Here is a 62,720-nt window from a genome sequence, read left to right as displayed (position 1 = left end):
ACTCTGATAAAACTAAATATTAACTGATGGTTCGAGTTTGATAACAAGGCTAGCTGTTTAAGTTTAAGCTTGTATATGAGTGAATTAGTTAGCCTGTGTGGTTATCCATTTTCTTGTTGTGATGGCTTTCAGCCTAGTAATGCCACAATCTAGTTTCACCCTCTCAGGTAAACTCCACCCTGCCTCTCCAGTAGCGGCACACACCTGGAGACAATCACCTCATTAAGAGCTGATGTTCAGGGAGCACTCAGGATCTCTCTTGCTGCATTGTGATCAGGGAGCAGGTTAGGATTTTGGATGGTATGCTATCCAACTTTTGTGAACACTTTTTAATTTGTTTGTTTATTACAGGCATTTTAAGCCACCTGTCACCAAGACCCTGTAGACTTCATGGCCTGTCTTGCTAGAGTTCATCACAGAGATGGCCGTGGAGGTTGATACACTGAGTTGCCTTAAACATCTGCTCCTTGAATGAGGTGGAGTCAGAGCTGGGTGGATGATTTACTGCATTAGTTGAGGGTTGTATAGCAACTGCTGATTTGTGCCCTGACTTTAAATGGGGATTCTTTTTATGAGACTGTTACAGGTGGATGGGTCCTGTGAATGTTTTTGCCAACTGCTAGGTTCTGCCAAGGGTGGGGCAACTTGCTTGTTTTTGGGCTGTGTGACTTCCCTCAGCCCTTTTCCCTCTTCTTTAAGTGTTCTGCCAGACTGACAGGGTGGTGGACTGTAGGAGCCCCTCTTCCCTTCACTGCGTGTGTGTGTGTGTGTGTGTGTGTGTGTGTGTATATGATAGCTGTGTGCGGACCTTTAACTGAGCCTTGTTGTGTGGTGTTTCATGTGTGTGACTTGCTGTCTTTAGGTGGTGGTGCAGCACACCTGTGGGTGGTGGTGTCAGGGCATCCTGGTGGCAATTGTGCTTTGGTAACAGTTTGCTTTTATCCTTTAGCATCTCTGCAGCATTGGCCTTAACATCTTGTTGGTTTATTGTTTGAGCTTGTGTAGTTAATAAAACTGCCCCAAACCTGATCTTTAAATTTTGATGTTTCATAAATCACCTTTCCAGTTGAAACGCATGTCGCTCTTTTAAAGAAATGCTCTGTAAAAATAATAAATCCCATGGGATAAAATTATATCATGGATCTGTTGAAGTAGCACAGAATTAGAGGCTCTAACCACAGCCTGGAGTAGGAACTAGTATAAACATTATTTACAGTAGGTTTTAGTCTTCACTGACCCACTGTGCTTGTAAATAATTTCTGGGCATATGTGAGTGAAAGAGTTGCACTGCAGAGCCCTGCTTCACTGTACTATTGTACATACTAGCCTACTGTATATAATGTGTATTAAGACATGAGTTGACATCATCCTTATTTACAAAAACGGTGCCACAATTACAAGGTGTGGTTACCATAAATCATGATGTAAATATCTGAAAGTGACAACAGGGCCCTTTTTATGGTGCTGGAGGCAGGAGTGGTGTTCTGCTTTGTCCTGACAGTCCAGCATTAATTTGAAGAGAGTGACGGTAGGTGATGGGACCATCTTTGCTACTATCATCAGTCCTTAAACCCTGCACAGGCTCACATCCTTCAGTTATTGGAAAATACCAAAGGAAAATAAAGTCCACAGATTTGTTTTGGAAGAGTTTTGTTTTAACACACATTTTAGCAGCTATAGCACCACAGAAATAGAAGCTGGAAGGCAGGTGAAGTTCTGCACACCCTTCAGACTCAGTGATTAGCTTCCTCTGGTAGCAGTGCAGCCTTCTCTTTGATATAAACACAAGTCAAAAGGTCAAAACCTGTTGCCTGTTAGTGCCACAGAAGGGGGCAGAGTGACCTCTGCTGGTTGAGCTCCCACATAGCAAGAAGGCCTATAAATATGTTAGGAAACTAAAACATGAATTAAATAATATAAACTTAAATAAATAGGCTAACTGCGATCCTAAGCTACATATAACATTAGTTCACTTGTCTTAATCTGAAGTTACAGGTTACCAATGGCCTTACAAATGTTTAATTCTCCTTAACAGCCTAACAGGTATTATTTTATTAGTTATTGTTTTTATTTCAGTTAGCTCAAGTGTTTTTTTTCACACCCAGTGCTACTTTAGTTTTATTATTTCCGTTTAGTTTTAGTCTAAAATCACCTTTCTAACTACATGGTAAATGGGCTACTTTTATTTTGAAGGTTTTACCGGTTACTTTCACTTCCATAAAGGAATAGACCACCTGACTTCCGTTTCTGGTTTATAACGAAAAACGAATTGACTGAAGTTCAGACTCTCTTCTTTCTTTGTTCCAAAAGGAATAACGATAAAATGAATCGCCAAAAACGAAAAACGGGCCGTTTTTAATTGGTTTTTTGATTCTGACACCAAAAACGGTTATTTGGTTTTTCGTTTTGAAACAAAAAACAGATGAACGGTATTTTCGTTTTAGTATTACAAACGAATTACGGATTATCCGGAGATACCCAGACCCTAAATGTCGAATGAGCAACGCTGTATAAAATGTAATATTGTTAACGTATCAATCCTTCCTCCACTCCCGCGTTTTAGAGCCTTCATGGTCCGCGTTGGCAGCATTCATATTTCTAGCTCCACCCGATAAAAATGGAGGCTCCGCCTTTATTTACCCGTTGCCATGGTGAATCGTAATCGTAACCACGCACGCGCTTCCATCAGGCTCAACATACTCAGAGCTGACTGAACTTATTCTGATCGGCCTTTCTGAAACCGAAAACTCTGAGTTTGACAGCTCAGAGTTCGTCAACCCAGAGTTTGTTGAACCTGCTTTCTGAAACAGGGCCCGGGACAAATAAAACACAAGTACAGAACAGTAAAACATAAACAACAACAAAAATACAATGAATAAAAAATAAAAATAAAATACAAAAAACAAAAACGTGTATGAGCGAGATATAAAGTAATATAGAGCCTATATATTAATATAGTTTTTACTAAGTAATTTGCTAATTGGACCATGTCTTCTAATAGGAGTATTAATGTATTAAAGCGCTGAAAAATCAACAAAGCAACTTCTATCCAGAATACTTGAGAATAAGTACAATCAAAGAAAAGATGACTAATAGATTCAACTTCTAGTTTACAGAAAGAAAAATGTATTACAGGGATGGTATCTATGTAAAATTTTCATATAGACTTCTTTTATTTTATTTGGAATGAGGAATTTATTAGTTTGACCAGATATCCTTTGCCAAGAGTTCGGGGAAGTTTAATTTCCGTAGGAGAACCGATTTGGGAAAGTCACTATGACCAGAGATCAGTACTGTTCTGATACGGCGATTATTACACATACGATTAAAAAGATGTTTCCCACCAAGTGTGAGCTTGGGGATCTCTCCCTTAAAAGGACCATCTAACAATGCACTTGTAAGTAAGAATAGTAACTTTGGAGATATGCTTTTTAAAACATTCTGATATTCTTTTTGAGAAGTATCCAAACCCTGAGTAAATATTACACCCTTATCGATCCACTCTTTTATGTACCTGCACTTGTTCCTAAAGAACACATGTTGGTTGTTCCATAATATGCATGAATGTGGAGAGAAGTTGTGTTTAAAAGCCATTCTCCATGCTTAAAGAGCTTGTTTATGAAAGTAGGAGAGCTTGAGGGGCAGTTTGGTACATTTATAATTGCAAGATAATACAAGTTTTAGACCACCATACTTATCAAATAACAAATTAGGAATGTAAAACCAACTGCCTTTAGACAAACACTGCTTTATTCAATTCAATTCTACTTTGGGCTTGAAGAGCTTGTTTAGCTGATACTCTCTCAGATGTAGCTTTATCTATCAAGACACCAAGATCCTGGAGCCAATCCCAGCTTACATTGGACAAAAGGTACACCCTGGCAGGGCCGCACAGACAGATAACCACTCACATTCACACCTAAGAACAATTTTGAAGACACCAATTAACCTAACCTGCATGTCTTTGGATGGTGGGAGGAAACCTGAGGCAACTGGGGTTTGAATCCACCATCTTCTTACTGTGAGGTGATAGTGCTAACCACTGCAGCACCACGCTACCCAGGTACCAAGCTATGTCACGGAATTTCTTTATGCCACTCATGGATGTTTTATCAGAATTATGCACTGTTACTATCTCACATTTACTCTGGTTAATCCGATTGTATTGGAGGCTTTAAAGTGTTTTTCTAAAGCATCACATCTTACGATTAGTAAGATGTGATGCTTTAGAAAAACACTTTAAAGCCTCCAATACAATCGGAACTTGACCTTCAGTTTTTAGGAAGAGACAGGTAGTTGACTAATAATTAAATTATTATCACCTATTTGTATTCCTTCAGTATTTGTGCAGTATACAGTGTATAGGTTAATGAGTTCAGCAGCAATTAAAAATAAGAATGAGGATATTAGACACCCCTGTCTTATGCCTCTTTTAACATTAAAACGAGGTCAAGTGCCATTAACTAATAAGACACTGCTATTGATATTTTTATAGTGTGTTAAAAAGCTAAATTTTTCCCCAAATCCAAAATGAAGCAAAGATTCAATTATAAAGGGATGTTCCACAGTGTTTCATTAATTAGTTCAGAATAATCTAATATGTCTAGGATTAAACAGATATTACTTGTATATCTATCCTTCATAAAACCAGACTGGCTTGGTGATATGATTTCATTCAGACAGGGTTTAAGTCTTTGAGCATAGAGTGAAGCTAGCAATTTATAATCTGAATTTAACAAGGATATCGGACGCCAATTATCTAAATATAGACTGTGTTTGTTTGGCATAGGGATTTGGGCAATGAGGCCTTGTTTCATTGATTCAGTTAGCTCTCCTTTCTCCATACATTTCTCAAAAACAGCCAAAATCATATCTTTAATGTCCTTCCAGAAAGCTTTGTAAAATTCAAATGGCAACACATCAGGACCAGGATTACATGGAGTTTTTTTTGAATAACAGCATCAACCGCTTATCCTGCGTACAGAGCAGGGTACACCCTGGACAAGTTGCCAGTCCATCGCAGGGCCACACATAGACAAACAACCAGTCACACTCACACCTAAGGAGGACAATTCAGGGTCATCAATCAACCTAGGCCACATGTCTTTGGATGGTGGGAGGAAGCCGGAGCACCTGGAGAGAACCCACACAGACACGGGCTAACCACTGATCCACCGCGCCGCCCACATCCAGTTCAATAATAGTTAAATGACTTTTACATATTTCAATATTTTCCTGACTTATTTTAGAAATAAATGGACAAACTTTTTCAAAGGAAACAGCAAGATTGAGGGTCAAAATAGCAGGTATATAATCTCTGATAAAAATCAGAGATAAGGATTGAGATTGTTTTCTCATCAGAAGTAAGACTTAGAAATCTTCTTAGTTTCACCATGCTTCTTTTCCAAACTATGATGAGTTTTTTCTCCACATTCTAGCTATATATATGGTGGTATACATATATAGATAAATATACATACACAGTAGGCTATATAGATTTATATATAAATGTATATGTACATATGTGTCGTTGCATGTGCATTTGTGTGTGTACTAATAACAATAATAACAACAGAGTGATTAAATAAAGTATGTCTTCTTCTTCATCTATACAGTACTTATTTATATAACCTATCTATCTATCTATCTAGCCTATATAGGCCTATATGTTCACTGCAAGTAGATTTAAAGAATGAAAGTATTCTTGGAACGGATCAGTTGCCCAATGAGGTCTTTTGTTCCCAAACCCATTCAGTCCAGGCATTGCTGGACATGATAGACCGGACATGATATGGGGATATGTGGTAATTGAGATGAGATGTAGAAACTGTGGAAAAGAACTCTAAGTTTATAATTAATTAATGATTAAATCAATGTTGTGGGGCAGTGATGAAGCATGGCAGACTGTCCGAGGAGAAAGAAAGAGATGGAAAACATGAAGATTAAGAAAAAGGTCAAGCCAAGAGTTAGGAAAAGATTCAAGGAGTATAAAGTAGAACAAATAATGTAGAAAGCATGATGAAAAGGCTATTGTTTGCGTAAGGAGAAGGTTAAGTTCTTAGCACTTCTGGCCATGGTGATTTAATGCAGTGGCTGGGGCGGAACGGAAATTTGAGAGAACAGAAACTGCAAAAACGTTTTTGAATATCATGGGAAATACTGGAGAGGAAGAACAGGGTGTGTTGAGAAAGACTTTCAGGTTCTCTCAACACACCCACAGCCTCATAACAATGATTAGGTTAGTTTTATTAGAGAATGGGATGAGGGCTGGAAAAATACTTTCCCATCCTTTTCTCAAACAAATAAATGTATAAAATATAATCTAATATATTATTGTGTAATATTATATAATATAATACAGTGTAATATAATATAATTACATTTAGCTGACGCTTTTTTCCCAAAGTGACTTATAATTGCTACATTTGTCAGAGGTCGCATGCCTCTGGAGCAATGTGTTTCTGGTCCGTGTACGTTCTGATAGTTTGTTTTTCGTTTGAACCGCAAAACAAACAAAGGAGAAAACCACCTTTTTTCCCGTTTGTCGTTTCAAACCAAAAACGAAGAAACAAAAAAAACAGCAAATCTCCCGTTTTTGGTTTCTGAATCCACCAGTGTGCTATATACTGTGTGAATCTTTCTTCTCCATACACATTCCAGCACATCCAACACTCCCATTGTTTAATGCAAGTGAAGAGAATCCATACAAGTTTTTCCATACAACATTTATTCAACATATATAGCACATATCCAAAGAAGGTTAAATCCAAAGGACTTCTTCAGTTCTGACTGACTGGCAGGGAAACTCAGCTATTTAACCTCAGTGGGGTCGTTATCCCGGGTCATCGATACCGCTGGTTCGTTAGTGTTCCTTGTTGCTGTGACGACAGTCGTTACAGTCGTTAAGACTACCTGTGGCCAAGACTGAACGACCATCGTTGGTATCTTCACCTGAGGCCAATAGGTTACGTTTGTTGAGTTTCCTGGGAAGTGATGAAAGGACAGCATTGTAAGTGGGGGATAAGTGGTGGTGTAGACCCCCTCCCCTGTTCAATGACGGCTTCTCCACCCTGGTGTAGATGGCTTCCTTGACACCTCTTTCAAACCATCCATCTTCTCTGTCTAAAATGTGCACCTGGTGGTCCTCAAACGAGTGTCCTCTGTCCTTTAGATGTAAGTAGACTGCAGAGTCTTGACCTGAGGAGTTTGTGTAGTGGTTGTTCAGTCTCCCCGGATTCTACAGACAGAAGCATGGCTGTGACATGGGATCACCGGTATCCCTGATTGTGGCGAACATCTACATGGAAGAAGTGGAGAGCAAAGCCCTCAACTCCTTCAGAGGAACAGCACCAAAATGAACAAACATAACCTATTGGCCTCAGGTGAAGATGCCAACGATGGTCGTTCAGTCTTGGCCTATTAATACATAATAGTATATGGCGTTTATTATTGCCGTGGAAGTATGCTATACAGTGGTGCTTGAAGTTTCTGAACTTTATAGAATTTTCTGAATTTACTGGCTTCCTGTCTCACTCAGGACTGAGTACAAGGTGTTATTCCTTACCCACCAGTGCATCCATGGTGAAGTCCCCCCTCCCTACCTTAAGGAACTCCTCACCAAACAAACCTCCACATGTACCCTCCAATCTGCCTCAGCATTATGTGTACCTACATTAATGATTCTTGATGCTCAACCGCAGCCAAGTGGATGGACAATGTTTATTAGATGAGGAATTCGGAAGGTTTTTGTTTTTTGTTGCTGGTATCTGCCCAGAGAATTCTCCAGTGTTTCTGTTCACATTCCTCCAGATGCAAATTCAAAAAATGCACTACATATTATATATACATATTGGTGATTTTAATCAATCAGATCTCAGAACAAGATTACCTAAATTCCACCAGCATGTCCACATCCCCACCAGAGGAACAAACACGCTGGACCACGTCTACACCAATATTCCTGGCAGCTACAAAGCCCTCCCCCGTCCCCATTTTAGTTTATCAGACCATATTTTTCTGCTTCTTCCGCCCACTTACACCCAACTGATTAAAAAAAGGTCAAACCAACAATTAAAACAGTCAAAGTGTGGACACATGAATCTACAGGAGCTCTACAGGACTGTTTTGGGAGCACAGTTTGGAGAATATTCAAAGAGGCCGCCGCCCCAGAGAGCCACATCAACCTGAGGAATATACATCATCAGTGACATCATACATCTGCAAATGTGTGGATGATGTGGAGATCACTAAAACGATAAAATCATTTCCAAATCTGAAGGCCTGGATGAATGGAGAGGTGAGGGCTCTATCCAGAGCCAAAAAAGCTGCTATCTGGTCTTGTGATAAAGAAGCTTACAGCACTGCCAGAGCAAGACTGAAAGCTGGCATCAAGGAGGCAAAGCGGAGACATCAGCAGAGACTGGAGAGAGACCTCAACACCAGCGACACCAGAGATATGTGGCAGGCCAACAAAAACATCAGAGGCTACAAAAGCAGGAGCTCCCCCATCATGTGTGAGGCCACAGTACCAGATGAACTGAACACCTTTTATGCTCGCTTTGATCTCCTAAACATCATAACCTAAAGTCAGCTGTAAAGTCTACTCCACCTCCAGAACAACGGTTACTGTCGTAACGCTGTACACCACGACGGCATCCCCCGACATGGAGAGAGCTCTGTTGTGATGGCTGGATTTCAAACAACAATTGGGATGAAATTCATAATCTTGCAGAGTGGTGCTCAGAGAACAACCTACTGCTCAACGTCAGCAAAACTAAGGAGCTGATCATTGATTTCAGGAAAAAAGGAGATAAAGACACACTCCTGTCTACATCAGTGGAGCTGAGGTGGAGCAGGTGAACAGTTTCAGGTTCCTGGGAATCAACATCACAGACAACCTGACATGGTCATCTCACATCTCCACGCTGGTGAAGAAAGCTCAGAAATGATTGTTTTTCTTGAGGAAACTTAGGAAGGCCAAATTCTTGTCAGCTTTTACAGAGGAGCAATAGAAATCATCCTGACTGGAAACATCACTAACTGGCATGGGATGTGCACGGCCCAGAACCAGAGGGCTCTGCAGCGGGTGATTCAAACTGCTCAGAAGAAGCAGAGCCCAAAGGACACTAAAGGACAGTACCCACAGCCTGTTCACCCTGCTGCCTTCTGGGAAGAGATATAGAAGTTTCTGCTGCCACACCACCAGACTGCAGAGCAGCTTTTTCCCCCCAAGATATCAGACTCTTAAACTCTAATTCAGCACTGATCCAGTGATGATAGTTTATTTCTGTTTACCATTTTTATAATTCCTTCTGTATTAATGTATACTGTCTGCTATGTAGCAGAAGGGAGTTACAAACTCAATTTCACTATATAACCTGTTATATTGTGACAAAATAAATCTAACTACCTACCTTAAAGAAGAATAAAGTGAAGGTTTTTGAAAGGCCAAGTCAAAAGTCCTGACCTTAAACCACGTTAAATATTAATTTAATATTTAAAATATAGCGCTGACAGTAACGACTCTGCACACACAATAATTTCTTAGGTTAACCTATATTAGCCTACCAACTGTACTGCACCAAACAATGCGCTTAAAATAATGTGACTCTTGCTGTTACTTGAATAAATGCACAATATTATAGTGCATGTAATCAACTACTGTTGCTAACGTATTTCTCTCGGTCCAGCTTTGTTTATTTATTTATTTTCATCTAACGTCACCCTGGTATAAGGTTAGTGCTGCATAATGTTACAGATCTTCCCGTACTACAAGCTTGGCTTTTATTTTAAAATGTTTCCTATTACTTCCGGGTCACCTGGCCCACCTGTCTTTCTTTTTTTAACGTCTATCTCAAACGAAGGAATGAACATAGGAATTTCAAAATCGGACCGTTATTTGAATTTTGTTTAGGGTTTGGAGGCATGTGTCTTATCCTCTGCACTGTCGCCACCCATATAATATAATATAATAAAATAAAATCCAAAATAATATTCTCTAACATAATACAATATAATATAATATAATATAATATGAAAATAATATTATATAACATAATATTATATAATATAAAAATATATAATATAATATACCATAATATGACTTGTGTCAAAGGATACAAACTGAAACCACCGAAGAAGCACCGCGGTGTACCTTTCCGGTCTCACCCGGATTCATAACAATAGCTGGAAACGGCTAACGAGCTAACGGTGATTCAGGCTGCTACTTCTGTCTGTTAATCACGGTTACGGCCCGTTTACCGCAGCGGGGCGTTTTACCGGTGGCAGGACGGTACGATAGCTGGACTGCTCCCGTAGCTAACGCACAGAGAGACGACATGAAGACGGTTACTCTGAAGTTTGTCACCGTGAGCAGCCGTTAGCAGCATCGCTGGAAACCGTCGGCTGCTCGCTAGCCTGCTACAGCATCAGCAGTCCTGAGTCAGGAGCGACATTAGCTGCTGGTAATAATAATCGCGTTATTTAATTGTTTTCACGCGGACAGTGATGGTTCGAGTATGGTGCTTACGTACACGGTTCCTTTAGGGGAATAATGGTTAGCTGGCATGCTAACTCCTTTGAATCATGTGACTTGCTGCTCATGTGTCATTTAATCTTTATGTATTTGTTTATTTAAGTTCACAGGGGCAGTGCTCATTAATTACAGCTAAGTAACTATAAATGATCCAGAGTTGGCTTAAAATGCTAATATTTTCATCTGTTGTTCCTCAAGATTCCTTTTTTCTAAATTGTCATTCGTTCATTTATCTTCATACAACGGAACACTTGTCATTGTTATGAAACACATCCTGTGAGTTTTGTTTTTTGATTTATAGCCTGATTAGGTTAGATTAGGTGCGTTCGAGATGAAAAGTGATCGTCTGCCGAAAGCTGATGTTTGGTAGGCATATGTGTAATATCTTTGTTTATTTTTGGAAAACGGGCTGTAGCCTAATTAACATGACTTACTGCCAACTTAGATATAAAATGAAGACAATTTTGTAATTATCCTTATGACTCTGCATTATTTTACTTGCTGTGTAGGCCTACCAACCAATCCACTCTTTTTTTACCTGTTATAATACCTTTACAATACCAGCCTTTATTGACTGAAAGGTTATTTCTGCCCTGAAATTAGTTGATTTCATTCAGAACAGTTATATTTGACAAATTATAGCTCACCTAGTACTTTTTTACCTCTTAAAATACCTTTAAATGGCCAATACAACCCAAAAAATGCAGTAGGCTATTTCACTTGCCAGAAAGTGATTGAAGAGACTGGGCAATACAGCTCCAGCAGACGGCAATCACTTTTCGGCAGTCGATCGCTTTTCGGCAGGACACCTGCATTCAGAACAAACGCTGTCCTCGCGGGGGTTTATCGCTGGACAGCTGCTGAGTCTTCACACACAACGCGATAACGCGAATAAACACAACTCGCCATTACTACAGCTGTATGAACCCAAAGTAAACATTTTGCTGTAGGGATGGGCAATAAAACAATAATGATAATTATCGCAATATAATTTTACGCAATATCAATATAATTAATATAAATAATAATGGATAACTATGACCTGGATGACTGAGAATCAATAAATACTTGGTTTAATTCATATGAATAATGAACAAATTAGCACTTAATGTTTCTGTTAAAATATTTTATTTTATTGAGGAAAAGGGACTGAAATCATCAAAATCATATTTGTTAAATTTATTTTTTTTATAATAGTTTTGAATGTTCTTCCTCAGATTTGTGAAGCCATCGACTGTTTGGCATCAAGTGTTTGTCACGTTCAGACCATAAAGAAAAGTTTAACCATATAATTGACCATCTGGTTTCTTAAATTTTCACTCAGGAGCAAAAATCAGCCTTTAAACTTGAAAGAAATAATGATTTGACATTTATCCTGATAATTATCTATATCAAATAAAATAAAATTTGTTATTGTTATAACATTCTTGGCTGAATCACCCAGCCCTACATCAGACACACTTTAGGTTACATTTCATTAAGTTCCTATAGTGAAAAGGTGAAGTGTTGATCTATACGTATGTGTATCTAACCGATTTTTATTGTAACTTTTCCACAGACGTGTTTTGAGGCGTGATGGGGAATCAGCTGGCGGGGATCGCCCCCTCGCAGATCCTGTCTGTGGACAGCTACTTCTCAGACATTCACGACCACGAGTATGATAAGAGTCTGGGCAGCACTCGCTTCTTCAAGGTGGCCCGGGCCAAACACCGGGAGGGCCTGGTGGTGGTCAAAGTCTTTGCCATCCAGGACCCTTCGCTGCCCCTGACCAGCTACAAACAGGAGCTGGAGGAGCTGAAGATCAGACTGCACTCCTGCCAGAACTGCCTACCCTTCCAGAAAACCTCCCTGACTGAGAAAGCTGCCATCTTGTTCCGTCAGTACGTCCGGGACAACCTGTACGACCGCATAAGCACTCGGCCATTCCTCAACAACGTGGAGAAGCGTTGGCTGGCCTTTCAGATCCTCAACGCTGTCGACCAGGCCCACAAAGCCGGCGTCCGCCACGGCGACATCAAGACAGAGAACGTGATGGTGACCAGCTGGAACTGGGTGCTGCTCACAGACTTCGCCAGCTTCAAGCCCACATACCTGCCGGAGGACAACCCCGCCGACTTCAACTACTTCTTCGACACGTCCAGGCGGAGAACGTGCTACATCGCACCAGAGAGGTTCGTGGATGGAAGCATGTTTACCACTGAGAGCGACCAGAATACGCCGCTGGTGGATCTGACCAATAACAACCAGAGGAGCAGAGGGGAACTCAAACAGGCCATGGACATCTTCTCTGCAGGTAGAGATGTGTGGAGATAAAACTGAAGTAGAGCCCCTCAAAACATCCGTGGTTCTTCCATCAGGGTCATATGTAATTATTTTCCAAAGCATCTGTCAGATTTCAGATAATAGAAAATGCATCACAGCAAAAACCATCATCTTATTGGCTGAGAGTTGCTCATGTACTCGTGATCAGCTGCCATGGCGTTGTGACCACAGACCCGTTTTTACTGTAGCTGCACACTTAAGTTGCTGAATAATCACTTTAAGCATTTTGTAAATATGCAATAAAAGACTGCAAACAATCTCTCGCACATGAAACTACTGAACATTAAATTGTACCAAAATCCCCACATGTAACTTTCAGTTAACTATATTTCTTTTGCTCATAGTTTTCCAAAGTAAATTTGGATTTAATAATTATTTTTTTTTAGGTCGACTGTATATCATATTTTATCATGTATAGATATATTTTCCACTAAATTATATTTTTCATAATTTATCATTATTTTCTTAATGGGGCTTCTAAGAAAAGAAGTTACTTGTATCTGAAAATAGCTTCATGTTTGGAGTTCAGCTTGAAAAGTCTCGATCCCACACCCTGTAAATCACCTGCACTTTCGCAGGTTTAGTCTTGAATGGTAACTTCAGCAGTAGTGAAACAGGGCTGTGGTGTAATGCAGGCATTTGCACCCCATGAAAGTGCTTGTTTTTGGCGCCGACAGGCTCATGTTGTTTATTAACATTATGTAAAGGATCCCTACAGAGACAGACTTGTTTTTTTAAAAGAATAAGATCCTATTTGTTTAACCAGAAACAGCAGTTACATTTCTCGCGTCATAGCCACCAGACTCTATGAAGTGGTAGACCACAGAGGGAAAATTATGGTGGCTTTGAGAGAAATATAATGGCTGTTTCTGGTTAAACAAAAAGGATCTTACTCTTTAAAAAAAAAAAAAAAAAAAGGTCTCTCTCTCTCTCTGAAGGGATCCTTCCCATAATTTCATCAGACTCTTCTGAGTCTGCTAAAACAAACACCTATAGACTAATTTCAGAAAATGTGTCCCATTTATTCACATAGAAAATAGGGTTGAAAAGTACTGAAGTCACTCTTTACAGACTTGTTGTTATAGACCACAGCTTTGAAGAAAATCAGTAATAACCCACTTATCTCCACGTATGATGATTAAGGACCAGGTGTACTGTTAATCTGTCTAAAACATGTTGGTATGCTTTGCAAATAAACTATGTATTTAAATGGCTAGAACGTGAAAACCAATGGTTGGATTACTGTGTGTGTGTGTATTTGAGTTTTCAACCCTTCGTGTTTTCAGGCTGTGTGATAGCGGAGCTGTTCACAGAGGGCGTCCCTCTCTTCGATCTGTCCCAGCTGCTGGCGTATCGTAAAGGACACTTCCAGACGGAGCACGTCCTCATGAAGATCGAGGACCGGAGCATCCGGGAGCTGGTAATGATCACTGTCGGCTGTGAGGGTGTCAGATGTCAAAACCGTTTTATCTATAAATACCACAGTCATGTTGTCTGAGAGGGCTTTGCAACATCCAGCACCCTCTATGCTGCGTAAATGATTCTGCTTTATGCTACTGAAGTGCCCCCTTTGCACATAAATATATGTTAATGAAATTAAACAGCATAAACAACATCATCACAGAAACACTGGTCCGTCTGTCCTGGAACAGATGAGCTCATATTCTGGGTTATGAAAACAATGATACACTGTTGCATTTTAGTTCTGGTCTGGTTCATGTTCGCACTGCAGTTTTACAAACAGCCCAAGAGAAGTAACCATGACGTTACACAGACTGACAGGTAACTTGTTGATTGGACAGCTTTGGGATCCTGCATCATCAGGACCCACGTGAGGAAATCAAACCTTGGTGACTGACAGAAGTTTATGAAGCACTTTAATGCTTCTCATCTGTATTGCAAAGAGCTCACAAAGTAATAATTTCTTAGACCGCACATCAACAGGACATGTACAGTAATGATTCAGGGCTTGTTAGCCTATAGTATACTGTGGTATCAAATATGTAAATGTAAATACTCTGTACTTGTATAGCGCCTTTCTAGTCTTTTCGACCACTCAAAGCGCTTTTACACTACATCTGCATTCACCAGTCACACACATTCATACACTAAGCCTAAGTGCTCAAACGGAAACTAACATTCACACTCACTCATACACTGGCGGAACAGCCGCCAGGGGCAATTCGGGGTTCAGTATCTTGCCCAAGGACACTTCGACACGCAACCGGGGGGAGCCAGGGATTGAATTGCCGACCATCCGATTAAGGGCCAACCCGCTCTACCTCCTGAGCCACAGCCGCCCCAAATATAAACAAATGTTTTATGGACTTAATGAACTGACGGGGTAAACAGAGTACTGCTGGCTCTCCTTTTTAACAGAATTTAACCTATTAATCAGGGAAATACCTGCACTGACAAATGATTTTCATAAACATAGTGGCTTACACAGATCAATTATAAAATCGCTGAACACATTCAGCAGATGGATTTATTGGTTTAACTGGAAATAATGCTCAGATCACATCTCTGTTATCATAAAATCCTGTGGTTGGTTTGTTTGCTTTCACACCACAAGTGAACCACTCCAAGGGGGAAAACCAACTCCAGTGCAGGCAGGTGTGAAAGCACCCTAAATCTAATACTGCAATAAAACAGTCCTTCTCCTTGATTTACAATGCTGTCTACAGTGATCTGATACAGAGGAGATAGTTATTTCATCCCATTCTAGACACTGTTTGGAGATCAGTGAGTAAATAACGCCTTCAGATTCATCAGGCTGAATAACAATAAACCTTTTTTTACAGCAGACAGTTTGACCTGTCACAGCAGGAAAAGAACAGGTGTGATTTATAACATTATAAAACTGGTTCCAGGGTCCTGCTGTTGTGCATACTGGCTTCCTGAGAACTGAGCAGCTGTTAAACAAATTTGTTGTACCTGTGCTTTTTTTTAGTAATGATAAGTCGAAATGTCTGAAAAAGTTCCATTGGTAACCTTATCTGTCTGTAATTGCCAGTGTAGCTGACCTCTAGTCTAACAAACGCATTTTGTTTTCTGACAGTAGTTTACATGTTCTGGGTGTAATTTTCTCTCTCAGGTAGCTCAGATGGTGCAGAGGGAGCCAGAGAAGCGCCTGGCAGCAGAGGAGTACCTGAAGCAGCAGAGAGGGAAAGCTTTCCCCGACATCTTCTACACCTTCCTGCAGCCGTACATGGCTCAGTTCGCCAAAGAGACTTTCCAGTCCGCAGACGAGCGAGTTCTCGTCATCCGCAAAGACCTCGACAACATCCTGCACAATCTGCGAGGAGGTGAGAGGGAGCTGAGAGGTAAGATGTTCTGATGGTTACACAATGAAACACCTTCTCTTCAGTTTTTGTTGGCTGTTTAAAAAAGACAAACTGTTTCCCCTGCAGGCTCCTCTTCTTCCTCTCCGTCTCAGGAAATCAGCGATGGCGTGCTGAGCTCCAGAGAGGAGCAGGGCCTCATCGTCCTGGTGTCTGTCATCACGTCCTGCCTCCAGACGCTGCACTCCTGCGACTCCAAGCTTGCAGCGTTGGAGCTCATCCTCCACCTGGCTCCACGGCTCGGCGTCGACATCCTGCTCGACCGTATCACGCCCTACCTGCTGCACTTCTGCAACGACCCCGTGCCTCGCGTGCGCGCTCAGGCCGTGCGCACTCTGACCAAAGTGCTGGCGCTGGTGAAAGAGGTGCCGAGGAACGACGTCAACATCTACCCAGAGTACATCCTGCCAGGCATCGCCCACCTCGCCCAGGACGACGCCACCATCGTCAGGCTGGCATACGCAGGTCCGTGGTTATCAGGCTTCCAGATAAAATGTTTACTTTAAAAGACTTACTCATACCTACAGAAATGTATTTTGAATTCTGGTGAAGAGCTCAATATTTACAAAAATAGCAACTACATCAGGCTTCATTATTTAAAATAAACAACATTTCTATTTGTTGGAACAGGGCAGCTATAAAAAGTGTTGACATCCTGGGTTTACTCAGTGTAAAATAAGAATAAATTATCTCAGGGTTCCTTCAGAAAAGGGTTTAGACATCATCATGTTTTGATTAATAAGTCTCTGTCATGCCCTGAGGTGTGTTTGATGGATCCAGATGGGATCTCATTTTGAGATCAATTTATTTACTACATAATGGTCTAAACCAGTGGTCCCCCAGGTCGGTGTCGGGACCCCACAAGGCCCACAAAGATAAAGCTGAGGGGTAACAGGATGATAACTGTATAGGAAAACATTCCAGCTAATCCAACTAATCTATTTTTTCAGATTTTCCTCTAATCTTTGCTTTTTTCTTACAAATTGCTGGATAAAATCACATGTTTATGCCCCTAAAAAACCATTTAATAGAAGAAAAAAATGCTGGCTGCACACTAGAGGATCATTGGGCCCATTTTGTGTCTGATTCGACCTCCCGAGAACCGCTGGAAAGATTATCGCCCAAATGATCCCGTAGTGTGGGACGTTTACAGACTTAATCTTAAGTCCGCGAACTGGATCGGAGGCACCCTGATTTCAAATCCTAATATCTGATATTTGAGATTCAAAATTGGGGAGCCTCTGAACAAAAACCCCGCAGCAGCCAATGAGAGCAAGTTGAGCAGGAAGTGTCCCCAGCGTGTTGTGTATCTGGTCTTTAAAAGATGATTCCCTCTCCTCAGCCTCAAGTTCATCCACAGTGAGATTCTCTTCTTTTTGTTTTTCTGTGCAAAACACAGCACACTCGAGGTCAACCAGCTGACGACGACAGTCTGCCTCCATGTTTGTTTCCATCTTAAGTCACGTTTGATCACGCGGGATTCTGTGAGATCCCAAGTCTCCAGAACCGCCACTCTGAAACGGTTTAGTATGAAAGCAGAGTGTATGGTCCTGCGTCTGGACTGAACCATCTGCTCTTATATAGGACCCTCTTGAAAACGAGATGATGCATCTCAAGAGGCTATCCTTTAATAATAAATTCAAATGTCTGTGGTATCCCATGTTTTTATAATCGGTGAAGATTTGACAATCCTCTAGTGTGCACCAGACATAAGGTTTAACAACTTGTAGACAATTGCAACTAGTGTCAAAGGGTTGCTTTAATGTCAAAAGCCTAATGTTTGGGATCCCCTGATCCCCCTAAGTGTCACTCATTAAATATACACATATATTTACTGTGAACCTTAGCACCGCTGCTAAAAGAAACTGTTGTATGTTAATCTAAAGCTAAGCTATAAATGAGTGATTAAGTCCTTTTAAATAAAAAAATCTGAATCTAAGTCTCTTTATTGGATTAACCAGGATAACATGTACTTAGTATACATATTAATTTTCTTGCTGTCAAAGTAAATGCAATTGGAAAAGAGCCGATGTCAGTTAAACCAGTCCAATATACTGGTGCTGGTATGTTGAACGAAATGTCTAAACAAGAAAGCCAAAGATTAATTCATAAACAATTCTTCATCACATAATGGTGCATCTGCAAAAAATTTTAATATCGTGGTAAGCACCAGAACCAGACTGGGAGGTTATTGGCTCAGGAAACCTTTACAGGTGTTTTGAGTTAATTTGCTAATTGGAGCTCTTCTCACGTCGACATTTCTGTATTATTAATTCTTTATTCTAAAATTTGAATACATTTTGAGATGCTGTTTGATTTCCATGAGTTGTAAGCTGTAATCATCAAGATAAAACAAAAAAAAGGCTTGAAAAGTTTCAAATGAATCTAGAATATATGAAAGTTTCCTTTTTTGAATTAAATTATGGAAGGAAAATGACAATATTCAAATCTTCTAGTTTGTTCACCAGAGAAAACTGACAAGTTTATTTCTACACTAAAAGTATATCTTGGTCACAGTTCTGTAAAATGTAAATTTTAAATCGAAGGGATTCGTTGGTACCTGCCTCCAAACATCAGTATTTGGAACATGTTGTTTTTGGCCTTTGTCTTTATTCTCATGTTTCTGGTGACGTTCAGAGAACATAGCTCATCTGGCAGAGAGCGCGCTGCGTTTCCTGGAGTTGGTTCAGGAAAACAACGTGAACACAGAACAGGACCTGAGCGGTGAGGACACGGAGGAAATACTGCACCCCAACGAAAACTACGACTCAGGTACAGAAGCACACATGATCTGACATTCCCGCTGAAGTTGTGTAGAAGTGTTCAGCTGTGTAAAAAAACATGCTGCGTGTTTCCCGTTCAGAGCTGCAGGCGTTGCACGAGATGGTGCAGCAGAAGGTGGTGACGCTGCTGAGCGACTCGGAGAACATCGTCAAACAGTCGCTGATGGAGAACGGCATCACGCGCCTCTGCGTCTTCTTTGGCCGGCAGAAAGCCAACGACGTGCTGCTGTCTCACATGATCACCTTCCTCAACGACAAGAATGACTGGCATCTGCGAGGAGCCTTCTTCGACAGCATCGTGGGTAAGAACACCTCACAACATAGCCTAGAAAGCACTATGTCTGACATGAAGGTGATGAAATGACAGCGTGACAGTGTCATAAGCAGAGGTAGCATGGGTGCATGAGGGCAGCCGACCCAGGGCCCCGGCGGGCTAAGGGCCCCTACGTGGGCCGCGACTATCATATCAGTTACTTGTAGACATGGCCGCACAAGAGAATTACATGCTTAACGATTAATCGCAATTTCGATTTGAAAGAACATGATTAGCTAATCGTGAAGACGGTTATTAAAATGTAGGTTAATTATACAGCGCATCTGACCCGTTTTAAACGCGGTTACAAATTCATGTTGTCATCTTTGTGTGACAGACCTGCTCGCCAATCAAAAGCACCATGCGCTTCCTGTTACGGTCCCACTCACCGATCAGGGGTGCGTTTCCCAAAAGCATCGTTGCTAACTACGGTAGCAACTTCCTTGGTTGGAACTATGCAGTTGCGACTCTAGTTTGAACTACGGAGGTAACTAAGTAGGTAACTTGGTACGAACCATCGTTAAGCAACACAGGTGTTCCCCGAAACCATAGTTCCAACAAACGTTCGCACCAACTGTTAAGTTGCATAGTTCAAACAGCTCCGGACCTGTGGTTCGATGCTTAGTTCACGGTGACTATGTCACAGATAGCAGAAAATGCAGTCTTAGAAGGTATTAAAGGTATAATTAAAGGCAGTGGTAAAAAGAAAAGTCTTCAGTCAATTCAATTCAAATTAGCTTTATAGGCATGAATGTGTAACAAACAATATTGCCAAAGCATCATACATACTACATAAGAACAATCAACCCCATACATTTCATTAAACAAGTAATTAAAGCGTAAAGTAATCAAAGCATATGTGTGTTTGTGTTTTTAAAAAAGAAAAAATATTAAAATAAATAAATAAAATAAATAAACAAAACTGTGTGTGTGAAAAATAAAAAATATTAAAAATAAAATAAATAAATAAAACAGTAAGCGTGTGTGTGTCTCCGTGTGTGTTTAAAAAAAATAAAAAATAGTAAGCGTGTGTTTGTTTAAAAAATATATTAAAAATAAATAAATAAAACAGGAAGCGTAAAGAAATAATTAATTGATTAAAAATAATAACAAATAAAAAAAAAAGAAATCAGTATCAAATGTAAAAACAAAACAATTACTAAAATATCAAACGATCAAAATGATAATAATTTGAAAATCTGTACAATTATTTATCAGTCTGAGGTTCCACTGGTTGTCCTCACTTCATGGCATGAGGGGACATATATTTGGGCATTTCTACCAGTAAATAGGGGAGTTTCTGTGTGTCTGCTATGAATTGGAATTCGGGGTATATTCAAACACTATTAGGATTGCTTGTGACTTGGTCCTTTGTGATGTAGAAGCCCAAACAGGTGCAGTTCATGGTGCTTATGAAAATGACAATCCCACTTTTCCCAATATTTGACTCCGTTCTCCGTTAGGAGGCGAAGAGTAAAAGTAATTTTCTCCACTGAGCGCACTATCATTGTGTTGATAAGGGGGGATACTGAGGGAGGGTTTCCTCTGCAGCCAACATTTTGTAATTTGCTTTCTTGCTTGCGGCCAAGAAGATGTTCAGATCAGGTAGGTGTCACTTTTACTGAGACCTTCAGGGATAGTTCCAAGGTACAGAAAGGTAAAAGAGAAATCAGATTTCAGGCTGAGAATCTCTGAGATTAAATGATCCTCTCCTTTCCAAAAAAGATTATGAGAGAAAGAGTGGGCAAGACCAAAAACCAGAGGTATGATCCGGCCCTCCAGCACGGCTGCTGAAACCTACTTAATTTGGTTTTCTGATTAATCTGGTTCTTTATTACCGCCTGAGTCTTCCAGGAGAAATCTCTCCAAAACAAAGTTAGCGATCTCCTGATTTTTCATAGATTTTGGTTCAGCACTAAAATGTATTTTTATTTTATTGTAAATTTAAAAATCTAAATGTTTTTGTTTTGTTTTTTTCATAACAGATAAGGAAAGTACACATTATCCTGGTGATAAACTGGTGAATCAGTTTGTGCGTTTGTTTTCTCTCCCTATTAAAGGTGTTGCAGCGTACGTTGGCTGGCAGAGCTCCGCCATCCTGAAGCCTCTCCTCCAGCAGGGTCTGAGCGACACAGAGGAGTTCGTCATCTACAAAGCTCTGAACTCTCTCACCTGCATGTGTCAGCTGGGCCTGCTACAGAAACCTCACATCTACGAGTTCGTCAGTGACATAGGTGAGATCTGAGAGTCTGCTGCTCACTGAGCGAAGGCCACAGCCTGATGAACACACATCACACTGGATGTTGTTATAAATACTTGACATGAAATCTAATTAAGTCCCTCCCTTCCGCCCCATGGGACCTTGTTTTGAAAAGAATATGTATGATAGTAAATGCTGAAAGACAACTAACGTTTAGATCCTGTTTGAATTGTCTCCTGAATTACAAGCATAATGTTTGTCAGTTTAAAAGATCATTTAAGTCTAGAAAGTTGCAGTTTTGTCATTTGAACTAAACACCAAATTGAATGGCAGCTGTGGCTCAGGAAGTAGAGCAGGTTGCTCGTTAATCGGAAGGTTGGCGGTTCAATCTCCGGCTCCTCCAGGCTGCATGTCAAAGTGTCCTTGGGCAAGATACTGAACCCTGAATCCTGGCGTCTGTTCCTCAAGTGTGTGAATGTTAGTTTCTGTTTGAGTTCAGTGTATGATTGTGAGTGAATGCAGATGTATAAAAGCACTTTGAGTGGTCGAAAAGACTAGAAAGGCGCTATACGGAGCATTTATAATTTGTCTTCTCTGTCTTGCCATAGCTCCGTTCCTGTGTCACCCCAACCTGTGGATCCGTTACGGGGCAGTGGGCTTCATCACTGTCATCGCACAGCACCTCAACGTGGCCGATGTCTACTGCAAACTGATGCCCCACCTCAACCCCTTCATCACCCAGCCCATCATCCAGGTGAGTCCTCATCGTCGCCACACGTCTTTCATTTGTGTCTCGTGTGACCAAGGGTGTGGACTCGAGTCACATGACTTGGACTCGAGTCAGACTTGAGTCACAGAAATTATGATTTCATACTCGACTTGACAAAATCTAAGAAGACAACTCGACACTTTGACTTTAACACCAAGGACTCCTGACTTCACTAGGATCTGAGCCTTTTGACTAGAGCTGACTTGACACTCACCATGCCCAAATATAAATTATGATATTAAAAAACTCCGTGCTGCATCAGCAAAGCGCTGCGCAATTAATTAAGTAAAGTAAAGTAAAATCTCAATTACGACTTTGGGCTTTCAGTCGGTGCTACGGGGGAGCCAGGGAGAGCTTAACTCCTCTTAATAAAACATGAGCTCCCTTTTAAAAACGAGATTTTTGAAATGTTGGGGGGTCTCTAAAATATTGACAGTATGCTTTTTTGCCATTTATTTCTGTATCATCATGGATTATATGTAAAATCAGGAACGTAGAGCTTCATCCAGCCAGAGGGAATGATCACCAACTGTCTGAAGCGCGCCAAAATGGCTACTACTACTATATTAATATTATTAATAATAATAAAATCAATGCCTTATATCTTCACATTAAGCCCCAGGCCAGCTTTCACGTTCATTTAGATTTATTCTAAACCAGGGGTTTTCAGTGTTGCTTTACCTGGTCGGTAAAATTGCTTGTAAAATATGTGTCTGTGTCTTCTAGCGTCTAACAGATTTATAGTTTTCTCACCGTTTGTTTAAGTGACTGCATCTCCCGACAAAACACCACGGTTGTATTTCAGCGTTCTATAACATAACTTCGTAGTTCACCTGTCACCTGCCCATACTCCGCTCCATGTGTACACACACACACACACACACACACACACACACACACACACACACACAGATCCCCCTCAGTGATCCATCTGTCGTCCTCTTGCGCTCTAGACGCTGCTTAAAGTTAATGTTGGATAACTATTCTTATTCTTATTTCATGGGCTGTTTGGGATGCTGGCATAATGCATATCTAATAGTATTTAAAAATGAAGTATTACATTTTAAAAGTTCAATAGATTAATGTTTCCTAATTTAATGAGTTAAATAATTGTGATCTCAATATTGAGAAAAATAATTAGCAACACGAACATCTCATTTAATTCATGAAATTATAGAACATTTGTTGTGTGAAACTGCACCCCTGCCTTTTTTCTATACAGGTAAAGGCTTCATTCAATAAAGTTTTTTTCATTTTAACTTTTAGTAAAAATATGAAATGATTTTAAATTTGGTGAAGAGCACATTATGACTTGTTTAGGACTCAAAACCCAAAGTTTGGGACTTGGCTTGGGACTTAGAGTGCTAAGACTTGAGACTTATTGTGACTTGAAAAACGATTTGGTCCCACCTCTGCGACCTCCTTCACTTTCATCCTACTCTTCACCTTCGACCCCCGCTCTCTCTCTCTCTCCTCTCTCTCTCTCTCTCTCTCTCTCTCTCTCTCTCTCTCTCTCTCTCCCCCCCCCCCCCTCCCTCCCTCCTCTAGATTGATAAAGAGCTGGTGCTTCTGAGTGTGCTGAAGGAGCCGGTCAGTCGCTCCATCTTCGACTACGCCCTGCGCTCCAAAGACATCGCCAGCCTCTTCCGCCACCTGCTGCTGCGACAGAAGAAGCGTGCAGGATCTATCCCAGAATGCCCCACTCCTGAGGACCCGGCCATCGCACAGCTCCTCAAGAAGCTGCTCTCACAGGTTATTTAAGCAATAGCTCACAACAGGCCGTGATATACGCTTATGGTATCCAGACTCTTCACATGTGGGTCATTGTGAGTCTTCGTGTGCTTGTTGAATGTTTGTGTGGCAAATTTTATATCTCTTTTAATGATGAATGACGCTGTTCACACTACACAACTTGCTGTCTTGTGACGGGAGTCTTGAAGCTGTTGTGGCGTTCACACTATGTGACTGATCGGTGACACTACACGAGCTGACAGAAGCCGTGTCACCCGGCGCTGGTCTCCAAACCACGTTTTGTCATGAAAGATGGCAATTATAAAGACAAAGAATCTGGGTGAAAGGATGGATCAGCACACGCAGGCAGCAGGGATTGTCTGAGCTACAGAGAGCTGGAGGGGAGTAAAATGTGTGACCGGCAAAAAATTGTGTAGTGTGAACTAGGCTTAAGTCAGCTCCGCATGTCTCACAGGTGTCTTTTTTTCCCCGGCAATACCTGCTCAAAGCACTCCTTCATGGTAAGAGGTCGAAGTTTACTTTTGGAGCGTCCACTTCCATTAGTTTCCAGCAAGCCAGTAATCAAGGCAAGGCAAGTTTATTTGTATAGCACATTTCAACAACAAGGCAATTCAAAGTGCTTTACATAAAACATAACAGCAACAAAGGGAAATTGAAAAAAAAAACACATTAAATTTTAGAAGGGTGAAATAGAAACAGGCTAAAATACATTTAGGGTAAAAGAGGACAGTAAAAGTCACAGTGCAGTGTACGATATTAATCTACAGCCTTACATTTGACTTAATTAAAGGCAGTCTAAGGTTACTACGGATTAGTGCAAAGGAATTCAATGTCATGGCCGTTGTACACGCTGATTATACCACTACTACGAACTGATTAGATTGCTTGATTTGAGCTAACTGTTTTATAACTAATAATAATAAATTAGAGATTATGTAGCACTTTTCTAAATACATACTTACTTAGCTTTTAGTGTTCTTGCGTCCGCTGACCTGAGGCGACATGGTGGGGGAGGAGGTCACAGAGGTAGGGAAGGGCCAGGTTGTTTAAGGCTTTGTAGGTGATGAGTAGAAGTTTAAAGTGGATCCTGTATTTAACCAGGAGCCAGGGGAGGTTGTGAAGGACGAGGGTGATGTGATCTCTGCAGAGGGTGAAAGGGAGCATGCGGGCAGCAGAGTTCTGAAATGAAGTTTGAAGTTTCTGAAATGAATGATGAAGTTTATTGATGATTTTGTGTGGTGAACCGTAGAGGATGCCGTTGCAGTAGTCGAGTCTGGAAGTGCTGAGGGCAGGTGAGTTTTTCTGCAGCAGTAAAGGACAAGTAGGGCCGGAGGCGGGCGATGTTCTTCAGGTGGAAGAAGGCAGTTGTTGTGACCTGGTTGATGTTGGGCAAGAAGGAGAGGGTGGGGTCAAAAATGATTCCAAGGTTGTGGACCTGGGTGGGGCGGGGGAGGGTCAATGCAGTTATGTTTTTCAGTAAGGGGGATAAGGTGAATTTTCTGGAAAATTGGATTTTACAAAAGGGTCCCTTTGTTGGAATACAGCCGATTGTGTTTTCCAGCTTGATTCATTCCATTCAATGGTTTTGGGTAATTTCAGGGTCATTAAAGTCGAGGACAAGCCAGCCGTGCTGAAAACTTTCCCATGTTTGCACTTATGTTTGAAGTGCTTATCAGATTGTGTTTCTGTAATCAGTGAAGTGACGGCTCATCATTAATGAGCTGTTCACAGGCCAAACATTACAGTTAACCTGCTGCTACAGAAAGCTAATCAGTGTATGAAAATAATCTGCTCTGAGTTCTCAGTGCAGTTAATCAGCAGCAAAGAGAAGAATGCAAATATAAAGTTGTGTGAAAGAGCATAAAGAGTCAGAGACAGTGTGGTAGGTTGTAACTAAATAAAACAAAGTCGTGTTTTGACAGTCGGGATAAAATTACAGCATTCATTCCAGATTTTAACAACAATAATATGTTCTTCTTTTTTAAGCGTGCAGTGTTACTGGCTGAACTTTACTGAGTTCACTTTTCAAGGAAAACTACCAAATCACATGTTTCTTGTTTCCCTAACTCAAATTAAGTTTTAGTTGGACAAAGCACGTTCTTTGAGCCATTATATAATAAATAAACAAAAAAACTTAAGGGTCAGATGAAGACAGTGTGTGTTCAGTATTGATCAGTGATGCTGCTGTGGTCAGACTTTCAGCCACAGGGGGCAGTGAAACACTGCGTTTCAGCGATCATCCAACAATAGACATCTACATGCACACATTCCTTGTGAACTTTGTTGTTGTGGCGTCTGGAGTTACCTGAAATGTCTCCATATGGCCGGATGATGGGATGCTGGTGGGTGGCAGCAGGGATATGTGTGTCTGTGTTGTTATCTTTGTGCAAGCTGCCTCCATGCTGTTTTGATTATTCCTGTTTGTCATCAGGTCGCAGACCACCGAGCAGCAGAGAGTGTCTGTTATTTGCTCTTTATTTAACCCAGCCAAACTCTGTTGATGTTTAAAACTCAGCTGGTAAACAACTGTGAGGAAAGATGTGGATTTGTTCAACCAAGGGATGTATCTTTCTGAGAGTGTCCAGCTCAAAATGGCATCTTAATTATGTTAATTAATTAATATTCCAGGTAGTCACTGCTCTTTGTGAGGCTGAGACATTTTCACTTAGGGGTGTCCTCACTGTTGTTGCCAGCGGTTTAGACATTAATGGCTGTGTGATGTGTTATTTTGAGGGGACAGTTAATTTACACTGTTATACAAGCTGTCCACTCACTACTTTACATTGTAGCAAAGTGTCATTTCTTCAGTGTTGTCACATGAAAATATATAATCAAATATTTACAAAAATGTGAGGGGAGCACTCACTTTTGTGAGATACTGTAACTGTAAATGGGCCAATATTAGCTTATTGCAGATGTATCGAATTGTTGACCGATAAGTAACAAGAAATGTCAGTACAGAAACGCCAAATTAGGTTGTGAGGTCAGAATAAGTTTCACTCTTATTGTTTGAATAACATCCAGCTGCTGTGTGATAGAAATCATTCAAAGTGCTTTTAGCTGTAAAGAAAATAGTTTGCCACACGTGGAAATGGAAAGAAGTGGCATTCAGGATGATGAAGCATCACTTGAGGGAAGGCTGTTGGATTACATAATGTATCTTTTGAGAAACTAAACACTGTGTCATGCTCTTTCTCCTGGTCTGTTAGTGTTGTTCTTGTGGGTAGATGTTGGGGTCAGCAGGTCCACAGGTTTCACAGAAGGCATCTCTGTTTTAAATTAGTTTCTTTATTCTGGAAATGAGAAAGTAGAATATATCAACGCCACGATAAGAAACCTAAACCTCCTTCATCGAGACAGGAGAGTCATGCTGGGTGGGAAGAATAGTGACCTTAATATTAAAATATTTACTCACATTTTCCAGTCCGGATTCTTGTGCAGGAAAGAAAAACACTTGTAGCATTTGTAGTCTTACATACTCAGTTGATTGATTGAATGTCTGACTCACAGCAGAGAGGGGGTGTGGTCAGAAGTGTGGACGTGATATAAAAACCGTCTCTGATCACGAAGCCTGATGTTCCTGTGCAGGTCTGTGGTTTATCAGTGAAGCAGACTGGAGTCTGTCTCCTCTATGAAACATCTGGATCCTCACTGCGCTGCGTTATGATAAACCGGTTGTGGGTCACATCTCTCTTTCTCCCATGTGTGTTTTATTGCAGTGTTTTCTTTAACGGTTAACCTTTCATGATTAGAGAGGCTGCTATCAGTCATTTTAAAGTGACCGACAGCAGACAGCGTGAAGCATTTAAGCAGCAAAACAAAACAAAATGTAGCTATAAACATGACAGGACAGAGGAAACAGAATTAAACTTTTTGCTGCTGAAATTGTTTCCTGGTGGAGCTCAGCATTGATCAGGAGGACGGCTGCTTTACTCCAAACAGTTTCACTGTATGAATCTGGCTGCGTGAGGAAGCTTTTGGATGTGTAGAAGAACACAGAACATGAATTAACATTAGGGCAAGATCCTGATGGGAGATTTTAATAATCAGTGAAGTTCAGCTGCGCACATCGTCGCTCTAATGACCTTAATGCGCCCTAAAATTACAGTGAGACCAGGGTTTTTTACACCAACAACAGAAAGAAACCGATAAAGGTCGTCCGAGTGAATGTGGAAGTTATTCACTCTCAAGGCACTAATGTGAAATTGCACGCAGATTTTGGGGACAAATGACATGAACGTATGATTTCAGGGAGCAGAGGCTGCTGGTAACAGCTCAGAACTAAAAAGATGCCCAGCCGTCTGGTAAAATTAGACTAAATTTTGTTTTGTTGATTGGTTCTACAGGGTTTCTTTAGCAAACACACCTAAAAGCCAGTGAAATCCTTTGCATTCAATGTTGTACGCAGGTGTAAAAGTGAGGTGCCACCACCGTGATGGTCAGAGAGAGCGAGAGAGAGAGAGACTGGAATCCCCTTCCGCCACCCGCCCCGCCGCTATCCGTTCAAAACAAAGTCGGACTTGCCACCAGCAAGACTGCCTAGCAACATTGCTCAAAAACTTGCCACATGTATCATCAGTTTAAGACATAAACTGAGTTTCACATAGATGTGACCAACATATAGAAAAATGGGTCCCTGAACAAAGGGGGGGGGCTGTCCTTCCTGTCTCGCTGTAGTGTGCTCTTGTTTATTATTAATATTATTATATTATTAAGGTCACAGTTATAAAAACTTGAACACTAAAGAGACCTTGCCACTGACTCAAAGGTGAGGAAAAGAAAAACACCAAAAGAAAGCTGCCCAGCGTCCCTGCTCATCTGCGTAAATGTGCCTTAGGGATGCTGCACGGAGGCATGAGGACTGCAGATGTTGCCAGAGCAATACATTGGAATTTCTGTACTGTGAGACTCCTAAGTTGTTGAATGTTTTTATGTTCATACAAATATTAACACGTTAAGTTTGCTGAAAATAATAGCAGTTTTAAGTAAGAGGATGTTTATTTTTTTTGCTGGGGAAAAGTATACATACTTCAGGAACACGTTGCACTACGCACTTTATAGTTCTCCAGACACACCATGCTCACTCCACCTCACAGTAAGAGATCAGCCCTGTCTCATCTAGTGTTGTTGTTTGGTGTTTTGAATTATTGTGACTTTGTTGTTAGCACCCTTGGCCGTAAGAAGCGACCTTTTGTTCGTTTGTATACTCTGTATGTGGATAAAAGACAATAAACAAACTGGAACTTGAATTAGCACCTCTGAGTGTCATCTGATCCGAACATGAGAGAGGGGAAAAAAACTATTCAAAGCAAATCCAGCTGTCTGATGTTTTCCTACAAAGGCAGCTGAGAAAGTTATTCTGAGGGAGGGGAGCACTCAGAGGAGGGAGGCAACAGAACCTGGGATTCAAGCACTTCAAGTACTTAAAAACATGCAGACACTGACTCTTCCCAGCGTCACTTTGATCAGTTGAAACGCCACGGTCTCTGAAGAACCTTAAAGGAGTTCTTCAGAATTAAACCACAATGACCAGAATGTTTCTGTAGAACATCTGTAACAAGATTAATAAACCCAGGAGGCACTTCCACATAACTCTGAATGAAAATAATTTTATGAAGCCTTTTGGGGACATTTCATATTTTTATGTGTGTTTTAATATCCTCACAGGACGTTTTATCTGCACAAGAACTCCTGTGATGAGCAAAGTAGTTTTTACAGCGTGCATTACACTGCTGGTGCCATGTTTTCATAGACACACACTGGCTTAAAAAGTTTAAACTGAGTCCAGATAAAACAGAAAGTCACTCACACTGTGGCCAGAGCTTTTAGACGATCAGTAGCTTTTTCGTTCATGCTGCATCTGGAAAGTGGAGCTGATCACAGGCAGCCAGATCCAGCCTGGGGAGACTTTCTATTCTGAGGAAAAAGCACATTTCTGTGAAACATTACGCAACCATACAAACCGCTCTAACAGACCACAGACCGGGACATTTGTAGCCATCATTGGTTTCCCTTCAGTATAAAAGGTGTTTTGTACCTGAGACGTTGCTACTGTTAGCGTTAGCTGGATCTGGGGCGTCATTGTAGCTGGGAGAGCGTGACACGTTGAACACGGTGAAGCGTTCCTTCAGATTCACGCCGTGTTGAAGTAAAAGCTTCGTCATGTTGGAGCTGCTTCCTGCCTCGCACCAAACCTCCTTACTGCAGCTGGTGCATTTTGTTGCATCTCTGTTTTAGTGAAGCCAAGTCAAACTTTGGAGCGTTTGCTGCGGTCCGCCATGGTCCAGGACTGGAAACAGAAGGACTCTCTTCTTCATGCTTTGTTCACATAACAAATGAGGTGACGTTAGGTCGGCGTAGCAGCTCCTGGCAGATAAGAGACACTTTGATGGAGTGTAAAATGCTCACTGCAGTTCAGTCAGGAGCTGAAATATGCAGGAAGTTTGGAACAGAGGAGCAGAATCCAAACGCACGGGTCTTAATGTATCCACTGTTCTTGTTCAACTTGGTCCAGTACACAACACACACAGTGGCGAGTTCAGTTTATCTGACTTTACTGCAACTACAACTACAACTTACTACAACTCTTCTTTCTGTGTTTCCCTATTTAGTCTTGTTCTTCAGTCCCCTGTCAAGCCAGCAGACAAACCAAAGCAGAAAGCTTCCAGCAGCACTCAAACTGAAAATTACAGCTTTAAATGATTGCTCTCTGATTTCCTGGCATTGTTAACATATAATACTGTATTCAAACACCACATTGGCCCGAACTTCGGAAAGACCGAAGGACAGATTCCTTGAACTGTTCTAAAAAAAAAAACAGATTTTGTTCACTGTTGATGGATTTGAATCAGAACTTGACCGATATTGGACCGATTACTTGAGAGTTTACACAGATAACAGCGCACCCTCGTAGGGTGGGGCTTTAAACCGCAACCATGAACCGCAACATCCCTGTTTTCCCTGGTATGTTGATCAGCCTGCAAATCAGCCACCCAAACAAGCAGCGGAGGGAGGCTTCAGCAGACTGCGCTGGACGCAGCGTGTGGGAGAAGTACAGGGGTTGGACAATGAAACTGAGATGCCTCTCATTTTAGTGTGGGAGGTTTCATGGCTAAATTGGACCAGCCTGGTGGCCAATCTTCATTAATTGCACATTGAACCAATAAGAGCAGACTGTGAAGGTCCAATTAGCAGGGTAAGAGCACAGTTTTGCTCAAAATATTGCAATGCACACAACATTATGGGTGACATACCAGAGTTCAAAAGAGGACAAATTGTTGGTGCACGTCTTGCTGGCACATCTGTGACCAAGACAGCAAGTCTTTGTGATGTATCAAGAGCCACGGTATCCAGGGTAATGTCAGCATACCACCAAGAAGGACGAACCACATCCAACAGGATTAACTGTGGACGCAAGAGGAAGCTGTCTGAAAGGGATGTTCGGGTGCTAACCCGGATCGTATCCAAAAAACATAAAACCACGGCTGCCCAAATCACGGCAGAATTAAATGTGCACCTCAACTCTCCTGTTTCCACCAAAACTGTCCGTCGAGAGCTCCACAGGGTCAATATACACGGCCGGGCTGCTATAGCCAAACCTTTGGTCACTCGTGCCAATGCCAAACGTCGGTTTCAATGGTGCAAGGAGCGCAGATCTTGGGATGTGGACAATGTGAAACATGTATTGTTCTCTGATGAGTCCGCCTTCACTGTTTTCCCCACATCCGGGAGAGTTACGGTGTGGAGAAGCCCCAAAGAAGCGTACCACCCAGACTGTTGCATGCCCAGAGTGAAGCATGGGGGTGGATCAGTGATGGTTTGGGCTGCCATATCATGGCATTCCCTTGGCCCCATACTTGTGCTAGATGGGCGCGTCACTGCCAAGGACTACTGAACCATTCTGGAGGACCATGTGCATCCAATGGTTCAAACATTGTATCCTGAAGGAGGTGCCGTGTATCAGGATGACAATGCACCAATACACACAGCAAGGTGAAAGATTGGTTTGATGAACATGAAAGTGAAGTTGAACATCTCCCATGGCCTGCACAGTCACCAGATCTAAATATTATTGAGCCACTTTGGGGTGTTTTGGAGGAGCCAGTCAGGAAACATTTTCCTCCACCAGCATCACGTCGTGACCTGGCCACTATCCTGCAAGAAGAATGGCTTAAAATCCCTCTGACCACTGTGCAGGACTTGTATATGTCATTCCCAAGACGAATTGACGCTGTATTGGCCGCAAAAGGAGGCCCTACACCATACTAATAAATTATTGTGGTCTAAAACCAGGTGTTTCAGTTTCATTGTCCAATCCCTGTAGATAAACAAAAGCAAGACAAGCGATCAGACGCCACAGTGAAGTGGATAGCTTCACACCGCATGCTGGTTAGTAAAACTCACAAACAGCGAGGATCAGTCTCTCTTCCAATGATTTGTGCTGCGCGTCGCTTACAAAAAGTTTGAGACCAGTGGCGGTTCTAGACCAGTTTTATTAAGGGGGCCAGACTGAGGCCAGTTGTTTTGTCAGAGAGGGACATTCAATCAGGGACAAATGAGACAAAGGCAAATTCAAGCTGTCAAAATGTCCAGTTTAGTATAGAATGTAATGTTTCAGTAGCCTACAGTTATTTGTTTCAGAAACAGGATCTTTTCAGTAACTTAGTGATATATTTATTAAATTACATTATACAAAACAAAACATTCCTGTTAGACCAGTAGGCTACTGTTATCGCTTTTTGTGTATGAGAAGTGCTGTTTAAATGCAATGCGTTATTCAGTTATTATGATAATAATTGACCCTTTAATGAGGGGGACTCAGAACAATTTCCAGCAATATCCAAAGGCTATCCATGCAATGGAAATATGGACAGTTTAATTTCATCGCAAGAAGAAACATTACTATGATCAATGCAGACCAGGGCTGTTCAATTACAGATTCGATTGGGGCGGATTTTAAAACCAGGACACAGAGATGGGCCGGACATTTTCTCACGAGTTGGGATCATTAAGATTTTATTGACACACTTGTATTGGTACTCCTTATTGGTTCAGTTCTTTATCGATTTTCTTACCAGTCCTATTATTTACTAAATAATTGCATATATTATTTAAAAATGTTTTTTTTAACTACATGTTGTTTCTAGAGCAGCAACAGGATTTACAGCAGCAAAGTCACTAATATCTCACTGGAAACAAATTTAACATGTCAGTAAAATAAATATTACATATTCCTGACATCAACATACTGTATGAAGTTTAGAAATTATGAACAACTCAGTCCCTCCTGTCCTCCTCCCACTGCTGCTGCTGCTGGTAGAGCGGAGGGCTGGTCTGTCTCAGCCACAAGCTGAGTATAATGTGTATTGTACTTTTGTGTAAAATGCAATATATTTAAATTAGAAGTGCACATAACAATACGATGAACAACAACAATACGCAGAATGAACTAGTGTGTGTGTTCATGGTGATAAAGGAACATGTGACCCGGTGCAGCAGTGAGGCTCACTGATGGGTTTAATAGTTCCTATGGCTCAGATGAAGAAAAGGCATCAGGACTTATCACAGATACATACACTGCTGGTTTGACTCTGGAATTTGGTGACAAGAAGAAAAATCTAGAACATCACTGTTGCTGAAGTAAAAGGATAAGTCATCCTTAAAAACCATGATGGTTACAGAACTGGACTACTTCAATAGTCAAATCAAAACCCAGATCGTTCCATGTGATTGTGAAACAGACAAGTGTACATTCTCCAGTAGAGCAGGAGCTCGATGGAAGCTAACCCGTCTTCTAGCTTTCCCCTCTGGCTGTGTCCAAACCCTGTTCACTCTGTCCTCTGTTTGTGCAGGGGATGACGGAGGCAGAGGAGGACAAGCTGCTGGCGCTTAAAGACTTCATGCTGAAATCCAACAAGGCCAAAGCCAACATGGGTGAGCAGAGTCACCTGGGAGAGGCGGCCCAGACTGGCGTCATCGACCTGGCGACGCTCGGCATCACCGGCCGCCAGGTCGACCTGGTCAAACCCAAGGCTGAGGTTGAGGACAAGAGAGGTAATTGATCAGCGTTATGACACAGTGTTTATGCTTTTATCACGATGAAACCCTCGTGTCTTCACAATATCGTCTTTTCATCGGGGCTTTTCAAAAGGTTTCATATGTTTAAGTTTGTAGTTTTTGTATGAGCTAAAACAGTTTTAATTCTGCACTCCAGTCATTTAGTGTTGCACCTCCTTAATGTTCGGGGGAAACATGGTCAAAAGCAGAAGCTTCCACATCCTGACTTTGAGTCCCTCGTATGGGTCCGGCTCCAAAAACAATGAAACCTACATTTCCCATAACGCAAATAAATAGTGTATTTCATTAGACAATTGTTTTCAGAGCTTGTGGAGGACCAATCGGTAATAGTTAACTCCTAATGATTTATTATTTTTTTTTAACTGAATTTTGGCCCATCATGTGCTGTTTTGTAGCTTGAGAGGTGGTGAGTCTGATAGTACAGTGCAAGCGGCAAGTTTGCTACAGAAGCTCTCTTAGCTATTTAATCTAATAAATAAACATAATTAACTCACAAAATGTCGAGAGGAAATATTCTTACAGAAAAATACAACAGTACACCTTCTGAAGTCAAGTTTCTCTCTTTCAACCAACTAATCGCCTTGTTAACTCATCGTAAAACGGCACTCGCCCTGCTCCAGTTCTACTGCCCATTCTGGACTCAAATAAGCTGCACGGCTAACTGGGTAACAACCGTTGGCAGCAGTTACTGTATGAACCGACATGTGATATGTTGCCTCCTGTTTTATTGGAGTATGACTGCACAGGTGGAGACTTGTAATTCTTACACATTTTTGGTGCACACCTTTTTAATGTGTCGGTAAATTAATGAAAGCTGTTCATAGTGTTGTTTGTGGATTATCAAGAGTAACAATCTAAATTTGCGCCCTTCCATACTCCGTGTTTACACTGACAAGTATGATAAAATGCAGTGCACTATTAGTACGTGTATGATGCACTCATAACGGTCAAACAGTTGAGTATAACACGCAATTCACCGGTCTTGTGCAGAGTTTTGCGTGCATGTCGTGCTGCCGACAACTGCACGCACGTCGCGGTTTCTCACGGGTCTATTTCAAGTAGCCGGCTATTTGACACACAACAAAGATACACAATTACATGAAAACAAATAAGACAGTAATGGTAAGTGCAATGAGCCCAACAAATGAGATAAATATAGAGGAGTCTGTAGCGTTTCTCCTGTTCTGAAATTTACAAGTAATTTGACTGCTGGTTGTTTAACTAAACTGTAACGTGTTCTCATGTGCAGCGGATGAATAGACTCTGCAGACACACAACGCACACAGCAGCAGAACAACGTGTAGCGCAGCAACACTGAGAGCTTCAGTTTCCACGCTGTTAGCAAGTCAGAGACAAACCAAAGCTAAAAGTTAGCTCGCCCTGCGTTCACTGTAAGGTCATTTTCTACTGATAAATAATATTTCTTGAGTTGTCACTTAAATTATCCCTAATGTTTCCAACAATTTTCAAACCCACATAAATCTGTTATTTTAATGATCAAAGTAACGGTGCGTTTCATTTTGTCGCCTGTCAGTGGCATCATATGGCGAATTTTATTCTTTTGCTATTGTTTTGATGTGAGAGACCCCTATCGGCAGAAATGTGCGTTTAAGCTAGCAGTTGACTCTATGGTCAACTGCTAGAAGTTGAAGTGAATAAAAAATCCAAAGTAAGGATTATTGAAGAGTCAGAAGTAGATGCCACTTATTTCTGGTGCTGGCAGTATTCCCTTTTCACAGTAGCAATGAAATATTTCTTGTAAATCTCAACTTAAACATTAATGTAATCAAATCAAACCAGAGGTATTTGCCACAACCTTTTATCTAGCTTGTTAAAACAAGTTTTCATCAGAGTCCACTTTTCTTGTTTTTTCTGAACAGGTATCAGCAGAAACATTTTTCTTTTATCAGGGAGCAGCAGAAACAGTCTGTGTTCAGTAACAAGTGTCCCTGTTAGAGTGAGATGAATTGCTCGCCTCACGCACACGCCGCCCGCCGCCGAAGTTGAATTCTCTTGAACTTTTTGTACACGACGTGCAGTACAAATCACTGGACGAGAGACTGATCCTCGCTGTTTGTGAGTTTCCAGAATCTATTACTGTTAACTAAACGGGACATCAGCAGGAGGAATTCACATGGCAGAGCATCCCTGCAAAACTAGATGAAGCCTATCAGGGAAAGTTCTGCAGCCTATAATTTTAACTTACATTAAATAGGCTACAGCTGTGTCACACACAGAAGCCGTTACCATGGTTACCATAGTATTACTGCCATCTGCAGCCAAACCACTGAAGAGAAAAACAGCCCTGAGCGAACTCCCCTCTTTAATCTCCATCATTAATCACTTTCTCTTTGTGTTCTCCAAATACCCGACAGTCCTCAGATTCCCTCAGCACTGCAATAAATGCTCATCTGATAGGGGTGTGGAGTACTGGAATTGTGTTTTTGAGTCTTAAAATATGAAGTTAAGGTGACTTAATTTACCTGTTTTTTCTTACATTTGCACAGATGTCAGTCCATGTTTATAATTTCACTCTATTCTTAAATTATGAAATCTTCACTCAGTGTGTTTTTTAATTGGAAACAAGACCAAATCTCAAACAATTTTATTATGTTCTCTTTTTTTATCTCTTTATTAAAAACTCAAGGTACCATAAAAGCCTAAAAAGATCCAGCGCTTGATTCCAGATCAACATTTTTTTTGCAGTTGTAACCAGCACATCTGTTGAGCATGTGGTGATGCCAAACATTTATACACTTAGAGCTCTGTGGCATGAGAAAGGGTCTAACATGCTGTTTTTATGTACCTGTTGTGTTTGGATCCTGCAGCGAGAAAGCACACAAAGCAGGACTCCACCATGAATGAGGAGTGGAAGAGCATGTTTGGATCTCAGGAGCCGCCCTCCGCCCAGCCCGCCACGGTAACCCCGCATTTCTAATACTGCGTCTGGTGCAGGTGTGGCTGAGATTTATAGGTGTTTACAGTAATCAGTGTGTCTGGTGCTGTACTGCCAGAGGTACATTCACACCAACTATTATTTATTAATAATTAAGCCATAAATATTTCTCTTAAAACAGTCCAGAACGTAAAGATACTCAGTGAACAATTAAATAAATCTAAGAAAAGCATCAAATCCTCATGTTTGAGAAGCAAAAAACAAGAATTTACTGATTAACTCATTATCAAAATAGTTCCCATAACATTTTCTGTTGATTGACTTAATTAATTAACTGGCTAATTATTTCAGCTCCAAATTACTTGTCAAATGATTTTAATGTTATTTAAAATTATTTTTAAAGGTCCAGTGTGTAATATTTCTGGGGATCTATTGACAGAAATGCAATAGAAGATCCATAACTATGTTTTCAGTGGTGTATAAAGACCTTACATAATAAACTATTTTGTTTTTATTACCTTAGAATGAGTCAATATTATCTACATACACCGCAGGTCCTCTTACATGGACGTCACCATGTTGCGCTGCCATGTTTCTACAGTAGCCCAAACGGACAAACTGCTCTACAGAGTGTGTTTCATCACAACGTTGAATACGTGCGAAAAGCAAGCTGTGTATATATTTAATTTGTAATATGGTTATAACAGTTTGTTTGCTGTCCATGTAGAGAGAACTAGATGTCTGCATGTTGTTTATATACTCTGATAATGTTAATTCAACACGTCTTTGTAGCAGCGTCCATGTTGATTCCACATTCTGACTGAAGAGCACAGGAACACACACTGAAGTCAGAGGAATGACTTCAGAACTCAGTGAGCCGCTGGTTGCAATTTACAGCCCTCACCACTAGATGGCACTAAACTTACACACTGAACCTTTAAGTTTCAGAGAGCTGCAGAGGTCTTTGAAGTTGGTTAATACAGTCTATGGTTATGAGCAGCAGAGACGTCATAGAAGCAATCACACACCGCCACATGTCGTTACCTGACGCACAGTGTTTATTTTAATTTTACAAGGACCTTGAGATCAAAATCTTTTTTTCAAGCACGACCTGGCCAAGATAGCACACCATTACAAGGTTAGAAAAATGCTAAAGTAGAGCATTCAACAGATACACACTACCAAATCCGCCAAATCCACTCACACACAGTTTTTAGCATCTTCTGAAGATTATTCCATGACCAAGCTGCCCTAACAAATCCTGGGTTAACGGTTTGAATAGCTATCATGACCCAAAATAATACTAACTGATCACACAGATATTTAGTTTACCCAGAAGGGCTTTGTAAATAAAAATATACCAATGCTGCTGTCTCCTTAAGCTTATTGAAGCCTGGTAGACCAGATCATAAAGTACAAAATGGGGATATATAGCGTAGAGAACACAGAGGCAGAGGCAGTGAAGTGTAAATACTGTTCACACAGTCTAGAACACTTTGCTTGTACGAGTGTTTTCCTAACTGTTAAATTAGGTCAGGGCCCATCGCTGACAAAAAATCCTGGCCCATCCTGGCCTTCAGCTTCTTCACTAGGATCTCAGTATGTGCTCCAAAAAGAGTCCCAACATTATCTGAAAAAGATAATATTTAAAAAAAGATAAAGCTCTGGAATTGATCATGAAGTAGGTTTTACTGCTCACCAGTTGAAGCTACTGCTTTCTTGTAAATCTCCAAACTCACAATGAAAAAGGACAGGAGCAGACTTTTCACCTGCCTCAAGGATGTAAATAATTACAACAGGCATTTATTTTGTTTGCAATATGTTTTCATGCATTTCCCTTATGTACATTTTATCTAAAGTATCTCCTCTGAAGAGCTGCAGACTTTTCTTCCAGCCACTTTTTCCTTTTTATTTCCATTTCTGCCATTCTTTTAAAAAGAATAAACACAAAGACTCTTGGCTTTAGAGTTGATTTGGCTTAGACTAAGATGACCGATATCATTTGAGGTAAAGTATTGTGTATCAGTACATACTGTAGTTTTTATATTGTACAGCAGTAAGATGTTTGGCTCTTTGTCTGCAACATTGATCCAGTGACGAGCTTTTAGTGACTGTTGGCCAAAGAAATGAAGCCAAGTGAACGAGTCAGAGGACACAGAAACATGTGCTTCTTATTATGTAATGTTACCAAGCTGAATGTGTTGAGTGATCTCTGTAGTCTGAAAGTCTGTTTTGATTTAACATTGTTTTAATTTAATAGCTAGCCAAAGGTAATAATGTAACACTATATAAAAATGAACATAGAAAATGTTGTTCCAGTTTTTTGAGAGGGACCAGGAGAGAACCAACTGGGTGTCAGTTTCCAAGTAAAACCTGAAACCAAACCAAATCTGTTAAACAAATATGTAACTGATGAGCCACAGCAGACTGATTAAATCCTTCCATCACTTAGCTCAGAGATGATTAGACTGATTTGTTGTTAATGGCATGAATACATTTAACCAGTCTGCCGATGGGCCGGCGAGTCAAGTCAGGAAGAGCGCCGTGGCACCGGCGGTGCCCGTCCTGCAGTCGGTGGCGAGCGGCCCTGCCTACCAGCGCCGCATCAACACCTGCAAGGCGGAGCTGCAGCAGCTGGTGCAGCAGAAGAGGGAGCAGTGCAGCGCCGAGCGCATGGCCAAACAGATGATGGAGAGCGCGGAGTGGGAAAGTCGACCTCCTCCACCTGGTAACAACCTCAGACACACTTTCACACCTATATTTTAACACACACACACGCAGTCACATGTATACAGTTTATCTGTTGTTTTTGTCCTGATTCTGTTTAATCCGGTGATTCTCAAGGTGGGGTCCAGGGACCCAGTAGTTCTTGAGGGGGCTCCACGGGGTCCCCAGCTAAAAGTGGAATAATTTATTTTCATTATAATTCCATCCATAAATAACACAATGACAGAATGTGTGACTATTTGGGTCATGGGCTTCATACACCTTCTGTTATAAAACATATTAAAGCAAAAATCCTCTCAGATGGGCGGTCCTGGGACAAAATCTTATCAAATGGGGGTCCCTGGTCTAATTTGTGTCAGTTTAGGGGTCCTTGAAGTGAAAAGGTTTGAGAACCACTGGTTTAATCTACTCATTTGTTTGACTGCTTCTAGGGATGCATCAATCCAGTATCCAACGAAGGTTAAAAGTCAAGGGCAACTGGACTTGGTTGAAGATTGATTTTTAACCTTTGTTGGATAACTATGACCTGGATGACTGAGAATCTTCATAGACATCGATCCGGTACTAATATTGGAGATCGGCTAGACACTGACTTAGATAGCTGGACCAGGTATTGGTCACAAGGTGGCCGATCTATTCAGTTCAATAACACAGGTACTACGCAATGCATCAGCAGTGTGCCAGTAGACCCAAACATTTTGCTTGGAGAGCTAACTTAGCATTTTGTTTTACGAAGTTAGGAAGTAGTGTTGAAGTCAAGCCTGATGTTGCCATACACAAAATAATGATTTCCAGTTTCTTCCTTACAGTGAGGAATACAGCTTATTTAGTTTACATCTATCTGATCGGCCGATACCCAAAGTCCAGGTATTGATATCGGAATTGAGACTGAATAAGTCAGGTCGGTGAATCCCTAGCTGTTTCAACATAGATTTAAAAGCCTAACTACGCACGGATGCCAGTGTTATCCGTTTGGTCCCTGTCAAACAAATAAACAAATACATTCGGGTTCGAGAGCATTTTAGTGATTCTGATGGTGTATCCATTTGACATGTGAGGTCGGAATATCCGAGTTCCATGTTGGAAATTTCAACTTGAACGCAACAAGTAGAATTTTCCGACTCGGGAGCACCTTACCAACCCCGACCTCGAGTCCTGCTCCGAGCTGCAACAGTAGTGAAAACTGTAGGAAAAAATATGGGTGTGACGTCACACTTCAGAGTTAAATGGAACGCTGCATGAATCTAATGAGGTTCAACTTTCAGCAGTGTTTCAACTAACTAAACTTTTTTAATTTACTAAAACTCAGAGTTTAATTTTAGTAGTGACATAATTAATGTTTATTAGTTACAGCCAGCAGTGATGTTTTTACCATTTTAACTGGTGAAATTGTGGTCAGTGTCAGCGATACCTGAGTGGTATCTAAATGGCTCCTTGCTAATAAAGTTAGTAGAGGAGAGGCGGATCCAAAATTAGTATAAAATCAAAGCGTAACTCTATCAGTTTAGTTTTCAGACATTTACATAACTTACATTACCTTTTCATTCCACGCTGACCAGTTATAGGCAGATCCACTGTTTAGAGAAAGGAAATGTAATAATTTATTAGATTCTGTGTTGAAATAATTAAAGCTTTAAAGATGACCTGTTTTGGCATCATGCCTAAAACACTTTTAGATTGGACGTATCAGACTAGAAATTAAAACGTTTCGGTTTTAACATAATTTGCACTGAAGCAGCAGTTTCTCCCCCAGAAACTTAATGAGGCTCACTTGCTGTGTAAATGTGTGTTTCAGGGTGGCACCCTAAAGGGCTGCTGGTTGCCCACCTCCACGAACACAAAGCTGCCGTGAACCGCATCAGGGTCTCAGACGAACACTCCATCTTTGCTACTGCGTCCAATGACGGCACTGTTAAAGTCTGGGACAGTCAGAAGATGGAGGGAAAGACCACGACCACCAGGTGAGTCTGATGAGACAAGACACCTGTTTGTCATGTGTCTGAGTTCACAGTATGTTTTTGCTGCTAATAACCTGAAACCCCCTGAACATCTCGTTTTTGCTGACATCCAGCGGTTTAACTTCTCACCTTGCTGCAGTGACGTACAGTTGCACTCCAGGATGCCATGACATCACTGTGCGGTTCCAGGGAGAACACAAGTAGACACAGCTTCTCTTAATTAATTTATTTGCTGTGCCTCAATTCAGATACTTCCATTAGTACACCGGAAATCATGATCACAGTGTTTGACAACTTCTTTTTCTTCTTCTTCTTTTTTTTTTAATAGCAATTTGTCACTGGGCAGATCATGATTGCCATCGTTTAACCGCGATTATCACACTCAAAAATACCTGCTGGCTTATTTGCTCACTTGACTTCATTAAATTTGATTAAAAATGAAGAAAAATAACCTTCATTTTTATAATCGCAACCGCTGCAGCTTCCTCAGCCACCATTTTCACAAGTTCCTGGTTCCTCCCCTTCCGCTACGTAGCCAAGATGGCGACTGCTGAGGGTTAGAAGTGTCCAGCGTCCCACACTCAACCTTTTGACCGTTATGAGTAACACCATCAGGGTACTTCTACTGCTCTGCCTTTTGCTATAATAAGTGTGAGTTTGGAAGGGTACAAACTAAGACACAGCAATTATTTACTGGGCAAAATGTTTTTATGAATTGTATCAAAACAACACAAGTCTTCTGTGATTATCCACCATTAATTCACTAAATGTGAGTCTTACAATTAAAACTAAAATATTATATGCTCACTACTAATCTTCTCACTTCTCTACACGCTGCTATGAAGTCATGTTTTGTTAAAGGGACAGGGAAGGAGCACAAGAAACTCTACTGACTGATTAAGTTTAACAATTAATGTTTACACGACTGATATATGTGATCTGATATAATTGCAGTGTTTCCCACGTATAGACTTTACTTGGGCAGACCGCCCAGGAATATTTGGTGACCCATTTTAACATTTTGCAGAGAAACACAGAGAGAGATTTGATCTGGTATTACAAGATGCGCACACGGTGGATATTTTACAAGCACAGACCACTTAAAGCACAGAGAACAGTAAACACAACAGTACAGGTGTCATTCAGTACCACGGTGGTTTTGATTGTTTCGATAGGCTACTTCATTAACAAGCCTCCTCCACATGCGGCGCACCTGCAGCTGGGAAAATTTAGAAGTCATCTTTTGGAGTCTTTTTGGCGACTTTATAAAACATAGAGCTGATGGAGAAAGTCAGCAGAGCAGACACAGAGAGACCGGAAGAGGCGGGGCAGAGGGGTAGGTGTGAGTGGGGAAAAGAGAACTAAAGGGAAATGGAACAGGAAGGTGGAGAATGAAGTAGAATTTAATAGGCGAAATAAGAATAAGAAATATAAATATTACAGACAAACTAACTCTCAGCTGTGTGTTGTGTTGTGGACTTCATCATCTGACCAGGACGATCAAGGAGCGGTTGCGCCTCTTTCTTTCTCACAGCATCTCGAACTTCAACACATTCATTTTCACATGTGTGTCTTGACTTCTTGCATGTTTATGAATAAATCCAGAATAATTAAATTCAGATTCAGTTAAAGCACTGAGGGACTTGGAGGACAGTTTTCCCACCGTTCTTCTCACACGTTCTCAGTCCAGCCGCAGACTAAAGAGCTGTGAAAACATTTTACACCGTGTCTGTACGTTAACAGCGCTGTTGTGTTGACACTGTGTGTTCCTGCAGGTCGGTGCTGACTTACTCTCGTATTGGCGGTCACGTGAAGACGCTGACCTTCTGTCAGGGGTCACATTACTTAGCGGTGGCCTCAGACAACGGATCCATCCAGCTGCTGGCGGTCGAAGCAAACAAACCGCCCAAATCCCCCAAAGTTCAGCCGTTCCAGACGAGGTAAGAGACACACATGCACAGGTAAACACCTTGTTCTTACTGATGACATGGTTCATCCATCTCGTGTGTCCTCCCGCTCAGGTCTCTGGACCTGCAGGAGGACGGCTGTGCGGTTGACATCCACCATTTCAACTCCGGCGCTCAGTCGGTGTTGGCGTACGCCACTGTCAACGGCTCGCTGGTCGGCTGGGACCTTCGCTCCAACTCCAATGCCTGGACGCTCCGCCACGACCTCCGCCTGGGACTCATCACCTCCTTCACCGTTGACATGCACCAGTGCTGGCTCTGCCTAGGTCTGTGTGTGGGCTTGTGTTGCCATCTTTGTGAGGACATTTCTGTATCAAAAGAAAAAATTGTGTGTTTAAGTTCATACACCTGCTGTAATCTGATGTTTTTACCAAAGTTTAAATACAATTTTTTATGTAGTAGCAGCAGAGAATGGATGCACAGGCCTTAAAGTTCTCCAGCACTGTGCCGGAATTCCAGCGGTGGGAGTTTGTTCTAGTTTTCCTCTGCACAATTGGTGACTCGTCTCTGTTGGTGTGTATAACTTACACGAAAGAAAGGGGACTGGCACTTCCTGGCTACGTGGACACTCATTGGCTATTGTAGGCTGTGAACAGGGCATGGAAGTTTCTAGTGGGTCAATTAAGGTATCACTCAAAAGGTCAACATGTAGACGCTATTGTTTACATGCTTACCTTAGTTAGGCTAATATAAAACGACACAACAGCAGTCGTGTGTATTTATTAATATAATAATGTGTTTTGGACTACATCTTTTACTGGGTTGGATCGTCTGGACAATTTTTGTCGGAATATAATCCACCGGTGGACTACGGCTTCACAGATAAGTGGCGTCACTTGTGATTATAGGCAGTGCTGGAAGTGGGTCATCGATACCAGTTAAGTTAATTCTTCTCTAATTTTGCTCTTTGGCGTCCTGGGACTTTTCTTGCGTACCGGTGGGCTCTATGTGGTGCTCATCTGTTCCCATTCTCGCCTGTCTGCTAATCTCTGTCGGTGGAGACGGAGCAGGTAGACGCTCGGATGCCTTTCATGCAGCCGAGTGCAGAAAGTTGCTGTCACAGTAACTTTTTGTGAACCGACCAATCACAGCCTGGATGGGGCGAGGCATTAAAAAAGTTTGATGCCCTTCAGCAAACTTTTAAAATGTTGAACTCATCATTCTGCATGATTGATTATTAGTTAGTACTTAGCATGAACTAATTGGAACAAATTGTTCTTACACATGGATTTAATAAATGAAAACCCACAGAAATGAAACCGTTGTCCAACTGGAATTAATATTACACTAGTGGTGAGCTTTATAGTTTACTATAATTTGAAACTATAATGAAACAATTTAGCCCTAGGACCAGCCGATACACACTCCCCCATGTGAATGGGGAGTACCAGCAGGGCTGGGCAATAAAACAATAATGATAATTATCATGATATAATTCTTCTCAGTAGCAATATAACAAATGGTCAATAAATGTTTGATTTAATTCATTTGAATCACGAACAAATCAGCACTTCATTTGTCCATTAAGATATTTATTTTGTTGAAAAGGGACTGAAAAAAAGATTTTACTTAATCAGAATTGTTTTGAATGTTTTACCTCAGATTTGTACAGTGTTTGGCATCAAGTGTTTGTTCTGACCTTAAAAATACTTTAAAACCACAATTAACCAGCTGGTTTCTTCAACTTTAACTCAGGAGCAAAAATCAGCCTTTAAACCTGAAAGAAATAATGATTTGACATTTATAAAGAGAATTATCGATTTTATCGTGGTAACATTTTCGGCCATATTGCCCAGCACTAAGTACCAGCACCTATATTTTCCATTTCAAGCAGTGATCATAGGTGGTGGCAGAAAATGTTACCAGAATTTAGGAAATGAAGTGTCTAATGCTCAATTCAGGCACAGAAAAAATTCTTGCTTTAAGCCCTGCTGGATGCAAAATGCGTAGTTAACTATTCTGAAAATATTAAAATTTGAAAATAAGATGAAAATCTGTCCGTAACATTACAACTACTCTCTTGAATAAAAATCAGGGTATTTTTAGATGAACTTCTGTTAAACTGAGGCTGTTGAGCCTGTAAATGGATCATAGAATACTTGTGGAATCATTGAGTTTTGAGACTTGCATCCTAAACCGGTCACTTCAATGTAAAATCCTGTAGTTCACCTCCCAGCTGTCTGTTTCCTCCACAGGTACGAGCAGTGGCACCATGGCCTGTTGGGATATGCGGTTCCAGCTCCCCATCTCAAACCACTCCCACCCAGCCCGAGCACGAATCAGACGACTGCTGATGCATCCGCTCTACCAATCATCTGTCATCGCAGGTGAGAGGACGAAAGCGGAATGATCTGTTTATATATTTAATATGTGAAATGTTATTTAGATTTAGTTGAGTTTAGATTGAAGGACCTTTAGTACAGTGAACTAATAAATAAGATCAGTTTAACCTACCAGGACGGGTGAGTCAAGTGTGACCGAGGTTACGCACAAACTGATCAGACAGAAGCTGATGGTGACAGCTGGACATTTGTCTGATAATCTCTGTCTGTCCGTCTGTGTGCAGCTGTCCAGGGGAATAATGAAGTGTCGATGTGGGACATGGAGACCGGGGATCGGAAATTCACTCTGTGGGCGAGCTCTGCACCTCCACTCTCTGAGATGCAGGTAGGCGTGTGCGTGTGTGTAGATTTATATTTAGTATTCAACAGACACAGCATTTCACTCCTAAAATGCGAGATGGACAAAAAAAGGATCTAAATTGGTGCCTGCTATCAGAAGACAACATGACTATGTAACAGCAGACAGACTGAGACAGAGAGCAGCTGGTGAACATAGTGGAGCATTTAGCAGCGAAAGAGTCAGATATTTCCCTCAGCAGCTGGTGGAGACCAAACACAGAGCTAGCAGAGAGAGAACACTGGTCTGGAGATAAGCAGCTGTTTGATAACAACTTCATATCAACTTTAAAGGTGACACAAAGTCAGGTGTTCTGTTGCCACTGAAGGTGTGTGTTTGTTTTGCAGCCGTCTCCTCACAGCGTTCACGGGATCTACTGCAGTCCTGCTGACGGGAACCCTCTGCTGCTGACTGCTGGATCTGACATGAGGATCAGGTCTGAACCAGAAAAACACAACAACAACACACCACCTCCGTACAACCTCAGTGTGATACAAAACACAGTCAGTGTTATGAACTGAAGGTTATACCAAAGCATGCAGACTTGGTCATAAACTAGGTCAATAAATGATTACTAAACATCACTGAGGCTCACAGTGAAGAGACAAAAACACCAGAGCTTTTATTTTAGACATCTTTAATTGTAGATTTCGAAAAGCTGCTCCAGAATCTGCAGAGCTCTTCAGTCTAGTAGGAGCCAGTGTCACCGTCATTCTGTTTCCTCCAAGTCCTAATAATAATAATCCTCCGTTAGTTAAGAAGTGGTGTGAGAAAAGTATTCGTTATTGAAATGACCTTGTAATAGCCGTAAAGAGCTAAAGACCACATTCATTTTTACTACCCCCCCTCATCTTTTCCAGCTTTTTCACTACTGATTAGCTGCTCCCTTTTAACAGCTGCTAAGTTGAGTTACTGCTCAGATGAGTTCAGCAGAATTTCTTCTCACAGACACAAATAAAAACGGATGAGACTGAAAAGGCTGAAAGCTGAGATGTGAATTACTGGACACCGGTCAAAACAAAAACGATAAAGAAAGCCAGACAGCTGGTACTTTATCATTACTCTCGAGCGTATTTTAAAATAAAAAGTTTTGTTGTGGTTTCAGGTTCTGGGATCTGGCGTATCCTGAGAGGTCATATATCGTGGCGGGAGGAGCCAACGACTCGCTGCACTGTCCGTCTGTTCTCTACAGCCGGAAGATCATCGAAGGAACCGAAGTCGTACAGGTGGGTGAACACACACACTCACAGGTGACAGGTGCACTACTACTACTGCAGTCTTAATACTGCAACTGAGACTTCTACTACTACCATCTTTACTCCTGTTGTTAGTACTGCCACTACTACTAATGTAGTCTTAATTACTACTACTATCACTGCTGCTACTTGTAGAACTACAATTTTATACTATAAATAGTACTACCACTACTACAGTCTTTACTACAAATCATACTACTACTGCAGTTTTTACAAATACCACTGTTTCTACTACAGTTTTTACTGCAACTACGACTACATTTCAGCTTAGGAAATGCATTTTTTCTCCTTTCATATCTTATTGAGCTTCACTCAGAAAAAGCTAATTTGTGCACGGACAGGAAGAGAGGCTGATGGGAAATGTAGTTTCTAACTGGACCAACTGACCAGTTGTCTCTTTCATTAGTTAACATTTCTGAAGTTCAGTTAGTTTGAAGGTGTTTTGATGTCCAGATCGAACTCTTCTGTAATTATTCTTATTTCCCATCATGCCTCCTGTGAGTGTGTAAAAATCTCACGTGTCTTCTGCAGGAGATCCACAGTAAACAGAAGAGCGGCGTGGTGGAGGACTCACCTCGCCGCGGCCCAGAATCCCTCCCCGTGGGACACCATGACATCATCACTGACATTGCCACCTTTCAGACCACACAGGGCTTCATCGTCACCTCGTCCAGAGACGGCATCGTCAAAGTCTGGAAGTGAGGACGAGCTGCGCCAACAGAACACACACACACCAACGCACACACGGGGATACATGTTTAAGGACACGTGCTCAGACTTTGTCTTTTTGAGTTCTCTAGCTTTCTCACAAACCTGGTTCATTCATTTCTGACCTAAAATCGTTTGAGACAGGAACTGACATCATGTGTACAACGCCTCCATTCGCTTTTATGGAAGAGGATTAGGGCTGCATTTGAAAAATTTTTTGGACTTTAAAGTCAGAATTCTGACATAAAAGTCAACTCAGAGAAGAATTCTGGAAGTCAAAATTCTGAGATTTAAAAAAATCACGTGGCCCTAATCCTCTTCCCTATGCTTGTTACATTTGATTTTCATGGAAAAGGTGAACTACAGCATTTGTACTGTAGTAGTACTGTAGTTCGTGTAGTTGAACACATCGTCCTGCCAGCTGCTTCTGATCATGCGTAAACGTTCTTCAGCAGCCTGCAGGTGTTACAGAGGATCAGTTCCTGCATCAATTTCTGATTTGTGCACTTAATAATATTTATTTTGACACAAATTACCAGGATGTCAAACAGCCAAAACATATTAAGTGTATTCACTGATCCGTAGTGAGTTTGAGTGCACTGATTACTGATTTGAGTGCATCAATTACTAAACTAGAAAACTATTTATCACACGTTTTCTCTCTCTAGATTCAGATCCAGTTGTTTCAATGGGAACTGGGCCTCAACCTACTCGTTTTAGAGAGTCCAAGTCCCTCCCTTCTGCCCCATTGGACCTTATTTTGGAAAAAAAATATGTACGGTAGTCAGCTGAGAGAGGCAACAAGAGATCTCATTTGAATTGTGTCCTGAATCACACACATGATGTTTGTCAGGTTAAGAGATAATTTAAGTCAAGAAAGTCTCTCGCCGTTGACTACCGTACATATTTCTGGAGAAATATGATCCCAATGGCGGTCCACCGAAAGGGGAGGGGTTTAAGCTCTTTACTGGATGTAGCTGATTAGAATGTGATTTGCATAAAATCAATATATTAATTAACACATCCACAGCTTGAAAAACTGGAGCAACGAGATGTATTTACATGTTTTTTGTGATTTTCTAGGAGACCAAAATTCTATAATAAAAAAAATATTATGTTTAAAACTTTAAATTTAATCTTGTAAAAATGAAGAACTTATGATGTGTTTAAACTGAGTCACCTTATCGCCACGTGATCAGATCGTCCTCTGGAGAGACAATAAATTACCAACTTGGACCTGTTTCTGGACTTTCTTTATCTTTTAGACGCAATGGATGTAAATTCTATTCAACATTTTTCATTCCCCCTAAAAACTGTTTATTAATAGGTGAATGTTAGAGCCAAAAACCCCCAAACATTTACACACACATGCACTCTCTTTCTCTCTCGTTCTCTGTACATAAGTTATTTTAAATCTGAGTAATATAAAGTTTAATTTGAAACTTCATCAGATGATGATTTGTTGCTGTAGAAATGTTACAACACTGCAGATGAACCAAGTGACCTGCATTTCAATGTTTGTCCCATTTGTTAAATAAAATCTGCAAAAAATCAATTCTCCTCATGTTTGTGTTATTGATCGGTTTGATTCAATAAAATGACTGGATGTATAACTGGGTAATCTTTCCACCAGGATGGATAGTAAATTAGAAATATCATTATTAGTAGAGACTCAAGTATTTCAAGTGTTAATCAGTCAAATGAGTTTCAACAGCGGGGCTGCAATGATTTTATCAATTAATGTCAAAAAAGTCTATGTTTATAAAAAAACATTCTCACAGTGCTGTATTCAATTTATTTTTTCTGAACAGAAATCTCAACATCTTCAATCAGTGTCATATAACCGAAACAATTAAAAATCATCAAAATATTTGCTGATTACTTTACTGTTAATGGACTTATTGTTGCAGCTCTAATCAACAGGAATGGAAACGTGACCAAAAACTGAAAATCCAATCATAGCTTAGCAACCGTACTGAGGCCTAGCAGGGGCGAATTCAATCAATGAACTCGACCCAGATCTGTCAGGTTCTGGATCTTACTTTGCTTTCCAGGCAACTTTCCGACAGCTAACTGGAAAAAGTACCATTTTAAGGCCGCTTGACTCCGATGATTCATCTTGTGAACTCTGAGAAAAATATGTCCCCCGACTGCTGAATGATGTCACACAACAGCAACTCCCATGGAAGCACACATTGTAAATAGTAATTAATAAACGAAAAGGAAATATAAAGTAGGAAGGTCTCGAGAACCGATACTGAGGTAACAACCAAAATTCTGAAAACATGTTGGTACTCGTTTTACTAGGTACTGAAAGTACTGGAGAGCCAACATGTGGAAGATCGCTTCAAGTGCTGCTGCAGCGACAGTCCCGCATCGACTCATTGAAAAGAAAAGAGTTTGGAAACAGGTGAAGTTAGTTTCACGGCTGTCTCCTTCTACAGCTCTGTGCCAAAGCCTCGATTTCCTGTTAGTTGTTCTTGTATTTTTATTAAAGCAGTGTATGTTGAAGTTAATGGGATTTATTGTTTTGTTTTTTACCGTGGTATCGCATTGGTATCGAGAAAAACCAGGATGGCGCCGCAGACGGCCGCCTCGGGATTACACTCCGTAGTGCTTTTTGTGTTTTTGTTAAGTAACGCTGTTTTCTGCCATCCCTTCTCTGGTAACTTTTACCAGAGAAGAGCTCTTAAACATTGGACTTTCTACTGCTCACACTATTCCACCGCTCTTTATTGACCCTGGAACTTTCCCGGAGTTACTAGTTGGAGGAGCGGCAGCTCTGTTTGGGATCCTTCGGAAATGGCGCAGGGGAAAACGTGCAGGCGCGCTGGTTAAACTGAGACAGCGGGGATTTCACACTGCGCTCCCTTCAATCCACCTGGCGAATATCCGCTCTCTGGCCAACATGGACGAACTGCTGCTGCTCAACAGAACTAACTCGGACTTCTGCAGATTCGCTGCCCTCTTTTTCACTGAATCCTGGCTCAACGAGCGCATCTACCTCACCTACCGAGATTTAATGTCATCCGCGCAGATCGCGAAAGGGAGCTCACGGGAAAAACACAGGGAGGCAGAGTCTGTTTCTATATAAACGAAGGTTGGTGCACAGATGCCACAGTGTTGAAGAAATCATGCAGGCCTCACCTAGAGACATTATTTATAAACTGTAAACCGTTTTATTCACTGCGGGAGTTTTCCTCGTTTGTTCTGGTTGCCGTTTACATTCTACGTCAGGCCTGTGTTAGTGAGGCGTTACTACACCTGGCCGACCAGATAACTAACGTGGAGAAAAAACACCCAGACTCCCTGCTCATTGTTCTTGGGGACTTTAACAAGTAAGTAAGCAAACCTCAGTCATGAACTTCCAAAGTACACACAGCATATTAAGTGTCCCACCAGGGACACTAACATACTGGACCACTGCTACACAACATTAAAGGACGCCTATCGCTCTGTTCCCCGTGCAGCCTTGGGACTCTCTGATCACTGTCTGGTTCATCTTCTCCCGACACACAGGCAAAAACTGAAATCTGCTAAACCTGTTGTAAAGACTGTGAAAAGATGGACCAACGAGTCAAAGCTGGATTTACAGGCCTGCTTTGACTGCGCTGACTGGAGTGTTTTTGAGGCTGCAGCCACTGACCTGGACGAACTAACTGACACTGTGACATCTTAGATCAGTTTTTGTGAGGACATGTGTGTGCCGACTAAAACCTTCCGCACATACAACAACCAAAAACCCTGGTTCACAGCGAAACTCAGGCAGCTTCGTCAGACCAAGGAGGAGGCCTTCAGAAGTGGGGACAGAGTCTTCTACAACCAGGCCAGGAACACGCTGACTAAAGAGGTCAAAGCTGCAAAGAGGAGCTACGCTGAAAAGCTAAATAACAGCTTTGCAGCCAACGACCCTGCGTCGTTGTGGAGAAGCCTACGGAAACTCACAAACTACAAGAGACCATCCCCCAACACTGCTGGTGCTCAACAACTGGCAGACGAGCTGAATGGTTTCTACTGTAGGTTTGAAAAGCCCAGAGTCACACCTCTCCCCCACTCCAACGCCATCTTCAGTCACCTTCCCCCTTTGACCTCTCACCTGCACTCAAGATCTGTGAAGAGGACGTGAGCCACCTCTTCCAAAGGCAGAAGATCAGGAAGGCTCCTGGCCCCGAGACGGTGTGTCTCCATCCTGCGTGAAAATCTGCGCGGACCAGCTGGCCCGCATCTTCACTCAGATCTTCAACAAATCACTGGAGCTGTGTGAAGTTCCCTCCTGCTTCAAACGCTCCACAGTCATCCCGGGCCCAAAAAAACCCTCCATCTCTGGACTAAATCACTACAGGCCTGTCGCCCTGACATCTGTAGTCATGGAGTCCTTTGAAAGACTGGTGTTGGCCCACCTGAGGGACATTAGAGTCCCCCTGCTGGACCCCCTGCAGTTTGCCTACAGGGCTAACAGGTCAGTGGATGATGAACTTGGGTCTGCATCACATCCTGCAACACCTTGACTCTCCAGGGACATATGCAAGGATCCTGTTCGTGGACTTCAGCTCGGTGTTCAACACCATCATCCTGGACATCCTCAGCACCAAACTCACCCAGCTCACTGTGCCAGCCTCCGCCTGTCAGTGGATCACAGACTTCCTGACTGATAGGAGTCAGCAGGTGAGGCTGGCCTATCAGCACTGGCGCCCCCCAGGGGTGTGTGCTCTCCCCACTGCTCTTCTCCCTCTACACCAACGACTGCACCTCAGGAGACCCATCTGTCAAACTCCTGAAGTTCGCTGACGACAAAACGGTCATCGGCCTCATCCGGGACAGTGACGAGTCGGCCTATAGACGGGAGGTTGATCAGCTGGCTCTCTGGTGCGGTCAGAACAACCTGGAGCTCAACACGCTCAAAACTGTGGAGATGACCGTGGACTTCAGGAGAAGCCCCCCCACTCTGCCCCCCCCATCACCATACTCAACAGCCCTGTGTCTGCTGTGGAATCCTTCAGGTTTCTGGGTTCCACTATATCCCAGGACCTGAAGTGGGACTGACACTATCATCAAGAAGGCCCAGCAGAGGATGTACTTCCTGCGTCAGCTCAGGAAGCTCAACCTGCCTAAGGAGCTGCTGATCCACTTCTACACAGCCATCATCCAGTCTGTCCTCTGCACCTCCATCACTGTCTGGTTTGGATCTGCCAGCAAAAAGGACAGGAGCAGACTACAACAGACAGTCAGGACGGCAGAAAAAATCATCGGTGCCAACCTGACCTCCATTCAGGACTTATACATTTCCAGAGTCAGGCAACGGGCAGGAAACATCACTGCAGATCCATCTCACCCCGGACACAACCTGTTCCAGCTCCTCCCCTCTGGTAGGCGCTACAGAGCACTGTACGCCAAAACCAACAGACACAGAAGCAGTTTCTTCCCACAAGCCATCACTCTGATGAACAGCTGATTTCTGACTCACAGTGTCAGGAACAATTCCTGTGCAATAACCCAGTAACTCTGTCTCTAATCAGCACCTGTTTACTGGTTTCCACCTATTATTTATTTATTCACCATTCTCTATTTCAGTGCTGTTCATACGTCATATTGTATATACTGTATACCAATACACCTACCTCAGGTCATAAGGTCATAGGTATTTATTTTTTCCAGCATCCTTTGCACTATGCTCCATCACACTGTGTACATGTACACATGTATGCATGTATGTGTATGTGTACCTGTATATCATATCTACCTTCAACATGTACATAATGAGAATAATAGTTTAATCTTGCATCCTTTGCACTCTGATCACTGCACTATTTGTCAATATGTCTATATTGTTTTGTTCATAGTGTGTATGTTAGTGTTTTCTATACTGTAGTTTGTGTCTGATTTTATTATTATTTTATTATTGTGTTTATTATTGTGGTATTTTAGTACGAGTAAGCACATCGTGAGCAATGTACAATCCTGAGTCGAATTCCTTGTATGTGTACACATACCTGACAATAAAGCGGATTCTGATTCTGAGAATCGTGGCATTTTACTGGTATCTGTATCGACTACTAAATTTCTGGTATCGTGACATCCCTAACAAAGTATATTTGCCTGTATTTAATTAAAACAATACATCCTAGCATATAGTAAAACCTGCTCTTCATGTAAACTGATGGAGAAATTTTTTGCCAGTGTTATCAGGTACGAGGTTACAGTAAACAATCTCTGAAAGTCCTCGTCTCTGCACAAAGATTTTTCAGTTAAAAAATGCCAAAAAATGTGAAAACATTTACTGACTTTTGGGCATTACCAACTGATGTAGCTAGACGGGAACACAGTTAACGAGTAACATATATTATGTTTTTTTTGTAAATAAACACTAAGGGCACTGCTGAGGGCTCAGCTGTGTGTTCACCTGACAAAAAAACAACAAAAAAACAGTTTGTCACGGTTCAGCCATGTTTTTCATTCACTTTCAGTGTCATGCACCTGAAACGCTTTGAGTTCTGAAATAATTTCAGAGTTCAGAGCAGTCTGGAACACAGCATTAGATCACAGTACATTTACTTGTCCGAAGCGCAGTATAATCTCTGTCAAGGTTGTCCAAGTATTTAAGCTAACACACCAGTTAACTTGAGCCACCATTATAAAAGATCCTTATTTTAGAATGAAGCATTAAAAAGGTAAACTAGTGATGGCATTTCAACTAACTCATGGAGCTAATGTTAGCTTTATTAGCTAGTTAGCTTCACCTGATAATGTCTGTTAGCAAGTTAGAAAATCTTCAGAATCTGCTTTTGTCTCAAATCAAAGAGCCATTCTTCTAAATAAAAATGGCTATGAATTTGAATGTCCCTAAAAAAAACAAAAAAAACATCTGCAGCACATCCCAAACTGTAAAATCACCCCAAAAAAATGAGCTCTAATAACAATTTGTCTGTGAATGTTGAGAGTAGGGATGAAACGATTACCGTTTTAACGGTAAACCATGGTAAAATTCCTGCCGGTTATTATTACCGTACACATTTTACTTTTACCGGGTCCGGTTAACCGCGCTCTTATAATCTCACGTTAAACGCTGTCCAGCGTCTCCCAGAAGCAGGCGCGCATGCGCAGCATGCAGCGTGGGTTTGTTTGGGTCAATGACAACACGCCAAGATTTTTCAGTCACTCTGAAGTCCGGTCGTATTTTAGTTTTGATGACTGAAGAAAATGACCTCACAGTGAACGCGGGGCGAGCTAACTTTTAGCTGTGGTTTGTCTCTGACTTGCTAACAGCGTGGAAACTGAAGCTCTCAGTGTTGCTGCTCTTGTAAAAACGCTACACGTTGTTCTGCTGCTGTGTGCGTCGTGTGTCTGCAGAGTCTATTCGTCCGCTGCACATGAGAACACGTTACGCTGTTCAGTCAACCAACCAGCAGATCTAGAAACGCTACAGACTGCTCTGTATTTATGTCAGTTTTTGGGCTCATTGCACTTACAATCACTGTCTTCTAAAGACTTTTGTTTTCATGTAATTGTCCACGGGGTCATAATATAAAATATAAAATCTTAATAATTTGATTTTCATATGTTTACAAAAGGTATTCACTGTTTTAATTTTTTATGCAAAAATATGAAAAATGGCAATTGTATTTGTAGTTTTCAATATAAATTTGTTGAAAAGTTTTCAGTGTGTATCAGTACATTTTAACATTTTTACAGTACCGTGATAATACTATAATCGTGATATGAAATTTTAATACCATTTCATCCCTAGTTAAATGTGATAAACATCTGTAAATACGAGTTGTGGCTTCGGTAGCAGCTGCAGGTTTAATCCCGACTCATCATAAATCCCCTTTGAACTAACAGACTGTTCAACAGGAAATCCAAACGTTTTCTTAAAATCTTTATTATTATTATTGTCTTTTTTTTTTTTTTACATGAAGCACCACTGGTCGGTTTGAAGAACCACAGACAGTGATCTCTACATCCAGACAGACAGACAGACAGCGACAAAGACTGAAACTCAAAGACACATTTCAGACCTTTTAAGGCTCAAACTGGGACTCGAGCCGTTCTGCAGCCACTCCAGCTATGTGTTTACATTAGTGGGATAAATCAGACACAAGAAACTACACATTAACCCAACCAGACGCCACTCTGAACAAAGACCTGTCCTCTCACAGCCTTTGTTTCAGCAGCTCGAGTTTAGTTTGATCCTTCACACAATTATTAAAGGAAAATTCTGGATCTTGTTTTCAAGGTTTGGTCTGTCAGTGGAAATAAGAAGCCAAGTGTGATAATCCACCGCCCCCCCAAAACCTGACACATACAGTACAATCAGATACATGCAATGCATGCATAATCCACCAGGGGGCCGAAATTTGTCCAATATAGGTCCTTCAATTGGAGATAGCCAAAATGGAGGTTGTCAGTCAGTTTCCTACAGGTGGTTTTGCAAGGAAACGTTTGCCAATTTTGAAGGAGTTAAGATGAGAAAAACATTCAAATAGTTTTTTTGCTGGTAATTTATGTATACATCTGAAAACATACACTTTTAATTATTTAAGTAAACTAATTAAAGGCATAATTAGGTATATTTATAGCAGAAATTTTGTTGTCTGTATTGTATTTTCCTGCTGTATCAAGATGTTAAATGTAAATCTAATTGGGTTTCTAAGACTCATAATAATTTTTTCGTCATTGATTTTAAATAAAAAATGACCAATTTCGAGTAGAAATACTTAATAAAGTAATTTGAGTTTGGTATTTTTTTTCCTGATTATGGGTGGCAATTTAAGTAACATGGAGCAGCAAGGGAAGATGAGGCTGCTGATGATAAAAGGCTTAAAACATGTTGTGTTCTGCATGTTTTTTGTTGTCTTAAAAAAACATGATGTGGGTGAAACATTGCAATAAAGTCCGAATGTATCAAATATGATACAAAACAAAACTCATACATGCAAAAGACTATTCAAAAAAAGTTTTATTTGGAATTAGGTATAATAATCACTTAATATTCAAAGAATTAGAATTTTCTGGCAAAGTTTGATGGTTCAGGCTTTATTAAACGTCCAGGGTTGTAGTGTAACCTTCAGCCAGGGACTTTTTCTGAGAGTATTAGTGACCTGAAGGGGCTTTATATTCTACAGTTAAAAGTTCCTGCTTGTGAAAATATTTGTGATTTACTTTTTATTTGTACACTAGAAAGAGGCAGGAAGCATCGAGAGTATCAGGCAACAAAGCGGAGGCGGGGTGAAGTCAGGTCACTGCTGCAGACAAATGTGTTTGGAATTGTTCTGAACGTGGGTGTGAATGTCAGATTGACCCCGCTAACCCCACGTCAGAAAGATGGAGTGTTCGAAGCAGCTATTGTCCCTTGTCGAGCCTAAAATCCTATGTCATGGAAATTATATTCCTGGTGAGGGGTTAAGCAAAGAATTGAGAAACAACTAACCGTTGTCTTTGAAGAATTTATTTAACAAAAGAGAATAAACAGAGAAGTACTAAAACACATATACAGCTGGTCCAGAGACCTGCCGCCTAGGGCAGCATCGGGCATCTGGCCCCGAGCAAAGGGATGCATCATCATTTACACTGTCTAGTTTCTATGTTTTGGGGAACAGAGATCCTCTCTCATCCTTGAATGAACATTCCAGGAGAGGAGGGGAACAACAAGAGAGGAAAACACCAAAACAATCTTACAGCTCTGACCTAAAACCTAGTAAATGTGGAAAGACCAACATAAGGAGTATAGGAGAGGAAAGGTTAAGGATAAAAACACAATACCTATTCTCTAACAATAAAAGTAATAATAACGATAATATTAAAAGATCATACATAAAAGATTAAATATAAGAGTACACAATTTTCTGCCATAACATCCTACACTTCACAAAAATGAAAAGCTAACATGCTATACACATTTTCAATCCTTGAGTCTGTTAGATTTGTCCCCAGGACATCCCAAGATGTCATTTTAGGCTTCTAGTGTCTGACTCCAGGTGTACTGTTACTTCTACCAGTACTGCCTCTTCCACAGCTGAAACCAAAACTCTAAAAGTAAGACTCCAGCATGTGCGGATGTCTTGAAGCAGTACTCACCTAGAAAGTGGCTGAATTACAAACCGCTATTTGTGAATACTGGAGCTGATGATCACAAGAAGTTTCATATCTTCAAAAAATAAGATAAAAAACCTTTAAAATTATATCACTATCTTTGGAAACAGTCTTTAAAAACGGGAACTAATTGAAATATGCACACACAGAAAAAGAAAATTGTCAAAGTTTTGCAGTTGCATTTGAAATTGTCCACAAAGCTTCAAGTTCAGTCACTGTTTTTGTATCTTTCAGCAGTCGGATGTGAGTCAAATCTATCATTACAGCAGCTGATGTGATGTTAAACAGCTTCGTCTCTGATTAGCGTCCATCATGTTTAAAGCAACATCATGTAGTCATATGTGGTACACTGATTTGTACAACATAAGTCCTAGCTAGCTTTGTGTTATCAGTGTGGATATCATGGCAGAGGCTGCAGAGAAAATTGCATATTAATTATTAAACAGATAATATTGCACAAAAATAACTAATACGGTCCAGTTTAAAATCTAACTAAGTATCCGTCTGTCAGACACTTGGAGGAGTTATAAAGTTTGATGGCCACAGGAAGTCATTCCTGCCTGTTGCATTTTGGGGGGATGAGTCTTGCACTGAAAGTGCTCCTGTCTTTGAGCAACACGTCATGGAGTGGGTGGGAGACATTGTCCAAGATGACATGTAGTTTGGACAGCATCCTCCTCTCTGACACCACCGACAGAGGGTTCAGCTCCACCCCCACAACGTCACTGGCTTTGTGGATCAGTTTGTTGAGACTGTTAGCGTCCGCTACCCTCAACCTGCTGCCCCAGCATGCAACAGCAAACAGGATTGCACTGGCCACCACAGACTCATAAAACGTCCTCAGCATCGTCCTGCAGATGTTGAAGGACCTCAGCCTCCTCAGAAAATAGAGACGGCTTTGACCCTTCCTGTAGAGGACTTGAGTGTTCTTGGCCCAGTCTAGTTTATTGTCCATGCACACTCCCAGGTATTTGTAATCCTCCACAATGTCCACACTGACCCCCTGGATGGAAACAGGGGTCACTGGTGCCTTTGCTCTCCTTAGATACACCAACAGCTCCTTAGTCTTTGTCACGTTGAGCTGCAGATGGTTCTGCTCACATCATGTGACAAAGTCCCCCACCACAGCTCTGCACTCAGCCTCGTCACCCTGCTGATACATCCAACCACAGCAGAGTCATCAGAAAACATCTGAAGGTGACAGGACTCTGTGTGGTAGTTGAAGTCTGTGGTGTAGATGGTGAAGAGGAAGGGAGAGCGAGTCTGACACACAGTGTTGCAGGCGTACATACTGTGGTCTGCCAGTCAGGTAATCAACAATCCAGGACACGAGGGGGGCTTATATCTAATGTTTTGGAAATTCTTTTGTACCCGTCTCCGGACTTATGTGTTTCAACAATGAGATCTCTCTGATGCTTTGAAAGCTCTCTGCGGACCATGGCTTTTGCTCAGAGATGCAACTAAGAAAATATCAGGAAAATAATAATATAAAAAAATAATAATAATAATAAGATTTATTTGTAGAGCACTTTTCAAAAACAAGTTACAAAGTGCTTTAATAAGTGTAAAGACAATAATACAAAAACAATACAAGATAAAAGCATGAAAACATTGAAAAGACTAAAATACACGTTTAAGATAAATCAGGGACACAACCAGTAGATAGGGAGTTGTTGAAAACAGAGATCAAATGGGGCCCAACAGAATCTATTACTTTCAGTAAAAACTGTATTGGTATTACATCAAGTGGGCCGGAGGACACTCTCATTTGTGATACTGTTTTTAAAAGCTCAGACAAGTCGATGGGATAAAACTGGTTAAAACTCTCTTGTTGCTGGTGAGGAACCTCTGAGTAAGAGGCCGCGGGGGTAATAGAGGCTCTGATTGACACCACCTTATTGGTAAAATAAGATAAAACAATTCAGTCATCATTACTTCCAGCTGAGGCACAAGGAGGGGTTGGGTTTACCAGCTGATCCACAGTCTTAAACAGAAACCTGGGGTTGTGTTTATGTGTAGTAATGAGTTCAGAAAAATAGTGTATTCTCGCATCCTTAACCATGTTATTGTAGTTAATTAATAAATCCTTCAGACTGAGGTAATGGACTTGGAGACTGGATTTTTTCCATCTGCACTCTGCTTTCCTGCATTCCCGTATTCCCTTTTGAGGCTGCGAATGCTGTCATTTATCCAGGGTTGCTTACTAGCTTTAGATGTAGGCCTAACCTTTAGAGGAGCAGTGATATTTAGTGACGACAAGCAGATATGATTGAAGTGATCGACCAGATTGTTGGTGTTGGAATCAGACAGGTGTTGGCTTTGGCTCTGAAAGAATGCGCAAAACTTTGAAACACTTTGTTCATCAAAGATGCGAAAACAGACGGAGCTTGGTGAGGCGGCATGAGTAACAGGCGAATCTCAGCTAAAAACAATACATCTGTGGTCAGATATGGTCATGTCCACTTGCCCTGCTCTAATGAAGTTAAAAGAAGTGGCCGTATTTAAAAAGTCAGTTGCATTAACATTGTTGGGGTCATCAACATGTCATAATTTAAAACCAGAGTAGATAAAAATTCAGGAAGTTCTGATAAAAATCCTCCAGGCGGTTTTGGGGGGCGATAAATGATAACAAATATGATAGGTTGCAGCCCTCCAACTTTAAGAGTGAGAACTTCAAAGGAGTTAAATTCATCACAGCGTACTTGATGACATTTTAAATTTTCCACGCTCACTAGCCCACCACCACGATCACTGACCCTCGGTTGACTAAAACAGTCATATTGAGGCGGACACAGTTCAGCTAGCTGGCTATAGTCATTCATTTGCAACCAGGATTCAGTTAAAAACATAAAATCTAGATTTGCAGACAAGATAAAATCATTTAAGATAAAAGTCTTACTTGACAGAGATCTCACATTGAAGAGAGCCATTTTAAATGAGTTTGTTCTGGGTGCTGGAGTTGGTGCAGTTGTCCTAATCCTTAAGAGATTACTAATATTTCTGTGTGGGATGTGCACATTTCGGTTTACTGGTCTATGCGTGATGATGACAGGAATAGAAGTCTTTGGAACAGCGCTGGGAGCAGACGGCTTTACATGCCAGCAGGTGGAGACAGTTGTTTGTGGCAGTGAGCCAGAGATCTGTTCAGTGAGCGGTGGTGTGTCCAGGTGTGCTGCATGAATGATTAGTCATTCACGTAAGTCATGTGTGGACCGCACTGCATGCTGTATGTGCGCAGCTAACATTTCTGAGCCCCGTTTGTTTGGGTGAAGTCCGTCTGTCTTAAAAAGAGACATTCTTTGCCAGAAAATATTAAAATTATCCACATAAAACACACGGTGAGCCCTGCAGGCGGACTGGAGCCAGTCGTGGAGGCCAAGGAGTCTACTGAAGCGGCCAGCACCGCGACCGACTGTGGGAATGGGACCAGAGATAAAAACGGACTTTCCACACTGCTTTAAAAAGTTAAAAAGACGGTTAAAATCTGACTGCTGAAGAGCTGTGTCATTTGTTCCCACATGGACTATCACTCTTCACTCTCCGAGTGTTGTGTTGGAGTAGCAGTAACAGACCTGAGAGAAGGGCTACCCGACGGTGCAGGGTAGAGACGGCCTCCTTCTGAGCACAGCCTCCTTCAGGATCCTACGTCGGGAAGCGGAGGTTTTTGACCGGGATGACGGCTGCCGATCAGGCCCAGCGGCAGACCGGCGGCCCAGTGCAGGAGATGTAGCCGGTGAAGGAGATGCAACAGTGTCGGCAGGCACTGTGCGCCGAAAGAAATCCGTATCAGGGAGACTCGAAGCCGCAGGTGAATCCGCTGGATGGACCGGAGTGTCGTTAGACAAGGCTGCATAGTGGTTGGAGAGGCCGATGTGCGGAGGAGAGGCAGCCCCATCCGAGCCTCTCTTGCAGCCACGGACCACCACTTCAGCCCAGGTTGACTGATGCTTTGGAGTCGAGCAGGATGAAAGCCTGGGAAGGTAGAGGGGTCCCATAACACGGTGTCCTGGATGTTAGTGGTTGCGCTAAGAGAAACAATCTGTTTGGCTTGTACTGAAGCCACATCCATAAAGCCAGTCAGCAGGGAATCTTTCTCTTTGAGTTCCTCTGAAAGTCGTCGGATGTCTTCCATAAGGTCAGCAATCTTCTTGTTCGCTTTCTTAAGGAGTGAGCAGTCCTCATGGGCAGAGTTATTTCGGCTTGCATAGTCACCGGAGCTTTGTTGTGGTCAGTAGCGTTGATAGCGTTTTTACGGTCATCTAGCTCAAAATCCATGTCGGATGACTAAAATCCTTGCTTAAATAAAAAGGATATAAAAAATGTAATGAAAAAGTGTGGATTAAAAA

General features: G+C 41.4%; 1 protein-coding gene across 1 annotated transcript; it reads left to right on the top strand.

The window, feature by feature from the left end:
* Window positions 1–10,155: 10,155 nt before the first annotated feature.
* pik3r4 (phosphoinositide-3-kinase, regulatory subunit 4) lies at window positions 10,156–49,840 on the top strand. The gene is made up of 21 exons (XM_038710340.1): window positions 10,156–10,463; window positions 12,093–12,827; window positions 14,143–14,276; window positions 15,954–16,182; window positions 16,270–16,665; window positions 18,838–18,972; window positions 19,064–19,285; window positions 21,357–21,530; window positions 22,105–22,250; window positions 23,814–24,017; window positions 33,869–34,070; window positions 36,923–37,014; window positions 39,496–39,718; window positions 41,513–41,678; window positions 43,451–43,615; window positions 43,697–43,908; window positions 45,838–45,969; window positions 46,209–46,309; window positions 46,669–46,757; window positions 47,427–47,547; window positions 48,109–49,840. Exons 2-21 carry the CDS (start codon window positions 12,110–12,112, stop codon window positions 48,277–48,279), a joined length of 4,032 nt encoding a protein of 1,343 aa, XP_038566268.1. The 5' UTR covers window positions 10,156–10,463; window positions 12,093–12,109; the 3' UTR covers window positions 48,280–49,840.
* Window positions 49,841–62,720: the final 12,880 nt, after the last annotated feature.

Source organism: Micropterus salmoides, unplaced genomic scaffold (genome assembly GCF_014851395.1).
Source record: "Micropterus salmoides isolate LMB-PRFRI ecotype aquatic unplaced genomic scaffold, ASM1485139v1 Ms_hic_scaffold_11, whole genome shotgun sequence".
NCBI classification, from domain to species: domain Eukaryota; kingdom Metazoa; phylum Chordata; class Actinopteri; order Centrarchiformes; family Centrarchidae; genus Micropterus; species Micropterus salmoides.
This window is presented reverse-complemented; position numbering and strand designations above follow the sequence as displayed.

Bases quoted from the DNA above. Each gene is read 5' to 3' on its own strand.
- pik3r4 (XM_038710340.1), top strand. From the start codon at position 12,110: ATGGGGAATCAGCTGGCGGGGATCGCCCCCTCGCAGATCCTGTCTGTG. The intron at 14,277-15,953 runs GTAATGATCACT...TTTCTCTCTCAG, and splicing joins ACCGGAGCATCCGGGAGCTG to GTAGCTCAGATGGTGCAGAG. The intron at 22,251-23,813 runs GTGAGTCCTCAT...TCCCTCCTCTAG, and splicing joins TCACCCAGCCCATCATCCAG to ATTGATAAAGAGCTGGTGCT.